The following is a 72,089-nucleotide window of genomic DNA, read 5'->3' as shown; positions in this document are numbered from 1 at the left end:
TTCAAACAAACCAATATCCCGGAGTTCAAAACAAAGCAGTTTGTGATATCCGGTTCACGAACTAATCATTCGATGTAACCGAATCTTTTTGAACCTGTTCACCAAATCTCCAATTGTTCTCCAATATGCATTAATCCACAAATGACTTAAACTTTGAGTTCAAACAAACCAATATCCCGGAGTAATTCATTTACTCAAACATTACACTGACTGACACTGCTGTGAAGAGAGAACTGAAGATGAACACCGAGCCAAGCCATATTATGACTCGTTCACGAGTCAAGAACCGTTTCAGTCAGACGCGTCTGACATGGATTATGCATGGATTAACATTTCTGCATTTGACATTGAGAGCTTTAGGCTATAATTTAGATATATTTTTGAGATGGAAAAATGCAGTTTTACAAATGCTAGAAACGTGGCTTACTACGGAAAGATTATGTTCAAATAGCACACCTAGGTTCCTAACTGATGACGAAGAATTGACAGAGCAACCATCAAGTCTTAGACAGTGTTCTAGGTTATTACAAGCAGAGTTTTTAGGTAATTAACACCTCTGTTTTTTCTGAATTTAGCAGTAAGAAATTACTCGTCATCCAATTTTTTATATCGACTATGCATTCCATTAGTTTTTCAAATTGGTGTGTTTCACCGGTATCATCAGCATAACAGTGAAAGCTAACACCATGTTTCCTGATGATATCTCCCAAGGGTAACATATAAAGCGTGAATAGTAGCGGCCCTAGTACTGAGCCTTGAGGTACTCCATACTGCACTTGTGATCGATATGATACATCTTCATTCACTGCTACGAACTGATGGCGGTCATATAAGTATGATTTAAACCATGCTAATGCACTTCCACTGATGCCAACAAAGTGTTCAAGTCTATGCAAAAGAATGCTGTGGTCAGTTGTGTCAAACGCAGCACTAAGATCCAATAAAACTAATAGAGAGATACACCCACGATCAGATGATACGAGCAGATCATTTGTAACTCTAAGGAGAGCAGTCTCAGTACTATGATACGGTCTAAATCCTGACTGGAAATCCTCACATATACCATTTTTCTCTAAGAAGGAATATAATTGTGAGGATACCACCTTTTCTAGTATCTTGGACAGAAAAGGGAGATTCAAGATTGGTCTATAATTAACTAGTTATGAGAGGCTTAATAACAGCCAGTTTGAAAGTTTTGGGGACATATCCTAATGACAATGAGGAATTAATAATAGTCAAAAGAGGACCTATGACTTCTGGAAGCACCTCTTTTAGGAGCTTAGATGGTATAGGGTCTAACATACATGTTGTTGGTTTAGATGATTTAACAAGTTTATACAATTCTTCCTCTCCTATAGTAGAGAATGAGTGGAACTGTTCAATATTTCTTCAATATTGAACCTTTTCACAATATTACAATTTTCTGAGATACTGAATTTGGGATTTTTCTTTAGTTGTCAGTTATAAACATCAAAATTAAAATAAATATCTGAAATATATCAGTCTGTCTGTAATGAATGAATATAATATATTTTTCACTTTTTCAATGGAATTAGCGAAATAAATCAACTTTTTGATGATATTTTAATTATATGACCAGCGCCTGTGTGCTATACCATCTCCAATATTTTTGCCAAGGTTATGGTTAATCAAACAATGAAGGATACATGAGGATGGAAAGCATACCCAACTAGCAGAACTGGAAAACATGGAGGCATGGTTACACTCAGAAATTATTCTGGAGAGCACTGGAGTAACACAGGAGTCCCACTGGAGAGACGCATGCTGGACTTATCACAGAAATATATCTGCCACCACTGAGACCTATGCCAGCTCATCAGACTTAGTTCCCAAACACATTACTGGAGCCCATCCAATACTGCACATTTAGCATCTCTCCTTGGTCTGACACACCCATTTCAGACCTTGGAGTCTCTACTAATGAACTGATGATCTGAATCGGATGTTTTTAATAAAGTGAAGTGACATACAGCCAAGTATGGTGACGCATACTCAGAATTCGTGCTCTGCATTTAACCCATCCAAAATGCACACACACATAGCAGTGAACACACACAGCCGTGAAAACACACCTGGAGCAGTGGGCAGCCATTAATTCTGCGGCACCTGGGTAGCAGTTGGGGGTTCAGTGCCTTGCTCAAGGGCACCTCAGTCGTGGTATTGCTGGCCTGAGACTCGAACCCACAACCTTAGGGTTAGAAGTTAGGACTGGAAGTTAGAACCCAAGGATGCAATAAAATGGGTTGAGATGTCATAGGGAGTTCTGGACATATTCTGCTAAAGCAAGGAACTGGTTCCAGGAGTTCTGGTGGCCATGGCGGAAAGGTTCTCAGAAAGGAATCATCCAATGTGGAAACAACTTATTGATTGGTATGGCAAATAACCTTGGAGATGGCATAGTTTTGACATCCTAGAACAAACTTTCTGACATCCCTTGCCATTTGTGTGCCATCAGAAATGATTTCGGAGGAGCAGGAGAGACTGATCCAGAGAAGAGTGGTCCATTGTGACTAGGGTACATAGCTGCGTTTGGTGCACTCGGTAGTAATAGCCTTGATGATCCTAGCTTCCAGTGACCACTAGATCACTTACTTTAGGAGGCAAATGGGTTCAAGATCATCAGTAGTTTCTTCAGAATGATACCATAGGGATAAGACATTACCTTTGACACATCTGTTGACTGGAAAATAGGACATTTTAAACTCAAACCTGGTAAAAAGTAGAGACTTACCTGTATCTTATGTTGATCAGGATGAAGTGATGGATGTACTCCCTGAACACCTCATTTATAAAACCTAAGAATATAGAAGGGGCATTGACCAGGCCATTCGGCATGATCTGGTACATGTAGTGCCCCATAGGTGTAACAAAGGTGGTCTTACACTCGTTATACTTCCATGTCCAAATGAGGTTATACGCACTTCACAAGTCCAACTTAGGGAAATCAATGGCTCCACACAGTTGTTCCAGAGTAACAGGAACAAGTGGAAGTGGGTAGCAGAGCTCTGGGCACCAGAGAATCACACTGACAGTTGACCTCTCTGGAACCAGAAGGTTGATTATCTTTTTATGAAAACTGCCTACTTGCAGTTGTATGGGTCCTTAGAGTAATTGACCTTTCTTGGGTCAAGTGTCTTTCCAATGACTGTGGATTTGGAGGTTTCATTATGACACATGATCACTGGAGTAAAGAGGATATCACAGGAGATTGCTGGAGTTATCAAAGGAGAATAGCAGATAAGGAGTCTGGAAATGTTTTTGGGAAGTTGTCATACCCAGGGTTAGTACATTTTAGTTCAATGTGGTGACTATTATTAATATGGTATATGGTATAAATACCATACTGGTTTATGTTTATGTTGTCCTCCCTTGCCTATTTATTTATTATTTTTGGCTAGTTCAGGGTCATCAGGTTTTGCCAAAACCATGTAACAACATGTAAATCCTGAAATTCTGGATGTTTTTTTTTCTTTTTTCATGAATTAATTAGGTCATCAGCAAAAAATAATCCAACACGAGATGGACAATACTGGTATACTGGTACAGTACATGAAAATGCAACTGAAATAGCATTAATGTGAGTTGGCCTTACATGCTGAATGCATACAATTAAATCTGATGCTGCTCTGGAATTATAACTACACACTATTATTTGCTTATTTATTTTCTGCCACCTCATGGACATTATTTCTTTTCTGTTGGTATTACTGACAATGAAACAGGAAAAATGCTCTATAACCAATGAAAAAAAACAAGAGCATCTTGTAGTCATATTGCGTCATATAAATCCAGACCATCATTCAATTAAATAATGCTCCTGTTTTTATGATTAACCAGTTAATGTGGTATGATGGATGTTTCTCCCATTTTTCAAGGCTTTTTTCACCAGAAGGAGAATTCTGAGTTGGCAGATGCCTAATCCATAAATAGGTGCTGGTAGCTGTTTGGCTGCTCACAAATGGGTAAAATGTGGGTGGCTTTTTGGAACCTCTTCTCATCTCAAACACACAAAAAAGCTTTGAACAAAACCTCATGTGGCTACATTTGGGATTTCATTTCATTTTGAAAGTGCAGGTCTCAATTTATTTATTTATTTTTATTTGCAAATCCTTTCTCAGTATGTTTCCCACTGTATTTATCATAAACACATGTAGGATCACTTGGCTTATGAGCACAGTAAGCTTTGAATGATGTAAGCAAAATAAAGCCACTCTTTAATATATATATATATATATATATATATATATATATATATATATATATATATATATATATATATATATATATATATATATATATATATGCATTTAGCAGACACTTTTATCCAAAGCGACTTACAGTGCATTCAGGCTATCGATTTTTACAAATCATGTGTTATATATATATTGCTGCCCTTCCACTTTGTTTGATATCTTTTGTAGATATCAAATTATGATTCTGAATCTAAAATATTGCAAATATTTATTAATAATTTATCGTATAACATTTTGCTGAGTAAATCAGATCTGTCAAGACTGTTGGGCTCTTTATGCTGTTGTCCATTCTTTTAACAGAAAAATCCAAAAAGTTCTTTGGCGCCACACTCCAATTGTTACTTTTCTAATAGTGCTCTAAGGAACCAGAAGTACCTTCTCTAAATTAGATGCAGTTTAGATAACACCTTTCCATGAAAACATTTCCAGATTGTTTTGGCACCACTCTGTTTAGGCACCAAAGATGACTAAAATACTTGAAACAATGGGGTGAATTCAGGTAATGCCCCTACGATTTTAGCTGTTTTTTCATAAACATTGTGCCATCTCCTTTGATAGATGGCATAGAAATGTTGTCCGCGATTATCAAACGCTGCCAGCTCTGTCATACTGTTTTACAGTTCATCTCTGTGTGCTCTAACAGTGTGAACTGGAGAAAACGTTGAACTGTGGTGCATCAGAAGCCATCAAGAGACTACCCGCAATGAGGGCACTCTGATAGTCTGCTCACTTTTCCCCTCCTCCACAGAGAAGTGTGAGAACCTGCCACCAGCATTCCCCTCCTTCTTGTAAGCTGAGTTCTTGAGAGAGATAGTGGAATAGAGAAGCTAAGGGCTGATATAAATTACCTGCCGATGAAGAAGATAAACCATGTCAAAACACTCCTTTGCTGACTGAGGGCAAGAAAAGATAGTTACCTGGATTTCTATGGGATCTCTTTTGATTAGATCCCAATCCGAATGTGGTTGACCTGAATGGGAGTCTTCATTTACAAATATTAAATATTTGCCTGATTACACGGTTGAGCTGTACTGCCCACAAGAAATGTAAAATGTAAGCATGGTATAAATGGAATACAGACTATATCTTGACAGAAATTTTTGGGATATCAATTTGGGATTATTTTAATACTCATATGTATAGACGGTTTCAAGGGCATCAACATAAACAAACGTTAATGCGCGTGAGCGCTTTTGTGGACCTAACTTAACTTCCGGTAGACTCCAAATAGAATCAATAACAACAGCCAAGTCCCTCTAGAGTAGATATTTTTTGATAACAAACAAAATGTGTTTTCTGTGTGGACTTAATGAAAATGCTAATTCATTATTTGCCAGCAGGAGATGTTTTAAAGCATAGACATAAAGCCCTAGAAATAGAGGTTTCCCCAGTAACAGCTGTAAACAAAGCAGAGCTGGTACGCTCACACGCTTTATCACGCATATAACATGCACGTCTTCTTTCAGAAATACAGAGATATAAAAACACCCGTGCTTCGTTTTGATATTTAAACATAAATGTAAGGAAATATTATTATTAAACGTGCAGTACGTTACGTAACGTTACGTTACTCATGTTTAATTAGCGAAGCCTTTTTGAAAATCGATCAGTTTTAAAATTGCTGCGAGTCTCCAAAAATAAATAAATGTATGGGAAACACATCCCGCAGCACAGTCACCTGAGCCCAACTTCAGTCTACTCATCACCTTGGCTTTAACTGCGTTTGTAGATGGCACCGCAGCCAGACCGATATACACAACACAGACCGGAAGTTAACTTAGATCCAGGCGCGTGCGCCCGATGAAACCGTCTATATCCCAATCGCTCTTATTAAACACATATGCCTTTGGTCCTGCAAGAGTTATCTTTTTTCGAATTCTTGCTGTTTAAAGCTAGACTCCCAAACATGATGTGTGTACAAATTATCACACGTGGTTGTACTATGTCAAATAGTTCTCCAAATCTAAACATAGAGTTTTTTTTTTCCTTTCCATGGCCAGACAGTTAACCACATAATGACTGTGATAAGAATACTTTATCAGGCCATAGAAAACCTTTGAGGATAAGAAGATACAGTCTGTCAGAGCTTGCAGAGAGCAACTTCATGTTTAATTGCATAAATCAGCATGATAAAATGCTTTTTAAATCACTGTGGCAGTTGGACAAACATACTGTCACACTTTGTGGGTATTATTCATATCCATACAAATTGTTCTCAAATAACGTAGACAGATCTAGCCAAACACATGTCGACGAGAACTGGAGAATTTATTGGTATCATTAACTCATTAGTTCTGGTTATTTGTTGTGCTGTAATATTGTGCACAATTTATTTTTGGCATTTATTTTTGGCAAAATATTCAATCTTTGAAAGCACTGTGGCAAATGAATAGTAATCAAGTGTTTATATTCAGAATAATTGTGGTTACACTTTAAGATGATGTTGTTACAGTGTAATTACACAATGCATAAAGTAATATTAATAATTAACCACATGCACTAGATTTAGTTGCTAGTTTTTATTATACTGTAGTTAGTTGAAATGAAACTAAAACTTAAAACTGTAAAAATTTAACTGTTACTAAAATAACTGTAATGTGTAACTACATCATGTTAAAATAAGGCACGAAGAACCAAAAACACAAGGAATTTACACTGTAAACAAGAGGCCTTCAAGATTGCATCATGATTTTTGATTAATTATTTTGTCAAAGTGACATGTACTGCTCCACAAATAGATTCTGACCAACAGTTTAACATCTGAAATGAACCTTAAATAATGTAAATATAAATGTTTATAACACTTTACTAGATGCATCAGTTAACATTAGTTAATTCATTAACTAACATGAACTAATAAGGAACAATTTACAGTACGTCGTACGTCCCTCCCTTAGCTGTAACAAAAGTGTCCCTAACGGGTCAAAATGACCCAATGGCTTAAAATTACACAAATTTTTATTTTTGTCCAAAAAACTCATTTTGATCAATATATATATATATATATATATATATATATATATATATATATATATATATATATATATATATATATATATATATATATATATATATATATATATATAGCATAACAGAATTTAAGGTACATAAAACTAAAATCACCTGTCACACTTTATGACGGTAATATATATATATATATATATATATATATATATAATATATGACAGTAATATATATATATAATATATATATATAATTTATTTATTTGTTATTATTATTTATGTCGTTTTTTTTAATCATTATCTTTTTGTGATTTTAGTTTTATGTACCTTAAATTCTGGTTATTTCTAAGAAAATATGAGGAAATAAGCAATTTTGTTACACTATTTCAAATAGTCACTGAGTCTTTCTGACCCCATCTGGTGGGAAAAGAAAAAAAAAAAAAAATCTTTGATTCTCGCTGTTGCCGCTGCCGCCATGTTGTAAAGACGCTGTGTATTTCGTTGTGAAAGAGAAACTACTTTTTTTTGGCCTTCCAAAAGAGGACACAACTAGAAATCAGTGGTTAAGTTGTATTTACAACACTGTTCCAGAACAGATTCAAACGTGAGTTTTGAGCAGGGCAGAGTAGCCCTTGTTGTTTGTCGTTTCTCCAGATATTGTTTTATGTTTATGCAGCGTGATATGCAACGACTAAAAAAAAGACAATATAAGTCATTACACTCAGTAATTATGTCACCGCTGGATGCAACAAATGCCTGGTTTATAATGGGATTTATTGGTTTTGTCTTGTCACGCTGAGACATGGCATCACAGTATAGTAAGGGGCATAACATTTCAGTCACATGGCATTCAGCCAATCACAACGCACTGGATAGCTGCCCAATCAGAGCACACCTCGCTTTGTAATAATCTACATGTTTTAGAAAGGCAGGGCATAGAGGAGAAACAATAATGTACATTATGTGGAAAATAATGTGTTTTTTTAACCTTAAACCAAATAAACACATTGCATTACACCAAATGCACAAAAAATATATATATTTTTAGCAACATCATATGGCCCCTTTACATATACAATTTAATAAATATGTAATAAATATATAATATATATTTAAAAATCTCCACCACCTCAATTCAAATATAACTGTTTTAAGTCATTTCCCAGCAAAAAAAAACTAAACATAAAAAAGGTTATAATGTGTTCTATGTGTGTGTATGTGAGTGTTTTCTGCACTGGTGTAATTCTGTAGTCTCAGCCCTTGTCTAAAAGGTCTCAAAAATCTTTACTGGATTGTGCCAGATTTTTATATTTATTCATCTCTTCCATGCAAAAAATCCACTAATTATTTATTTATTTTTTGTATTCCAATTGTGACAAAGGAAAGAAGCCTTGAACCAAAACAATCAACTTACTTTTTTTTTTTTAATTATTATTCTTTAAAAATCAGTTTCTGGTCAAAAGGACTTGAGGGACGCACAAAGGTTAATCCAGGTCAGTATTATAACAGCAGTTGATTGTTGTTAGTTCATGTTAGCTCAGGTCCATTAAATAGCATTAACTGATATTTTTTTTATTTTAATAATGTATTATACAGTTTTTATAAAATATTATCAAAAGGTTGTTCCATTGCAAAAGATTATGAGGAGCAACTCACATGATACAAATGAATTCACCAATCTCAAGTCAGTGTAGCAAGATTATTTTAAAACAGGCCAAATTACTGCATGTTTCCAGAGTCTAAACCCAATCTTTTGTATTCATGATATTCCACGCTATAAGTTACAGTTCAGAGAGAGAAGAGAATACAACGAGGACAGGGAAAGAAAGGCAGAAATCTTCATTCTTTAACTGTTCATGATCAGTCTGGCCGGCCAGTCCCTATCTAATGATCATTGCCACTGCAGATGAAAGCTGAGTCTGCTCTCAGAATGCTTTCAATTGCTGCAATTAAATAAGTGTGGTTGAATGATAATATCTTTTTCCCCAAATAAAAGCAGACTACAGCATTAAATAATCCTACAATTAGAAACGATCAAGGCTTGTTTTGATGTCGCTGTTGTTGAAAATCTCGGGAATACATCTCGGCCAGTAAGGGTGTTTTAGGTCGCCCCAGTAGGCGCCACACCGCCAAGGCTCCAGCCAGAGGCTCAATCCACATACCACCAAAATACTCTTGGCACTTCAAACACACAACCATTGTGCTCTCTTTGCCGTTTTTATTCCTAGTATCTAGCCCTTTGACGTATCATTGTTGAATTAAACAATTTAGCATTCAAATATATTTTTTAAATGCATAAACGATCTCCACAAAGAATGTCCTACTGTGCAAAAAACAATTATTTATTGCAGCTGCGTAACGATGACTGCTATGTCTCTATCAGGCTAGTCCCGCATCTGTTTCCAGCGGTGGAGTGATGTACCCAGAGAAGTAAACCTCAACTGCTTTGTTGCTAAGGCTATAGATATTTCTTCAGTTGGGAGAAATTACAGAAGCAAATAAACAATACAACAATTTCCCTACAGCACGCAGAGTACAACCTATCTCTCCATTTACTCAGACTCTAATTATGACTTGGATGGTGGGCAGCTGCAGGAAATGAGACAGGAGTCAGACTGATGGAGATATTCAGGTCAAACCACGGCTACTGCAGTCACAAATTCATATTCACATTCAGATGAATGTATTATTTATGCATCATATGTATATCATGTGAAACCAAAAGGACATGACGGTCCTACAGCGCAAAATATGTTAATAAATGAAGAATTTGATACAGATACAGAATACAGTTCTAACTAAAAAGCAGATTTTGACTGGTAACCAATGGTTCTAAAGAGGTGAACCATTAAGCTGTTGATCTAGAAATCGCTGAAAACCTTTACTGGCACATACTGTACACATGAGAAAAGTACTATAACAAATTACATGGATTTACAATGACATTAGGGTGACTAAATAAAGACAGAAATGTATTTATTTATTAGTCATTACTTTTTTATTTGTATTTATTATTATTATCATTCTTATTATTATTTGTATCAAAAAATAGTTTTAAGAAGATTTAGATATTTTAAATATATTAAACAACAATTAAAAACACATGCAACTTGCTATTCTAGCACTGCCAAGTTCATGGGTTCAATTCATAGGAAATGCATGAACTGATAATGTATGGTATGCAAGATGTTTGGGATTAAAGTGCCACATGCATGAATGTACTGTAAATGTAAGGAAGGAAAGAATCACATGAACTGATCAATTGGCATCATTATTTCATAAATAAAGACAAAACTGATAGATAAGCCATCAAACACATGTTTATAGAGGACGCATATTCGGTGGTTCAGGAGGACAGCCCTTGAATTGACAAAACAGGATATTCCATCTGATCTGACAATGCAGTGCACAAGGTTTATTTTTCCAAAGGTTGAAAAGCTCTGATCACAGGCTCCGACTTTGCCATTGCAGAGAGCTTCAGAGGTATTTTTACTGTGTTTACATGAACTGGGCAGTTACTTGCACAGTTTACTTTAGAGCAAACATGTGGGACGCATTGGTTTAATATTGCTATGCACCTAATTGTGTAATTGAGTTATTTAAAGCTGCTGTTTGCTTTTACTTAAACCATCTGAATTACAATGGTCATATACAAAACAATATTGCTTCAAGGCTTACGATAGATAAACATCTCATAAATGCACAAATGTATGAAAAATGATGCACAGGAAGCAACTCTCAATAAATTGCTCAATGAATCCCTGAAAGTACTGAACATTTGTGTCTTTTGAATGAATCTGTCACAAATCAGGTCAGAGGTGTATCTTATTGGTGGAAACTCCAACTTACCTTTTAGGGGGTGATTTGGAAACCCCTTCAAAATCTATGGCAGATTATGAACTATGACAAAAGTGTGAAGGAAGTACATGCATTAGTCCCGAGGGCATTCATAGCCTACTTAACGACAAACAGACCGTACCAGAGCTCTCACAACAGGTATTTGGGGGGCCTGCAGAAGAGCCCACGCTGATGGGCTAGGTTAAGTTACCTGAAATGAGAACGTGCTGTTTAGAGCCTTTCAAGTCTTCAGTTCAAACACCCAACTGCTCTGCTGGCTGATAGCCGTGAAAACCTGTTTGGCTAATGATGTCACTGGAGGGAAATCAGATTGTTCTTTTAGCGCCTGGCTACGGGGCACTTTTACTTCCTGTTAGAAACACATGCGCATGCAAACACGTACACAACCTTACTATGACCTCTTGACTCAATTCAAATATGGTTGTGCATACTTGCATATGCATAGCCATTCAATCAGAAAATTTGCGTGCCTTGTGCATTTTCATAGCAAAACATGGCAGGAGAATGAAGAGTCATCCACCTAAAACAGGAATACAAAGGAAGAGGCAGTGAATGTGTTTTACTGGAATCTTACAGGTGTGAGAGAGAAAGCAAAAGAAAAGGAGCAGGACCGGGCCTGTGCTCTGCTGATGGGACATATCTAAGTACTCTGGCAGTGAACCGTGCAGTGGCAACACTGTTCAGCATGCTCAATCATCTCGTGACAGCAAAGCATTCCCATCAGCCTGAAGATGACACACTGCCTCTGCATTTCTGAGTCAACCAAACAGTAAGAGCAGACAGGAGCACAAACAAACTCTGTACCCACACACTCATTCGGCAGATATAGAAATTAGTGTGTGTATATAAAGAGCATAACAGCATGTTGACAGAATGTATTTAAACAGACCACTTTGCAAACAACACACTGAAAAATCCATAGATTTTAATAATTGACACAGCCAATCATCTTGTATAAGTTTCTCATGTTCTCAGTTATTATTTTTTTTTCCCCTCTCAGATATAGTACACAATTAGATCAAAATGAAATTTAGTCGTTTGGTACAGTAATTCAGTTAATAATAAGTAACTAACATTGCACATGTTTGCATGTCAACTATTAGTAATAACAGATTGTTCGGTTAGGGTTAGGGTTAGTAGAATAAATTTACGTAGTTGAAAAGTTATTTAAAATCAGTGGGATGTCTGCTGAAGGAGCATTAAAATAAAGTGTAAGATATTAAGACAATAGTCTAATACTCTAGTGACTGCTAACTGATGTAGTTGCAAAGTTGATTATAGTTAGCAGAATGGGTCCAACTTTATGTTTGATGTATTTAAATACTATGTTTTAAATAAGGGATATTTGAAGATGGGCCATTTAATTATTAGAGAATAATGTACATCTTGTGTGTGCATTATTTTTAAATAATTTAATGGGTCGAAATCAATTATTTGGCTTAGCGCACCTCAAGTCATTGTTCAGATGTTGTATTTCCAGACATTTGTCCTTCAAACATTACAAAGGCTAGTCTGAACTATTTAAATCTTTATTGAAATTAAAGCAGGAGAAGAAAACAGACAAACGTTTTGACTATCTGCCCAAGTCAGTGCTGAAACGTTTGTCCATTTTATTATCCTGCTTTAATTTCAATAAAAGATTATAGCGTGCAGACCAACCTCTGTAATGTTTGAAGAAATATCGGTCTTGGCACCTTATTCAGCAGGAAAAATGAGGTGATTTACTTTGATTGGGTTTTTGTCCTTAAAATGAGTATGTGTGAGTGAATATCAGTACTGTATGTGTTTTTCTATGGGAGAGAGTGTGTGCTTTCCATACATAAATGTAATTTTGTGGCAAAATTACAGAAATAATTGGTAATTTTTATCATATTGATTTATATATTGATTTGCTTGGTCAGTGTATTTGTGGGGTTTGGTTCTTTTGCTGTTGTAGGCTGTAAGGACTTTTGAAATTAACTAAACTAATTTGACGAAGTGATACAGACAGGTAATACAGTCAAGATCTGCCTGAAGCTACTTTAGCCATGCATTTCCTTGAAAATAATTGCACAGCTAACGTTTGTCAGATTTGAGCATTCAACAGCCCTGTAGTATAGTAACAGAATAATGAATTATTACAGTGGACATATTGTGTTCATGTTAAATTGCATGATATTCAGGATATATCAATGATGATATTCAGGTGGAATATGGGTAAGGTTAGGGGCAGGTTTGGTGGTATAGTTAGGTTTAATGTGTAGAGGTATATGGTCAACAGTGTAATTATAGCTGTAATATATAATATTTGGGCTGCAATATATTTAAAGGGGATCATCAAAATAAAGTATCACCAGTCGTTTTCTTTTTTTATATATTACAACATCTTAAAGAATCATCAGATTGTTTCTGTTGTATGATTACTTTGATTGGGTTTTTGTCCTTAAAATGAGTATGTGTGAGTGAATATCAGTACTGTATGTGTTTTTCTATGGGAGAGAGTGTGTGCTTTCCATACATAAATGTAATTTTGTGGCAAAATTACAGAAATAATTGGTAATTTTTATCATATTGATTTATATATTGATTTGCTTGGTCAGTGTATTTGTGGGGTTTGGTTCTTTTGCTGTTGTAGGCTGTAAGGACTTTTGAAATTAACTAAACTAATTTGACGAAGTGATACAGACAGGTAATACAGTCAAGATCTGCCTGAAGCTACTTTAGCCATGCATTTCCTTGAAAATAATTGCACAGCTAACGTTTGTCAGATTTGAGCATTCAACAGCCCTGTAGTATAGTAACAGAATAATGAATTATTACAGTGGACATATTGTGTTCATGTTAAATTGCATGATATTCAGGATATATCAATGATGATATTCAGGTGGAATATGGGTAAGGTTAGGGGCAGGTTTGGTGGTATAGTTAGGTTTAATGTGTAGAGGTATATGGTCAACAGTGTAATTATAGCTGTAATATATAATATTTGGGCTGCAATATATTTAAAGGGGATCATCAAAATAAAGTATCACCAGTCGTTTTCTTTTTTTATATATTACAACATCTTAAAGAATCATCAGATTGTTTCTGTTGTATGATTTTAAAGATCTAAAGATCATGTTTTGTTCTGTCTGACCGATAGTCCTGAATTTGCTTTACGTACAAACAAGAAATCGCATTAGAGCCACTAAGGGGAAGGTTTGGCTGCATGTTTGTAGTTTGGACTCCACATTAAGCATGTGTGGCAAAAGTGTAACCTAATCTTTCATCTTTAATAAGTGCATATTTCATGGTGAATGCATGACCACTTAAACAGTTCACCTCTCCTCAAATCACATTTGCTTGAACGGGACAGCGGATACCCAATCTCCAGAAATTAAAGCCAAGGGCTTCATATGACATATTGTATTAAATAAAGAAAAAAGAAAATCGAAGGCCTTCAGGAAAGCGTTCTCTGAAAGTCTATCCATTTTCGAGGTTTTGACAAAGTTGCAACTGGCTTATGCTTCAATAACCAATGGGATTGATGCATATGGAACCCTTCTAAAACTCCCTCTTACTGTTCTTTCTGCACACTAACAAGGTGCAGCATTGTCTAAATTTAGCTGATCGTCTCTATATCTTTCAGTCGTGAGAGGGCCCAAACTGCCATGTTTGCAGCCGGCACTTGATCTGGTACTCATTTTCATCATTTTGAACATGATACCAAGAGGTGGCCTGGTTTTCATTTTTCGGCCATGCATTCCGGTCAGAGTTGGCTTTTTTTATTAGAAGCTTTGTTCCTATATTCCAACTTGCCACTTTTTGACCTTGTTTGTCCCTAAAGATTCATGGGTAATGCTCAGAGGCAGAGATGGTCCCTCTCTCAAATCAGAGTCATGAGCATGATAGGTGCTTGTCTTAGACATTTATGCCATTTTTGGATCATACGCACCAAATAATAATTAAAAAAAATATTCTTTTTAAAAACACAGATGGAGTAGTTCTGAAAAAATTATACATGAAATAATACATAAATCATATAACCGTTGCAGATGTCATGGGGATCAAAAGAGACTGACTATGCACTTCACTTTTTGATCTTCAATAAAGGTGACCAACTACAAACGTCTGCCCCGTGGTTTCTGCACCAAGTACTAAGTCATGTTTCAATCAAAGATCAAATATTATTTCACTCACTGAAATGCAGATCAATCTCTAACCTTTATATAATTAGTATTTTTCTGGATTTTTGGTTGGTTTACTGTCTCTATCCATAAAAAAAAAACATTACCATAAAAATCGACAGATCATTAATTTACTGTAAGTGGGCAAACTTACAAAATCAGCAGGGGATCAAATAAATATGTTCCCCACTGTATATAACTGGGCTTAAAGGTGATGTGCATTGTTAGTTCAAGTTAGTTAATATATTTGCTAATGTTAACAAATGATACCTTATTGTAAGTTTACCATTTAACTATCACCAGCTTTATATTTTATTATTTTTCTTTTCTTTTCTTTTCTTTTCTTTTCTTTATTAGAAAATGTAACACTCAGTAGTCACATATACTCCTCCTGTACCTATCTCTCTTCATATGCACTTTTGAAATATCTAACTATACAGTTTCCTATCCTAATGTGCCATGTTAATGTCAACATGAAACGGCTTGGGATTCTTTTTAAAAAACGACTCTTTCTTTTGAGAGACAATAACTTTATACAGGGTGCACTTTCAGATTTAAAACTTTGCAGGATGTTTTAATTTACTTAGAGCTGCATGTGTTACACACCACATGAAAGGTCGTTTTCAAAAATACATAAATTTAAGGACTACTGATAAATATGTTCGATAACTTATTCAGTCACTCACAGTTAGTTAATGTTGCAGCCGTTAAGAGCATTTCAGGCAGGGAAGTGCAGAATATCAGATGGACAGTTGCTTCATCTGAACAATAAAACACATGGAGACTAGGAGAACTAACACACACAGTACTGCTTTTATCCCCATCTGACCCCACCTTTCAGTCACAGCATTTTTAGGTAACACTTTATTTGATGGCGTCCTAGTTACACGTTGAATGTACTAACTATTATAAAAACAATAATTTATGCATAATTACATGCAAGTAACCCTTAGCCAAACCCTAATCCCAACCCTAACAATATAGTAAGTACATGCAGTTAAATAATATTACTCAGTACTTAAATATACAGTATAAGTACACTTTAACACCCAATAGTTACATATACTCCTACATATCTCTCTTTATATCCACTTTTGAAACATCAGTTTCTTATGTTTATGTGCCATGCTCTTAAAGGCTCTTAAAGGTAAGTACACTGTAACAGGGGCACCTTAGAATAAAGTGCATCCCCTTTTTATATAAGAACCAAGAGTGCCTCTATTATCGCAGATTAAAGTAATTTTGTAAAACAAAATATTTACTGCATCTCACAAAAGACGAGCATTGCCTAAAAATCGTACAAATTAACTATATATATATATATATATATATATATATATATATATATTTATTTTAATGTTGGGTGATGTTTGATCACATGTTAGTTCTCTTGGTAGGTAGGTCTCTTGAATCCTCCTGGAGATATCGACACACTTTGGAGGCAGCATTCCAAAGCAGGAAGGCATCAAGGCTTGTTCTAATCCAAAATCTTGTTCTAATCCAAAGTCTCCGGTGGTACCTTCTTCTGATCGAATTTTGAAGGCAGCACAGATGTATCCTTTGCTGCCTTTGATATCCCACAATGCTGTGCATTCCATTCCGTGATGGTTGAGCTAAAAAAAAAATAATAATAATAATAAGATGGCATTTTGAAAGCTGGGTTTGGTGTTAAGTTACATTACTTTTTGCACTTTTGATGTTAGTTCTAGTGAGAAATCAGTATTATAGTAATTAAATATTTGTTTAGGTATCACAAAACTCTAGAGTTGGGTCCGAGTCCACCTTTGTCGAGTACGAGTCAAAACCAAGTCCTCAAACATCAAGTCCAAGTCCAAGTCCGAGTCCAAAAGGGGCCGAGTTGGACTCAAGTCCGAGTTCTTAAAGGTTGAGTCCGAGTCGAGTCTGTCCGAGTCCAGAAAGTAATTAAATTAAAAAAAGATTATAAATTGGTATTGTAAATTTTTACATTTTATTAATATTTTAACCTTTCAACCCATTAAACCAATGGAAATATAAAAATGTATTTAAAAAAATACCACTGTTACATCTAGTCATTGCCATTGAACATTTTTATTTTATGTCAACAGAACTAATTTCCTATCAAAAAAGGTTTCAAAGGTTTTATTGTATTACAAGTGCATAAAAAAATACAAATGAACCTGTTTTATTATTGCATCATACTATATTGTCCTCCAGTACATCGGAAAGTATGATAAAATAATTATATATCTATATCTATATCTATATCTATCTATCTATCTATCTATCTATCTATATACATATATTTAATTTTTTTTTTTTTTTTTTTTGCATGTTTCTAATCTGTATATTGTAGATTATGTATAGGCCAAAGTGGTTTTCAGGGAAGTTGGACAATAATTAAGACTCTAAAGACTCTAAAGGAATAAGGGATGATTTATGAAATATCTGTACTGTGTTTATAGTTAATGATGACACATTCACAAATTGAGTTTGTAGTAAACAGAAAATGAACACGAGTAGAGCAGCTGATGATACTGAACTGCAGCACGTGCCGGTTAGAGCGATTCTCGTTCTCGAGTCAAGAACTGGTTGCATCGGTTTTCAGATCATCAGTACACTGAACCGAAAACCGTTTCTTTCGGACGCGTTCGATTCGAGAACTGAGCAGCTCACTATGGGAGCTGATGATACTGCACATGCGTGATTCAGCGTGAAGCCGACTGACTCAAAGAGCATCTGAATCAATCTGATTCTTTTGGTGATTGATTCTGAACTGATTGTTTGATAATGTTATGAGCGCGGGTAAACCAAGGGCTTGAATGAAGGGCAATCTGGTGAAACGTAAGTTCATTTAATAACAAATACATCGCAATGGATTACGTATAGTAAGTGGATCATGGTTTCTGCTCTGATGACACCTAATTTATTTATATATTCAAGACTTAAATTCTCGAATGCACATTATTGCTGTTACTGTATTTGGGTGCATTGTTGCAAAACTTAATTGTAAACTTTTCATGATTATGATGTTTTTAACTGACTGAAGTTATGATTACTGACTTTATATATTTGAATGTTTGATAGACTTGACGCCATTACGTCATCACCAATGACGAGCGTAAAAGAACCGGTGAACCGTTTTTTTTTCAACCGGTTTATTGAATCGATTCTAATTTCAATGTTCAAGTCCGTGTCAAGTCCGAGTACAAATTCACCCGAGTGCGTGACAAGTCCGAGTTCATTCAAAATTGGACTCGAGTCCAGACTCGAGTCAGAGTCCAAGTTCGAGTACCCCAACTCTACAAAACTCTTTCTATTTTGTTGCAGATCATTGAACCGTTACACTGCCTCAGAAGTCTGTCCGAAATTTGTTTCATGAAGTGCCTTTCGTGCAAAAATGCTGCCTGCAATGTAATTTCCTCATATGAAAGCGAGGCAGCAAGTCAGCTGCCTAAGTTTTCAGATGCATCCTATCCTGTCTCAGTTTGTTCTGTTTCTTCATGTCATTCCAGTAAGAAAAGTTCTTGGATCGCCCCTTGGTGGCTGGCTGCAGTACAGGTCAAAAACCCCCGTCTTCTCCATGTAAATGAATCTTACTTGAATCAAAATAAAATAAATAAATTACAGTTCCAATATAATTTTCCAAAATATGTTTTTGGTCATTTAAGGTAGTTGTTATAACGCTGATATATGTTTTATATATGATATATATTTTAGCTAGTAATTTGATTCTATAAAAACTGGGCATGTATTTATGGTTGATTGGATCTGCGGGAGTTTGATAGTGCGGCCTCGACATCACGATACTACTGCGCAGACTCCAAACGGATCTCTTCTGCGCAGACTCTGACTCCAAACAAATCTCCACTCCGCAGAATCTGACTCCAAACGAATCTCCACTGCGCAGACTCTGACTACAAACGAATCTCCAATGCGCAAACTCTTGCTCCAAACGAATCTCTACAGTGCAGACTCTGACTTCAAACGAATCTCTACTGCTCAGACTCTGACTCCAAACGAATCTCTACTGCGCAGACTCTGGCTCCAAACGAATCTCTACTGCGCAGACTCTGGCTCCAACGAATCTGTACTGCGCAGACTCTGACTCCAAACGAATCTCCACTCCGCAAACTCTTGCTCCAAACGAATCTCTACAGTGCAGACTCTGACTCCAAACGAATCTCTACTTCGCAGACTCTGGCTCCAAACGAATCTCTACTGCGCAGACTCTGGCTCCAACGAATCTATACTGCGCAGACTCTGACTCCAAACGAATCTCCACTGCGCAGACTCTGACTCCAAACGAATCTCCACTGCGCAGACTCTGACTACAAAGGTATCTCCACTGCGCAAATTCTTGCTCCAAATGAATCTCTACAGTGCAGACTCTGACTCCAAACGAATCTCTACTGCTCAGACTCTGACTCCAAACGAATCTCTACTGCGCAGACTCTGGCTCCAAATGAATATCCACTGCGCAGACTCTGGCTCCAAACGAATCTCTACTGCGCAGACTCTGGCTCCAAACGAATCTCTACTGCGCAGACTCTGGCTCCAATGAATCTGTACTGCGCAGACTCTGACTCCAAATGAATCTCCACTGCGCAGACTCTGACTCCAAACGAATCTCCACTGCGCAAACTCTTGCTCCAAACGAATCTCTACAGTGCAGACTCTGACTCCAAACGAATCTCTACTTCACAGACTCTGGCTTCAAACGAATCTCTACTGCGCAGAGTCTGGCTCCAAACGAATCTCTACTGTGCAGACTCTGGCTCCAAACGAATCTCCACTGTGCAGAATCTGCCTCCAAACGAATATCTACTGCACAGACTCTGACTCCAAATGACGTCATTTACTCAACACGGCTTTCTAAAAGAAATTGAAAATGATTTGAATTAAATTTCAGTACCTACTAGTAAGAAAGCTATAATGACTGTTAGGATTTGCTCTGCCTTTGATCTCTTCAATCAATCAATCAATCACCTTTATTTATATAGTGCTTTAAACAAAATACATTGCGCCAAAGCACTGAACAACATTCATTTGGAAAACAGTGTCTCAATAATGCAAAATGATAGTTAAAGGCAGTTCATCATTGAATTCATTGATGTCATCTCTGTTCAGTTGAAATAGTGTCTGTTTTAATTTGCAATCAAGTCAACGATATCGCTGTAGATGAAGTGACCCCAACTAAGCAAGCCAGAGGCGACAGCGGCAAGGAACCGAAACTCCATCGGTGACAGAATGGAGAAAAAAACCTTGGGAGAAACCAGGCTCAGTTGGGGGGCCAGTTCTCCTCTGACCAGACGAAAACCAGTAGTTCAATTCCAGGCTGCAGCAAAGTCAGATTGTGCAGAAGAATCATCTGTTTCCTGTGGTCTTGTCCTGGTGCTCCTCTGAGACAAGGTCTTTACAGGGGATCTGTATCTGGGGCTCTAGTTGTCCTGGTCTCCGCTGTCTTTCAGGGCAGTAGAGGTCCTTTCTAGGTGCTGATCCACCATCTGGTCTGGATACGTACTGGATCCGGGTGACTGCAGTGACCCTCTGATCTGGACACAGACTGGATCTGGTGGCCACGGTGACCTCGGAACAAGAGAGAAACAGACAAATATTAGCGTAGATGCCATTCTTCTAATGATGTAGAAAGTACGGTGTTATGTGAAGTGTTCCGGTTCCAGTTTACCTAATTAATGCAGCCTAAAAATCCTTTAACGGATTTGGAGATTAAAAGCATATTAGTATGTTATGTGTATGCCAGGTTAAAGAGATGGGTCTTTAATCTAGATTTAAACTGCAAGAGTGTGTCTGCCTCCCGAACAATGTTAGGTAGGTTATTCCAGAGTTTAGGCGCCAAATAGGAAAAGGATCTGCCGCCCGCAGTTGATTTTGATATTCTAGGTATTATCAAATTGCCTGAGTTTTGAGAACGTAGCGGACGTAACGGAGTATAATGTAAAAGGAGCTCATTCAAATACTGAGGTGCTAAACCATTCAGGGCTTTATAAGTAATAAGCAATATTTTAAAATCTATACGATGTTTGATAGGGAGCCAGTGCAGTGTGGACAGGACCGGGCTAATATGGTCATACTTCCTGGTTCTAGTAAGAACTCTTGCTGCTGCATTTTGGACTAGCTGTAGTTTGTTTACCAAGCGTGCAGAACAACCACCCAATAAAGCATTACAGTAGTCTAACCTTGAAGTCATAAATGCATGGATTAACATTTCTGCATTTGACATTGAGAGCATAGGCCGTAATTTAGATATATTTTTGAGATGGAAAAATGCAGTTTTACAAATGCTAGAAACGTGGCTTTCTAAGGAAAGATTGCGATCAAGTAGCACACCTAGGTTCCTAACTGATGACGAAGAATTGACAGAGCAACCATCAAGTCTTAGACAGTGTTCTAGGTTATTACAAGTAGAGTTTTTAGGCCCTATGATTAACACCTCTGTTTTTTCTGAATTTAGCAGTAAGAAATTACTCGTCATCCAATTTTTTATATCGACTATGCATTCCATTAGTTTTTCAAATTGGTGTGTTTCACCGGGCTGCGAGGAAATATAGAATTGAATATAGAATAAATATATCACTCTTCATGTGATCATGTTAAGATGATGGCTTTCTTATCTTTATTTATTTATTTATTTATTTATTTATTTTCAGTGATTTGATTCCATTTTATTTTTGTGCTTGATATTATTTGATGTATGATTATGATTATTATTTTGCATGTTTCCGTTCTCTGCAAAAAAAATAAAAAAAAATAAAACAGATGCTTTGGCTTTACTTTCCTGTAGCGGACAGCAAAATATAGAAATAACTAAGATAAAACCATTTTTTAGTTGGTGAAAATACTAGTGTTCTAATCATTTTGGCCACAACTGTACACAACATGTCATTTTGTCATTGTGAATTAGTAAAGTATTTTCACTTGTTACGATAGCAATAATCAATACCTTGCCTTACTGTTTGTTTTTGAATTTATTTGTCGATTGTTTCTGATAGTTGCATATAACTGGCTATGTTTTGATGATCTTGAAACATGGTAAGAGTGCAAGAGTGTTACAAAGACAGGCAGAACTGGCCACAGAACACACAAAAAGATCTCTGTGCTTGTAACTGCCCCCCCCCCCCCCCCCCCCCCCCAAAAAAAAAAAGAAAAAGAGAAAAAGAAAACTTTAATGACTGAATCTTTTATGTGATAAATTTAAAAAAGAAACGGTTAAATCTGAATTGGTGAGAAGAATCATTCATACGCAAAGAATACAGTCACATTGTATACAGCTATCCATCACAGGCACACAAGTTTACTCATGATATATTGACATCATTGCTACCCTGTTACCTCATCAAAAATATATCCCCAATATCAAAAAGGCTGGATGATTTTAAGTAGAAAAGCTCCAACATTGTTGCCTTTCTGTTCAGTTTCTTCAGTAATGAATTGCAAAGAGAGATTATAAATGAGATAAATGAGGAGCAGGACTCAAATTTGAGTCTCTGGGTCTGCTCACCAGTAGCAGCCCTTGTAAATTCAACTAAGATGGATTAGACATGACAATGTAAGCAAACCAGAAATGTCTCTCATTTCTTATCTTTCCAAAAGTTCAGGGTATTTATTATGATGGAGACTATAGGTTATGGATCCTACTGTCTTCAGAGTGAGGTAATATAAACATGTTGATTTTGCATGGACAGCAGGGTCCTGATGAGCTGGAGCACATTTAACATTGACTTGATTTCACTGGAAAGCCAGGTACGTAGTTAAACACATATTTATTGATGAATTGATTGATTATATATTATTTATTTATTTTCCCTTTCATACATTTTTTGTCAAAACTTTCACATTGTGAAATGCACAAAAGCAGTGCAATGTTCAGAACAACCCTCATCTGCAGTCATGACAGCATCAGGCTAACAGCTTGACCACAGAGAGCTGACTGTAATGTCAGACAGGATGAAGGCATTTCAAGTCAACCGAGAAGAGAGAGAGAGAGAGAGAAAAAAGCTTTAGAATAAGATCATCAAAGAAACCTTTCTGTTGAAATGTGTAGTCATAAATAACTGCAGCAGGATCAACTGCTTTGGTTGGGTTTAAACAAGCTTCTATAGCCTTGACATTAGCAAATATTCTGATTGAAAAAAAAAACTGTGTGCTGTTTTGATTTACAATAATAATTTTTAGCATCTGGCATCAGGGACTGTCGGTGGAGAGCAAAGGCGTAAGAAACAAAAACCTGATATTTTTGCCCATAATCATTTTAAGATGCGCCTCCTCTTTCTAATAACCATGATTTGCTGGATACATCCTTCCAAGCATCTCTGTAGTCACACAGAGCCATTAATATGGATATAATCACAGGGTTTCTCCAGAAGATTCCTCCCTTTGTGGGAATGCCTCTCCCGATAAAAGCCTGGCCCCTTTTAAACCAAAGTGTGACTTACAAATGGCTGACAAATAGTGAGTGACGGACAATAAGAAGGATGGCTTGTGCAAATGATCTCACTGCTTCATGTGACTGCAAATGAGGCGAGAGAATTGGAATCTGATATAACACGTTTCATCTGATGGTACTGTTCAAATTTAGATGTAACTAATAATTGCAAAGATGACAGGCACCTGCAATCTGAAATGAAAAGCTGAAATCAACTTCTTACTGTACAAGCAAGCTGGTGGATCAAAATGTAGCAAAATCTTTGGAAACATTGTTCATGTGTCCTTAACAGTTCAAGTCCTGGCTTCTGATTTGTTAATACTGAATTCCAGCAAGCCACAATACAGTTAAAGTTAATGTAGCATTAAGGCCTGCCCATTTTTTTGAGTATAATTTATTTTATTTTATTTTATTTTATTTTATTTTATTTTATTTTATTTTCAGTCATTTAGGGATAAAATAAATAAAACAAAAAAAAAAAAAAAAAAAAAAAAAAAAATCAATTTATGACATGAATCACAATATTGCAAATGTTTTTTGAAAAGAAAAAGTATATGAAAATCAGACGGAAAAGACAAGGTAGAAGACTTTAAACGTAACCATTTACACAAGGGAAAGAACTACCATCCATTGTGAATAACAATTGAAGGAAAAAAAAGGTGAAATGAAATCTACAAAGGCGAAATATTCATTTGTTGTTGAAGCACATGTTGTTGATTATATCTTTAGAAACAATGGGCAAAATTTACTAACTGCTTGTGTCAGTGCAAACCCTCTTTTTGCCTTAAAAATGTTAGTCAAAAAAAAAAAAAGTCTAAAATGCTTTACTGCATAAGCATTTGTAGGTATTTCCCTTTCAGACACAAAATTATTTACGTTTTCTGAGATTTACTAAGGTTTTCATTAATGTTAACACAGCAATATATTCTTTGAATGTGGGTGTGTACAACCAATTTGCACTCTGTATGTAGAAATATTCTATTCAACTGCCAGAGATAAGCCCACAAAGAGAGTATCTGCAGTGCTGATATTTTCAGTAAGATGGTGTATGTAACAATATAGCCACTCCTGATTCCCAGGTAAAACAAGTTTGGAACTGTCTGAACTAACAGTGTTGTAACAGACAATGTGACTCATGATGTGACGCATGATTGCATTTCGTGGACATATTCCTTTAGTTACACATTACTTTAGAGCAATCGTCTTTGGGTAAGAATGTATTGAACCGCCTGGCGCCTCATATAATCTTGCGTAGCGCCTTCTCAATGTCTCGCCAACAAATGTACATAAACTACAATTGATCAGTGCTTGTTTTAAAGACCGTAATCATGATGTTTTAATCAGCTCACACCAGATCAGATAGTTAAAGGAATAGTTAAAGGAATAGTTTACCCAAAAATGCCATTATTTACTAACCATCATGTTGTTTCAAACCTGTATGAGCTTCTTTCTTCTGTTGAACTTGTTAGAAGATATTTTGAAGAATGTTGGTAACCAAACTGTTGACTGTAGTCATTGACCTATAATATATATTTTTAGTATTTTTTACCTATAATATTTCATTTTTAGTATAGGTTAGAGGTGGGGCTCTTTTTGTTTTTCTTTGCTTTGGTCTGTCCAGTCCTCCCCTTTCCCAGAATATTATTGTTTATCATTTACAATATTGTTTATTTACATTATGACCGTGGCTAAATAAAAGCTTTGTTTTTATAATGTATTTGGTGTTTGTGTCCTTTTCTCGCACCGCAACTCCATACCTCCCTTTGTTGGCATCGGTGGGCCCGAGCAGTGGGTTGTCAGGCTCCCCTCCCTTTGGGGATCTAGAACGTAACATAGGGTTGTGCATTATTTTGAGTGATGACTGCTATTATAAGAGTGGCTTGATGGAGCGCAGGAGATGCAGATAACATGATATTGTCACGTTCAGTGATACAAGAAACATGGAGAGATCTCAAACGCTCCACGACAGACACACAACAGAGACCAGGAGGGAGGCTCAGGGGAAGGGACGGAGGGCCAGACTAAAAGAGGGTAACAGGGACAGGAGTGAACACAAAAAACAAACAAAACATGAAGCCCCCCCCCCCCCCCCCCAGGGGGGAGCAGAACACCACAACCGTGTGGTCAGAGCGAAAGCCCCCCAGGGCAGATCAGAAATCTGGTAATCCCCTGGTGTCTTTACTGGACTCCAGAAGATCGGTGCTGGCCTGACTCTGCTCGCAAAGATCATTGGTGACTGGCATTTGTTCATGAAGACCATCGGTGACTTGCACTTGTACATGAAGATCATTGGTGACTTGTATTTGCTCATGAAGATCACCAGTGACTTGACTCAGTCCTAGAAGATCACCCGTGACTTGACTCTGTCCTTGAAAATCACCAGTGACTTGACTCAGTCCTTGAAGATCACCAGTGACTTGACTTGACTCTGAAAGGTCAACGGTGACCAGCCTTGTCTCTGAAAAGTCCATGGTACCTAGCCCTGACTCTGGAAGGTCATCGGTGACTAGCCCTGACTCTGGAAGATCAGCGGTGACTAGCCCCGACTCTGGAAGGTCAGCGGTGACTAGCCCTGGCTCTGGAAGATCATCTGTAACTAGCCCTGACTGTGAAGGGTCCACGAACACCTGACTCGACTCTGGGGAGTTCACTGTAACCTGACTTGACTCTGGAGGGTCGACTGGAACCTGACTTGACTCTGGAGGGTCAACAGTGACTGTCATCCTGTGCAGTGGTGCTGGGCAAGCAGCCATCTTGGGCCATGACTCTGGACAGGGGGCCCTCTTGGGTTGTGGTGCTGGGCTGGCAAGCATCTTGTGCTGTGGCGCTGGACCGGTGGCCAATTTGGGCATTGGCGCTGGGTTAGCGGCCATCTTGTGCTGTGGCTCTGGACTGCCAGCCATCTTGGGCCATGACTCTGGACAGGGGGCCATCTTGGGTTGTGGTGCTGGGCCGGCGAGCATCTTGTGCTGTGGCGCTGGACCGGTGGCCAATTTTGGCATTGGCGCTGGGTTAGCGGCCATCTTGTGCTGTGGCGCTGGGCTGACAGCCATCTTGGGCTGTGGCGCTGGACTGGCGGCCATCTTGTGCTGTGGCTCTGGACTGGTGGCCATCTTGGGCATTGTCGTTGGGATAGCAGCCATCCTGTGCTGTGATGCTGGGCTGGCGACCACCTGGTGCTGTGGCGCTGGGCTGGCGGCCATCTTGGGCTGTGGTGCTGGCTCAGCAGCCAGGACGTGAACCGTTTTGGGAATCTCTAGGATCTTTGACAGCATATCGAAGTAATCAAGAAATGTGTCAGTGGCCATCTTGGGTGTTGGCGCTGAGCTGGCAGCCATCTTGCACCGTGACGCTGGACTGGTGACCACTTTGTGCTGTGGTGTTGTGCTGGCGTCCATATTGCCTCGTGGTGTGGGTTGGTGGCCATGTTGCCTCGTGGCGCTGAGCTGGTGGCCATCCTGTACTATGGTGTGAGGCTGGCTTCCATCTTGCCTCGTGGTGCGGGGTTGGTGTCCATGCACCGCAGCGGCGCTGGGTTGGCGGCCATCTTGTGCTGTGGCACTGGACCTGTGGCCATCATGGGCAGTGGCGCTGGATTTCTCCATCTGCCATGGTGAGACGGCAGCTCTGGTCCCTCACACATGAGCCCCGAGTCGAAGGGGGGTCATGGTGGAGAGCGATGCTGAGCTTCCTCTCGCCCACTCCCTCCTCGGTGACCTCCCCTGGTCCCGCGAAACATGACCAGGCGGGTTCCCTCAAACCGATTGCTTCTCTCCCGCTCGGTGGCTGGGGAAGAAGCATCAACCGACATACCGCTGGATCTTGTTTGTGACGGAGTCCTTCTGTCACGTTCGGTGATACAAGAAACAAGGAGAGATCCAAGTGCAGGTATGATGTTTTATTTAGGGCAAATCCAAAGGGGTAAACAGTCCAGGCAGGGTCAAAACCAGAGTATCCAAACAACATGAAACAGAACAGAACACACGGCAAGGACAAGACTACTGATAGCATCAAACATTAGACAAGGACTCCGTGACACATACTCAGACAGACCGGGTATAAATACACAGACGGTGATGAGGGAAATGGAGACAGGTGGGGAATCGTCAGTTAACTCAAACAAGGAGGAAGGTGACCAAATAAGGGAACAGACAGTTAATAAAGTGCCAGACACCGTGGGAAAGGAGGACACTTAGTGGAAACCCAGGGAACACAACCCAGACACTGTGACAGATATTGACCCTTAAGAAACTTTCAGTAATGCTGTCACGTAACAAATCTGTCCAAATATAAAATGAAATTAATAGATAATTTCTACATTGGAATAAAAATTTAAAGACTGCACAACTATTATAAATTGTGAATCTAAATAATTGGGAATCATGAAAAAAATTATAATACAATAAAAGCATGTATCTATTATCTGTTTCATGTATCTATTATAACATTTATGTAGTTTTGTTTGCTTGGCTGTTTCCTTATAAGAGTCCAGAAATTTGTCAAGTTTTTCGTCGGGTGTCATTTTAAATTATATGACGTCATGACATTGCCGTCTTGCCACCAGCCAATCGCTGCACTGCTGATCATGGTTTCGAGTATCGATACATATCCCCTTTTAAGCCAACACATGAACGTGCAATTATCTCAGATAACTCAATCCAGCGATACTAATCATACACAACAGGTGTGTTCGAAGAACCCAATTAGCCGGATCATGATTAGTACGATGATATCATCTTTGATGTGTCATTTGATCTCGGATCTAATAAGCAATGTACGAAGAACGGGCCCCAGGTCTTTTTTAAGCAAAACAAGCATAAAAATGGAGCACAACCATGGTGCATCGCTCTCTCTCTCGCTCACCGCTGAACCAATCAGGACTAAGAGGAATATAACAGGAATAAACAAAGTATATTTTGTATAATTCCCTCTACAAAACTGCAAATAACTGAACATTTTATAACACTTCCATATCTAACAACAGGAATTAATGCAACATGGTCTGGTCTATGAATCCTTTTCACATGCCCATCAGCTGACTCCAGTGGAACTCTGTCAATGTATTACTAGTCATCCTCATTCCCCTGACTGAAGTTAAATTCTGTTACTGGTTTTACTTTTATGTCCCTTTGATCTTCCACAGAAAATGACATGGTAGAAGCAAATTTCTATAAAGCACTTGTGTTCAGCACCCCTGACCCTTCTCTGGTCGCACTTCATATACTGGGCTGTCTGGGTATTTCCTCTGAGCTGCCATGAACCTTTCTATCATACCTCTGTCCCCACTTTTATGAGCCATCTTGGAAGCCAATTGGTAAGCCTCTTCCATTCTCTCTTTCCACTTGGTTGTATATTCTTGGGGTGAAGTACCTGCGTCATCGGGGCTCAGGCCAAACATGAGGTCAATGGTAGTTTGGTGTGATGGCCAAAGAGGAGATAGAATGGTGAGAAGCTTGTGGAATCATGACGTGCACAGTTAAACGCATACACTCCTTTAGCAAGGGAACTTTTCCAGGCAGATTTCTCTGTTAAGGTTCTCAACATGGCCAGCAGGGTTCTACTGAACCTTTCGACCTGTTCATTCCCCTGTGGATTGTAAGGGTTGTTGCAGAAGCTGTGAATGCCACAGTACTACTGGAGCTTGGCAAACAGCTGATTTTCAAATTCTTTGCCCCAGTTGTGATGGAGCTTAGCTGGAAACCAGAATTTAACCCTCTGGAGTCGACCAACATGGATACGCATTTTGTGGCATCTTCTTCTGATAAGTTTTGATCGTACAGATAAGAACAATACATCAATCGAATCTGTAAAGGGTCAACTTTTATTTGTGAATATAACTAAGCTTCTTTTCATGAATATCTGCTCTGATGTTTTCATTGGTGTTTGCAATCGTCTGAGGTATAAATGTATCAAGTAATCCATTAATATCACTGATAATAAATGTGCTATGTGGTAATTGTGTTCTTTTTTTTCACCTATAAATTACTACTATCAGTGACCATCACAATAATAATAATGTAGTTTATTTGTATAAACAGCATGCTTACTTTTTTTATTTTAGATTTGACGATAACATTGAAAAGAACCTTATGCAAAGTGAGCCAATGCAAATAAGATGCCCACTCAGGAACCTGGTACCAGGAAATGCTAGGTATGTGATGTTCATTTATGTTTTTCAATATGAATTATTGAACTTCTGCTCTCCAAACCTGCATTTATTTGATCCAAAATACATAAAGTTGCATTTGCTAAAGCAATAATATTGTGAAATATTTTTACTTTTTAAAATAGCTGTTTTCTATTTTAATATATTTTAAATTAAATATTCAATTTAATTGAATTTATTCCTGTGATCAAAGCTAACTCCAGTCTTACTCCAAGTGTAACAACATACGCTACTATTCAAAAGCATGGAGTCAGTATATATAGAAATTAAAACTATAGTTTTAGCAAACATGTGATGATAAATACAAAAATCATGGTACAAACAATGCTGTTCTCAGAAAAATAGTTCTCAGCTTTTTTCAACATTCAGCTGTTACTGCCTGGAAATGTAGCAGTGTTAAGAGGCTCGCGACCTCCTGGGAGGTTTCCAGAGCGGCTAGTTCGTCCATCTTCTGCCGGTGTGCCGTTTCAGGGCACCAAACTAACTGCTCTGATGACACCAGAGATCAGTCTTGAAAGGCTGATTCCCTTAGTAGGCTATTTGGCAGCATGAAAACTACTGCCAAATGTGTCTCAGCGGGTCCTGCACACTGTAGTGAGAGGCCACAGAATCCAGTTTGGCTCTCCTCGCCTCAATTCAAATGGGGACTTTGCCACCTTGGTGGGCCCCGAGCAGGCTCTGGTATGGAACAGAAGTAGATACTCTCTGAGGACAGAGACCATTGATGTGGTCCCTCCTCGTGTTGCAGAGTCCAGGTCCTACTGGGTCCTTCACTGTTCAGAGGAAGGATTAGGTGTTGTGTCCTTTTTTAGATCTGCATTGTTTGAACCGCTCATTCAGGGGACTGAAGTTTAGCACGCTTGCACAGGCCAAGTCCGAGGACTGTTGTGTCACGATCTATCAAAAGATGGACTTATCTCCATCCTTTCTCATCAGAAGTTCCTGAGGTTTGCTTTTGGGGGCAAACGCCTACCAATACGGTTCTTCCTCTGGCCTTGCACTCTCACCCCACACTTTCACTACTCAAGCACAATGAAAATTGGTTGATATTGGCTCAATCAGAGCAGATGAAGGTTTGGCATCGAGGTGTCATTCCCACTCACATGAAATAGCTGGGGTTAATACTTAATGCCAAGAAAAGTGTGCTTTCTCCAATACAGAGAACCACTTATCTGGGAGTGGTGTGGGATTTGACCACCATTTGACCACGTATGTCACTTGCTCAGATCAAGTCGATCCTCACTCCAGTCGTGAGAGTGAAAGAAGGCCGGTCACTCACTGTCAAGCAGTCTCAGAGATTGCTGGGTCTGATGGCAACTGCATCCATAGTGAATACTGTTGGCCTGCTGTACATGAGACCTCTACAGTGGTGGCTCAAGACCAAGGGGTTCTCCCCGAGAGGAAACCCACTTCACATGCTAATGGTCACGCGGCAGTGCCTACGTGCCTTGGATATGTGGAGAAAACCTTGGTTCTTGTCTCAGGGCCCGGTGCTGGGAGCTCATTGTCACCGCATAATGCTTGTGATGGAAACATCCTTCACCGGCTGGGGTGCGGTCATGAGTGGCCACCCTGCCCGCGGTCTGTGGAGTGGCTGCCATCTGACATGGCATATCATCTGCCCGAGGAGGCTGGCCTTGCTTTCAGCCCTACATTACTTTCTCCCAGACCTAAGAGGTCACCATATGTTGCCGCGCATTGACAACCCAGCAGTGGTCTCTTACATCAACCACCAAGGGTCCATCACAGTAAAGATGGATTCATCTGTAATTTTTTCCCACAATTGCCCCCCTGGGGAGTTATGGAGAGAGATCACTGGGACGGAGTCTGGCTGCTGTTAGTAGCCCAGTTTTGGCTGGGCTGGGTATGGTTCTTGGGCCTTATTTCTCTTTTTGATGGCACTCCATGGGAGGTTCCCATCAGGAGTGATCTCCTCTCACAGGCGGAGGGTGCTTCCCCACATGGAGCTTGGAGGCTGTAGGTGTGGTCTCTAAGGAAGCACAACTCTTAGCTTCCAGTCTCTCAACCGAGGTTGTTGAGACAAATTTCCAATCCAGAGCTCCTTCAATGAGGAAACTGTATGCCTTGAAGTGGAAGCTTTTAACCTCTTGGTGCGAAGACTATTAGCTCGACCCAGTTAACTGCCCAGTTGGTACAGCTCTGGAGTTTCTGCAGGCTGTTCTCTCCGCAGGGTTGACCCACTCCACCCTGAAGGTCTACTTGGTGGACATGGCGGCATACTACACCACTCTCGGGATCAGTGGGCAGACACCCTCTGGTTACATGTTTCCTCCATGGTACGCTGAGGCTGAGGCCTCTGGCCAGAAGAAGCTTATGATAAGCTAAGAAGCTTATGGTGATCAGGACACTATCCCCTAAGCGTTCTCTGATGGAGCTCGAGTTCCTGAAGAGAAACATCTAAGGTTACGTAAGTAACCATGGTAGATGGAACGAGATGCGGCGTTGCAGTGCCACACTTCCGGCATTTCTGGCCGGTGCTTGCTTCATCCTTTCAGACTAAATGCCGGCTTTGCCACTCATGCTTTAAGCTTCCTGGTCTCTGACATCACCTGCCTATGACGTCTCACCCATCCATTGGACTGATTACACACGTGATTCAGAGCCGTCACACTGGAGGCGTTCCCCAAAGCGTTCTCTGATGCAGAATCTTATTCCCTCGAGGAACCATGGTTACATACCTAAACTTAGATGTTTTCCACTAACCACACATAAACGCTGTTTTCTCAAAAACACAATCATGTACATACATGCTATTTACATAGTATTGTAGCCCAGTTTGTACTGAATACAGTGTTCAGTTCAGTGTTCAGACTTTAGCCATGTATATGTTTATAAGCGACTGAAAAAAGCACAAAAGTCAGGGCATGCCAAAACTTCTCCAGGCCCCTAAAACCCCCTTAGACCTCAGAGGGTTATGGACAAAATACAAGGATATTTTCAGTAGCAGTTTTGATGGCTTTGTTGGGGCAAGCATAAGCCTGCGCAAACTGGGTAAAATGGTCCATCAAGACCAGTATATGCTCATATTCTCTCTAAATGAAGGAAATCAGTGGACACAATCTCTACAAAAGCAAAACTTATAGAACATATCAGTGCCATCAAATTGACAAGTCCTTGGGTCATGGTTCACAAACAAGGCAGTTAAAATGTTTAGTCACATTGTCAATATAACAGTGTACTCTACTCTATCCGTATTTTCAGATGTAAACTTAGGATAGGTTTTTTTGAAGACAATGAGTACAAATTGACACATATGTGGAATATTGATTATTTGAGACTGGACAGGATTCACAGTTACACCTTTACTGTTGGTCTGTCAATCAATTACTCTACAATGTCAAGTCAAGTCAAGTCAAGTCACCTTTATTTATATAGCGCTTTAAACAAAATACATTGTGTCAAAGAAACTGAACAACATTCATTAGGAAAACAGTGTGTCAATAATGCAAAATTATAGTTAAAGGCAGTTCGTCATTGAATTCAGTGATGTAATCTCTGTTCAGTTTAAATAGTGTCTGTGCATTTATTTGCAATCAAGTCAATGATATCGCTGTAGATGAAGTGACCCCAACTGAGCAAGCCAGAGGCGACAGCGGTAAGGAACCGAAACTCCATCGGTGACATAATGGAGAAAAAAAACCTTGGGAGAAACCAGGCTCAGTTGGGGGGCCAGTTCTCCTCTGACCAGACGAAACCAGTAGTTCAATTCAAGGCTGCAGCAAGGTCAGATTGTGCAGAAGAATCATCTGTTTCCTGTGGTATTGTCCCAGGGGGTGGTCTGAGACAAGGTCTTTACAAGGGATTTGTATCTGGGGCTCTAGTTGTCCTGGTCTCCGCTGTCTTTCAGGGCAGTAGAGGTCCTTTCTGGGTGCTGATCCACCATCTGGTCTGGATACATTATGGATCCGGGTGACTGCAGTGACCCTCTGATCTGGATACAGACTGGATCTGGTGGCTACAGTGACCTCGGAATAAGAGAGAAACAGACAAATATTAGCGTAGATGCCATTCTTCTAATGATGTAGCAAGTACATCGGGTGTTATGGGAAGTGTTCCCAGTTCCGGTTTACCTAATTAATGCAGCCTAAAAATCCTTTAATGGTTTTGGATATTAACCCCTTTACGTGCAAACATCGCTGACGGCCCCAGTTTATTATTGTTTCACTTTCACAGCACATTAAACATCACTGTCTTACTTCATCTGGACAAACTATGCATCAATTGAAAGTTTAAAGACTCTAGCTTCGATATTTGACCATGTTTTTGATAAAACATTGTTGCAGTGACAGATATTTAGTGATTTATGTCAGGAGTGCAAAATAATAAATCCGTATTATGCCACATTTTGAATAGAAATTCACCACTCACTTATATTCAGTCACGTCAAAAGCGGTTTATTTGTGTTCACATAGACTCACTGAACAGCGTCAATAAGGATTTATAGACCAAAGATGCATATCTGCGGAGATATATGGATATATTTACTGATGTTTACTTCATATTTCTTCAGACAGAATCGTCATTTCTATTCATTTTCCACGGATTTACGCGATCAGATGATAAACAGCCTCTCCCAGCGATCTGTGTATGTGTTTGCTGTGCCGGCAGCTCGTGCTGTGTGGCTCAGACTCTGATTGGGCCTTCCCAAAAGTCAATCTGAGAGTGTAATATCTGGACACCGCCCCATCGTGTCACATGCTTCCTGCACACTTCCTGGTAGTTATCTGGCCAAAACAACACTGAAACACCTCTGTACACACAAAATATCCGAACAATAAACCCGCGATTACGATAGTAAAGCTTGGTATGAGAATTTCTTGAGATCTGGGGCGTTTTTATAAAAAAAATCGAAAATGTACATCGGAAATGCTAACTTGTGCAGCGATGAAAAAGGCTACAAATAACATATTTTTACAACAGTAAACGACCAAATTCCACCCCTGATCGCTAAAGGAAGTTATTATAAACACTCGATCGGGGTTTAAAGTGAGTTTTTAGTAAAAGTGTACTAATAATTTCATAAATTCTCAGATGTAGCTTGATGCTAACGTTAGCACCAATGCTACTAATAGCAGGTGCTTTTCTTCTTCATGATGCATTTTTGTCTCAATAATTCACGTAAGGTCGTAAGAAAATGTTTTGTTGTATTTTTATAGTAAGACTTTTGATAAATAAGGGCTAAATGCAAACAGAGACTGAAGTGAGATTGCTGCTTTGTGTCTTTGTAAAGCCTGAAAAACCACAATCAAGGCTAATAAAGGTGGAATAAAAACAAAAGAATAATGATAAAAGAATAATGCGGATAATGTGTCATACCTGGCGGAGGTGTGAAAGACTCGTTTGGTGAGAACAATGGAATAACAGATAGGGATTAATCGGGCAGTTTTCACAGCCAAACAAACACAAAATACACAGGAGAGTTTACATGTGAGATCTCACAGAGATGACAAGGGCCATAAATCAATCTGATTAGCCTGCTCTAAAAACACACATGACATGGCCTTAGAAAATATTTCATAAAATTCACCGTTTTACAGATTCGATTATGAAATTTTTTATGAAGGTTTGGAAGACTTGTGGCCTTAGCTACACTGTGTTTTCAAAATCATTTCCTACATCAACATTTTTTTAAATACATTTAAAACATATGTTTTTTATATTTTTATTTTTGTTTTTATGTTTGAGCTTATATATCTCTATTATCATAACAGTCTGAGTGATTCTGATTCCTTAACAGTAAACTTTAAAGTGTCAGCTTTGTGAACAAAGGTTGATTATGTATCTAGTCAGAAAGAATCATGAGCAGAAACCTTTTTATTTTGGGTATGTAATTTCGGTCTCCATGCCAAAAAAGGGGGGTTACTAGTAAGGGGTTAAAAGCATATTACTATGTTATGTGTAAGCCAGGTTAAAGAGATGGGTCTAATCTAGATTTAAACTGCAAGAGTGTGTCTGCCTCCCGAACAATGTTAGGTAGGTTATTCCAGAGTTTAGGCACCAAATAGGAAAAGGATCTGCCGCTCGCAGTTGATTTTGATATTCTAGGTATTATCAAATTGCCTGAGTTTTGAGAATGTAGCGGACGTAGAAGATTATAATGTAAAAGGAGCTCATTCAAATACTGAGGTGCTAAACCATTCAGGGCTTTATAAGTAATAAGCAATATTTTAAAATCTATATGATGTTTGATAGGGAGCCAGTGCAGGGTTGACAGGACCAGGCTAATATGGTCATATTCCGGGTTCTAGTAGGAACTCTTTTCTACTAAGCGTGCAGAACAACCACCCAATAAAGCATTACAATAATCTAACCTTGAATTCATAAATACATGGATTAACATTTCTGCATTTGACATTGAGAGCATAGGCCATAATTTAGATATATTTTTGAGATGGAAAAATGCAGTTTTACAAGTGCTAGAAACCTGGCTTTCTAAGGAAAGATTGTGATCAAATAGCAAACCTAGGTTCCTAACTGATGACGAAGATCTGACGGAGCAACCATCAAGTGTTAGAAACCATCAAGTGTTAGACCAGCCATCTATCTCACTCATTGGTAGTCTTATGTCATTAATATTGTGTTTAATTTGTTCTATGCCCTGGGGATATGCCACTGAAGCTGACCTTTAGAGTTCACTCTCTATACATGCAACTCCTCGTCTGATACTTCTTTGGTAAGTTGGTTTTAGATAGGACAGTTGGCTTTAGTGTTGTATGTCGTGAACTCAATGGTTTAAAACTAAACTGTTTTCAAAATGAAAACTAAAACAGAAATTTGACAGTTAAAAAGTTTCTGTTTCAGGAGAAATGGGAAGCCACTTCAAGCGCTGGATGCTCAGCCTTGAGGGCTAAATCATTTGCAAAGGGATCCAGTCCACCCAGAAATAGGTACAAAGGCTGCAAAGGGAAAAAAAGAAGAACTGTCAATCCATATGTCGCCAGCCTCTTGTGCAAGCTCATGGACTTTCAGTGGAATTTCATTTGAAAATGGTGACTAAGATGTATACATTACACGTATGTTTAAACAGCAATGACTGAGGAGGCTGGGGAAGTTAATTCTAGTGTTCATTCTCAACTGCCTTTCAAAGTTAGAATGCAGAACTCATTTTACATGCTCTCTTATATCGCCGGCAGCCATATAAACCTGGAGCTCAAGACCGGTTGCCCACTGAAGCTAAGCAGGGCTGAGCCTGGTCAGTACCTGGATGGGAGACCTCATGGGAAAATTAGGTTACTGCTGGAAGAGGTGCTAGTGAGGCCAGCAGGGGGTGCTCACCCTGTGGTCTGTGTGGGTCCTAGCGCCCCAGTGTAGTGATGGGGACACTATACTATCAACAAGCACCGTCCTTCGGATGAGACGTTAAAGAGCCAGTAAGATGAAAATTCTAAGCTTCCTATCACTGTTTATAAGTCCTGTACAATAGGTTTAAATCCATCCAAGGTTAAAAAAATATTGTCATTTTGTCAAAATATCATTTTAAAATTAACTCAATTCTCAGAGATCCCCAAACGGTTTTCGCGAAGCTGTTCAAAAGATTCAGTTTCCTTAAACCCCACCTTTCGGTAGCATACTGTGTTCTGATTGGTCAACTGACATAGTTTTGATTGGTTGTTCCGCACACAACTTCATGGTAAACAATGCGTTAGCATCTTTTTGGGGTGAATTATGTCTTATTCCTCTCATCGCGAAGCAAACAGTAAAATAAAAAACTTGAACAGTCTCGCTGCTTTTTCTTCTGTGTGGGCGTATTTAAGCCGCGCTTCAGTTTGAATCTGAATAGCGCGTTCAGCGCGGGGGCGTGGTCACATTAGATATAATGAAGGGAGACGTGAAAAACGGACATCGCGTTGTTTTCATATGGATTAATTTATCACAGAATATCTGTTATCAGCACTTGTTACACTTCATTTTAATGACGTGTTTGTAAATGAAGATCAGCACAGACAAAGGCTGCAGACAGCACACCTAATGATAAGACGCTAGGGAGAAAACAAACACATAACTTCATAATCATACTTCGCATTGTGATTCGGAGATGCTTGTTGGTCTAAATAAAGTTGGTAATGAACTCTCTTTTATGGCCAAACGCTTTGAAAATCCCGCCTTGTACTCACCGAGATTAGAAAAGCAGTCATCAGTGAAATGTTGTGAACACAACAAAATGGATTTGTTGTACTGCTGTGGTATTGTGGTAAAAATTAATTTTGGCCATTGGTTCTTCCGATCTTCATTCTTTGGCAGTGAAAATAAAACATACTTGCCTTTACAATTAAAAACACACTGTCTCCTCGACATGATGCTATCACACCAACCAGAGCGTCTGTGTGGGGGGTGGGGAGGTCAGAGTTCCGTTTCTCCCAAGACGGTAGGCGGAGATTATTATGCAAAGTGTTCCTAGTGACGTACATTTGAAATCTATAACGACTCGTTTCAGCAATTCAGAGTCAACTCCTTACTTTAGAAGCCAATAACTTTATAAATCTTTTTGGTTTAATTACTTTGCACATTGTTTACACTGATGGACAGCTACATCATACACTGTAATACAGGTAATTTTTGATTTCCCATCTGTGTGGCTCTTTTAACCGAGGTCCTGACTCTCTGTGGTCATTAAAAATCCCATGTCTTTCGAAAAGAGTAGAGGTGGGACCTCGGCATCTTGTGGCAGGATGGCTAGATCCTCCTATATTGATTGTTAGGATTGTTGGCCTATCAGTGGTTAGGGGTGAGCATATAAAAGGTGGAGTTGTGTCACAAGGATGTGTTGCTCTTAGGTGCCCCGCCCCTTTCTGGTACCAGTGTTTACATTGTGGTTAGCAGTGTGGCTAACTTGGTCACAGCTCACTTAGGGTTCTTTTTGTGCATCTATCCAAAGGGTAAGCATTAGAGTAATGTGACTTATGGCATCTTTGTACTCTTGTTGTGCTAATGTTAGTGTTTTGTATCACTTTTAGCCGCATGAAGTCGACTGGTTAATGTTGCAACCGGTGTTTGGTCAGACTGCTTACTTGGGTACGTGTATAAAGTTTATAGTACAAAGTTTAATCATACTGTGGGAACTAGTTGGTTGTTTTTCATTGCAGAAGTTCGTTGCTGCCCGCTCCTGGCTCCCACACCATCGTGTACATCGTTCATGACTTTGCTTCGGTGTGACGTTTGGCTGCATCTTCCTAGTTTTTATTAACAACTTTTGGTTCAGGTTCAGTGCTGGCCCTGTCCATTTAACATTGCGAGGTGCTCGTGCGTTGGAGAGTTCCTGCTGTGGTGCAGGACTCCGGACATCAGTATTAAGAAGTGTTGCTGTCTTGTTCCTAGCTTGTTTGTTGTGCATTTGTTTTTCTTTGTACTCCATGTGGAAGGCCGGATGATTTGAATTATTCAGATTTATTATTTGATTGTTCCTTTCTTTTGAGCCCAGTGTGTATTTCATTTTTTTGTTTTTTTAGTTTAACTTTATTCTTTTGTGAATGTTTGTCTGGAATTGTAAATTATTTTCCTTTTTAGTATTTTTGATCTGGTTTGTTCATTTACAGGTGCTGTGGGTCAAACCCCAAAAAGGGCAGGGAGGCAGATCTCCACATGTGTGCGGTGGTGGTGCTATCTTGTCACCGTGTGCAGTGTTGTGGCGTGTCGATCACCAACCAAAATCTCACTGGGTGTGAATGAGTGCACCGATAGTGTGTGATAATTGCATTTTGTGATTCTTAAGGAGTTGATTCCAGCTGACCACAGCCCTGTAAATCTTTGCTCTTTTTGTGTGATCAGTAACAAGTAACCAAACATTAAGTGTGTCAATGCTCATGTGATTTTTCCCCTTTTTTAGTAATTTTATTATTTGGATTAATAAAGCTCTGTATTTTGGTACCCATGTCTCTCGCTCTATTTTTTGGAACCGAACCTGCATTGCCTTGATTAGCACCTGTGGGTGCGTAGTATTTCCCTGGGTGCAAGTCTTGGGGTGGCGTAGTCCTTTGTCTAGTGTTATAGTGTCTGTTTGCCTATGGCCATGCTGCTACATTCTGGCGTAGTCGGCAGGGTTCCACAGTTTTGAGCAGAGACGTGGGTCAATTTGTTGATTTGGATATTCCTTTAAATTTATATCGTGTTTTGTTTGTTTACGGTTATTCCTAGGAACAAGACAGCAGCACAAACTTCTGGAAGGATTTACCTGGCTGTTTTCTTTTCTACCCCAACCCCCTCCCCCTTTATCTTTTTCATTCCCCTGTTTGGTGGTAAGTGTTTGACATCCATTATGGAAGGAGAGTTGCAAGAACTTAGAGACCTTGTTGCCCATTTGAAGGCTGATAACGAAAGGCTCAGACAGGAACAATCTCCAGTTGTTGTAGATCCTGGCGTGGCTACTATTGCTGCCACCGGGGCATCTGTTGTGCAGCAATCTACCGGTGCTAGTGCTCCATTATCTGAGAGATTAATTTTTTTGCCCCGAGATAGAAAATGCCCCATGTTTAGCGGTAGATCAAGCCTTACCATTAATGAATGGGTAGAAGAAGCCCAAGCTTGCGTGCGGGCACGTCATTTGTCTGTAGTTGACCAAGCTTTTTTTCTTTTTGATCACCTGGAAGGTGAGGCCCGAGATGAGATCAGATATCATTCTGATATAGAGAGGGGGGATCCTGAGAAGATAATTCAAGCGTTAAGAGAATTGTATGGGTGTTCCCTGTCTTATGTAGCTTTACAGCAGGCCTTTTTCTCCAGGAGACAACAGGAGGGAGATACTTTGTTAGAATTCTCCATTGCATTGTTGGGCCTCCTTGAGAAAGTGAAACGGCAGTCTCCTCATGTCATACCGAATGCAGAAGCTTTATTGCGTGACCAATTTGTTGAGCACGTTATTGATATCAGCCTTCGTCGTGAACTCAAGCAATTGGTCCGCCGTCAACCTTCCTCTACACTTTTAGAGGTGCGTACTGAGGCCATGCGTTGGGAACGGGAGGGAATGCCGGGGGGCGTAAGGGGACGAAGTCAGTCTGTTCCACTGGCTTATGGGGTCCAGTATGCTGTGCAGGGTGAGTCGCGTACAGGTCCTCCTAGTTCTCCTTCAACAGAGTTAACTGAATTAAAAGACATGTTAAAAATACAACAAGAGCAGATAAATCAGCTTTCCCAGGGTTTAGCTCATTTGCAGGCTCCAAGCTCACGCAGCCGATCCCCACGTTATGGTCATGTTATCTGAAGGAGATGTCAACGCCCTGGCCATTTTGCTCGGGAGTGCAGGGAAGAACCTCCGATTGGTAGTAGGCAGACTCGTCCAGCACAGCAGTCGGAAAAATAAACCCCACCGAGTTGCAGAGCCACAACTCGGTTGGGGAGTTATCAGGCTCAAGTGTTGTAAACGTTTCCACTCCAGCATCTCGTTTAGTGTCCTCCTGCCCTCATCTTAATGTTCTTATTGGTGGGGTCCAGGTGCCCTGTTTGATAGATACAGGCTCTATGGTTTCTACCATAACAGAGAGTTGTTTTCAGCAGTATTATGAGCCATGGGGGCAGGAGCGACTTAAGTCTTGCCAGTGGTTGCAACTTACTGCTGCAAATGGTCTTTCAATCCCCTACATTGGTTACATGGAGCTAGATGTTGAGTTTTGTGGCAAAGTGGTCCCAGATTGTGGGGTGCTGGTTGTCCGAGATCCTCCTGGTAATTCTGGGTTGAGGGTTCCAGGTGTGTTGGGAATGAATGTCCTTAAAAGATGCTACCAGGAGCTCTTTGGGCAACACGGCATATCCCTTTTTGATTTACCTGCCGTGTCACAGGCCCCTAGTCCTTTGATACATGCATTGCAGCATTGTCATCAAGTTAATACTCAGTTTTCTGTTGATCATGCTGGTACAGTTCGGGTGCGGGGACATGGGGTGTGTCGCATTCCGGGGGGGCACGATGAGGCTTGTAGCAGCAACCTGTTCAGAGCATTATTCTACTGGCACTGTGCTGTTTGAACCATCTGAGGCTGGGTTACCTGCTGGGTTGCTGGCCTCCCCTGCACTGGTTCAAGTGACTCGGGGTACAGCCTATATACCTGTGGTGAATGTGGGTGTTACTGAGGTTGTATTCTACCCAAGGACATCTTTAGGCACCTTGAACGGTGTTTTTGTCATAAGTTTGCCTGAAGGCATAAGTGAAGTGAGGTCAGCCACTGCTATGGTAAGTGTTCATACGACTCTGGTGAGTCCTACAGTACAGGAGCAGATTGACTCTGTAGATTTGTCGATTTTGTCAGTGGAGGAACAAGCTCAGGTTCGGGCCCTACTCCAAAAATTGTGTTCTCAGCTCATGAGGGGGATTTGGGTTGCACTAACCTTCTTTCGCATGATATTCCACTTTTAGATGATACCCCTGTCAGGCAACGGTACAGGAGGGTCCCCCCTTCAGAGTACGAGGTGGTGAAGGCACATATTAACCAGCTACTGGAATCACAGGTGATTAGAGAGAGCTGTAGTCCATACGCCTCCCCTATTGTATTGGTTAAAAAGAAGGACGGTAGTCTATGGATGTGTGTAGACTACCGTCAGTTAAATTCTAAAACTAGGAAGGATGCCTTCCCTTTACCTCGTATTGAGGAATCCCTTGATGCCCTGACTGGGGCCCGCTGGTTCTCCACAATGGACTTGGCCAGCGGGTATAACCAGGTCCCTGTCACAGAGGCGGATCGACTTAAAAGTGCTTTCTGTACTCCATTTGGCTTGTTTGAGTGGAACCGGATGCCGTTTGGTCTCTGCAATGCTCCCAGCACCTTCCAGCGATTGATGGAACGGTTGTTTGGTGACCAGCAATGCCAATCTTTGTTGTTGTATTTGGACGACATTGTGGTGTTCTCTTCCTCTGTGTTCCAACATTTAGAACGGCTGGAAGTGGTGCTGGATCGATTGGCGATTGAGGGACTTAAAGCTAAGCTCCAGAAGTGTGCATTTTTTCAGCGAGAGGTGAAGTATTTAGGACATGTTGTATCATCTCAAGGTGTCGCTACGGATCCAAGCAAGGTGGAGGTAGTGGCCCAGTGGCAGACCCCAACTAGCGTTTCAGAATTGCGCTCCTTTCTGGGCTTCGCCAGCTATTATCGGCGTTTTGTGGAGGGGTTTGCTAAAATGGCAGCCCCTCTGCATAAACTGGTTGCTGAGCTGGCCAGAGGCAAGTCTAAGAAAAGTAGGGGACCGAGTTTTAGTGGGTCCTGGACGGCACACTGTCAGAGTAGTTTTGAGGCACTAAAAGGTAAACTCACCTCTGCCCCTGTTCTTGCTTACGATGACTTCTCCGTTCCCTTCATTTTAGAGGTTGATGCTAGCTATAGTGGCTTAGGTGCCGTCCTTTCCCAAGAACAAGGGGGAAAGGTGCGGCCTATTGCCTACGCTAGTCGTAGTCTTCGGCCCACTGAGCGCAATATGTTTTTGGCGCTCAAGTGGGCCATGATGGAGAAGTTTCGTGAGTATTTGCTGGGGCACAGATGTGTAGTTTTTACTGATAATAACCCCCTTAGTCATCTTGCTTCAGCAAAGTTGGGGGCGACTGAACAACGTTGGGCTGCACAACTTGCTGCTTTTGATTTTGAGTTAAAGTATAGGTCAGGGAAAAGTAACCGAAATGCAGATGCTCTGTCGAGGCGGCATCCACCTGATTGCAGTGGGCTGGAGGGTTGGCTTCCAGGCACTGCAGTCCCCCATGTTGTACAGCAAACAGGTGTAGATGTGATTCCTCAAGCTACTCAAGCAATTATTTCTGTTTTGCCTAGTCATTCTACTACCGACTTGGTTTCTCTGCAGTGGGCAGACCCAGTTATTAAGGGGGTTCTGAGTTTCTGGAAACAGAAAGTTTTTCCTAGTGTAGAAGAACGTAGACAGTTGTCTAAGTCCAGTCTGGTGTTGCTCCGGCAGTGGGATCGTTTGGTGGAAAGAGCCGGTGTGTTATACCGACGGGTGTTTCACCCTGATGGGGGTGAGGAGCTTTATCAGTTGATTTTGCCCACCATTTTGAAAGCGGATGTTCTGACACAGCTCCATCAAGAGCATGGACATCAGGGCATCGAACGAACCACTGAGTTGTTAAGGCAACGATGCTATTGGCCGGGTATGTCTGCAGAGGTGGCCCGTTGGTGCCAGGAATGTGAAAGGTGTCAGTCTGCCAAGGATGTGCAGCCCATTGGCCATAGCTTCATGGGCCATCTGCTAGCTTCGAGGCCAAATGAGATTTTGGCCATTGATTTCACTATGCTTGAACCTTCTCGTTCAGGCATTGAAAATATTTTAGTAATGACTGACGTTTTTACTAAATATACCCTGGCTGTCCCTATAAGGGACCAACGTGCTGCAACTGTGGCTCAGGTTTTGGTGGTGGAGTGGTTTTTTAAGTTTGGGGTTCCTCATCGGATTCATTCAGACCAGGGCCGCAACTTTGAATCCTCCCTTATTCAGCAGCTCTGTCACCTTTATAAAGTGGAGAAGTCTCGCACTACTCCCTACCATCCAGCCGGTAATGGCCAGTGCGAGCGCTTCAATAGGACTCTGCATAATCTTCTCCGCACACTGCCTGTTTCAAGGAAGAGAGACTGGGCGTCCTGTCTTCCGCAGGTACTCTTTTGTTATAACACCACCCCTCATCAAGCGACTGGGGAGTCCCCGTATTATTTGATGTTTGGGCATGAACCGCGGCTCCCAGTTGACTTTTTGCTGGGGAGAGTTCAAGAGGAGGCGGCAGGTAGCGTCCATGACTGGATTGTGGAACATCAGACTAGGCTCCAGGTGGCATTTGAAGGTGTACGTGACCGTTTGAGGGCTGTTGCTGAACGACGTAAGGCACATCATGATCGGAATGTGCAGTGTACACCATTAGAGGAGGGCCAGTTGGTTTACCTACGGGAGTGTGGCATGCGAGGTCACCACAAAATCCAGAATTTGTGGGATTCGGTGGTATACCAAATTGTGAAAGCACCAAAAGATGGTGGTGCTGTATACACAATCGCGCCGATGGACGAGCTGAGCAAGGTAAAGCATGTTCACCGTTCCCTGTTGAAAGCCAGGATTCAAAAATGTCCTCCAGATCAGAATCCTAATGATAGCCCTTTGAGTGGAAGAGCTTTGCCCTCTGAAGATGAGCTGGATGAGGGTGACTTGTTGGCTTTAGTGCCCGAAGTCCCTCAAGCTTGCCTCTCCATGCAACCTAGGTCGGAATTAAGAGATTCTGTTTTAATGGTTGAATCTGCACCACAGAGTGGGTTAGCACCCTCTGGGTCTGTGACAGGGGTGCCAGAGGCCTCAGGACACTTGTGCTCTGGAGATGGGGGCTTGCCTCCTGTATCCGTGGCTGTATCTACAGACCTCCCTGTTCCTGATTTGGCCGTACTGCGAAGGACAACAAGAACTACTGCTGGACAACACCCTAACATTTATCGTCTCCCACGATCCGTGGGTGAAGCGACCAGTGAGGCCATGTCCTCATCTGAGGCTGCTTCAAGTGGGATTTCGGTCTTCTATAGGCCTTGGTGTTGAGTCCTGTGTCCTAGGGGTTTCTTTTGTATGGCATTGTCGGGACGACGATACAAAAAGCAGGGGTAGATTGTGGCAGGATGGCTAGATCCTCCTATATTGATTGTTAGGATTGTTGGCCTATCAGTGGTTAGGGGTGAGCATATAAAAGGTGGAGTTGTGTCACAAGGATGTGTTGCTCTTAGGTGCCCCGCCCCTTTCTGGTACCAGTGTTTACATTGTGGTTAGCAGTGTGGCTAACTTGGTCACAGCTCACTTAGGGTTCTTTTTGTGCATCTATCCAAAGGGTAAGCATTAGAGTAATGTGACTTATGGCATCTTTGTACTCTTGTTGTGCTAATGTTAGTCATAAGTTTGCCTGAAGGCATAAGTGAAGTGAGGTCAGCCACTGCTATGGTAAGTGTTCATACGACTCTGGTGAGTCCTACAGTACAGGAGCAGATTGACTCTGTAGATTTGTCGATTTTGTCAGTGGAGGAACAAGCTCAGGTTCGGGCCCTACTCCAAAAATTGTGTTCTCAGCTCATGAGGGGGATTTGGGTTGCACTAACCTTCTTTCGCATGATATTCCACTTTTAGATGATACCCCTGTCAGGCAACGGTACAGGAGGGTCCCCCCTTCAGAGTACGAGGTGGTGAAGGCACATATTAACCAGCTACTGGAATCACAGGTGATTAGAGAGAGCTGTAGTCCATACGCCTCCCCTATTGTATTGGTTAAAAAGAAGGACGGTAGTCTATGGATGTGTGTAGACTACCGTCAGTTAAATTCTAAAACTAGGAAGGATGCCTTCCCTTTACCTCGTATTGAGGAATCCCTTGATGCCCTGACTGGGGCCCGCTGGTTCTCCACAATGGACTTGGCCAGCGGGTATAACCAGGTCCCTGTCACAGAGGCGGATCGACTTAAAAGTGCTTTCTGTACTCCATTTGGCTTGTTTGAGTGGAACCGGATGCCGTTTGGTCTCTGCAATGCTCCCAGCACCTTCCAGCGATTGATGGAACGGTTGTTTGGTGACCAGCAATGCCAATCTTTGTTGTTGTATTTGGACGACATTGTGGTGTTCTCTTCCTCTGTGTTCCAACATTTAGAACGGCTGGAAGTGGTGCTGGATCGATTGGCGATTGAGGGACTTAAAGCTAAGCTCCAGAAGTGTGCATTTTTTCAGCGAGAGGTGAAGTATTTAGGACATGTTGTATCATCTCAAGGTGTCGCTACGGATCCAAGCAAGGTGGAGGTAGTGGCCCAGTGGCAGACCCCAACTAGCGTTTCAGAATTGCGCTCCTTTCTGGGCTTCGCCAGCTATTATCGGCGTTTTGTGGAGGGGTTTGCTAAAATGGCAGCCCCTCTGCATAAACTGGTTGCTGAGCTGGCCAGAGGCAAGTCTAAGAAAAGTAGGGGACCGAGTTTTAGTGGGTCCTGGACGGCACACTGTCAGAGTAGTTTTGAGGCACTAAAAGGTAAACTCACCTCTGCCCCTGTTCTTGCTTACGATGACTTCTCCGTTCCCTTCATTTTAGAGGTTGATGCTAGCTATAGTGGCTTAGGTGCCGTCCTTTCCCAAGAACAAGGGGGAAAGGTGCGGCCTATTGCCTACGCTAGTCGTAGTCTTCGGCCCACTGAGCGCAATATGTTTTTGGCGCTCAAGTGGGCCATGATGGAGAAGTTTCGTGAGTATTTGCTGGGGCACAGATGTGTAGTTTTTACTGATAATAACCCCCTTAGTCATCTTGCTTCAGCAAAGTTGGGGGCGACTGAACAACGTTGGGCTGCACAACTTGCTGCTTTTGATTTTGAGTTAAAGTATAGGTCAGGGAAAAGTAACCGAAATGCAGATGCTCTGTCGAGGCGGCATCCACCTGATTGCAGTGGGCTGGAGGGTTGGCTTCCAGGCACTGCAGTCCCCCATGTTGTACAGCAAACAGGTGTAGATGTGATTCCTCAAGCTACTCAAGCAATTATTTCTGTTTTGCCTAGTCATTCTACTACCGACTTGGTTTCTCTGCAGTGGGCAGACCCAGTTATTAAGGGGGTTCTGAGTTTCTGGAAACAGAAAGTTTTTCCTAGTGTAGAAGAACGTAGACAGTTGTCTAAGTCCAGTCTGGTGTTGCTCCGGCAGTGGGATCGTTTGGTGGAAAGAGCCGGTGTGTTATACCGACGGGTGTTTCACCCTGATGGGGGTGAGGAGCTTTATCAGTTGATTTTGCCCACCATTTTGAAAGCGGATGTTCTGACACAGCTCCATCAAGAGCATGGACATCAGGGCATCGAACGAACCACTGAGTTGTTAAGGCAACGATGCTATTGGCCGGGTATGTCTGCAGAGGTGGCCCGTTGGTGCCAGGAATGTGAAAGGTGTCAGTCTGCCAAGGATGTGCAGCCCATTGGCCATAGCTTCATGGGCCATCTGCTAGCTTCGAGGCCAAATGAGATTTTGGCCATTGATTTCACTATGCTTGAACCTTCTCGTTCAGGCATTGAAAATATTTTAGTAATGACTGACGTTTTTACTAAATATACCCTGGCTGTCCCTATAAGGGACCAACGTGCTGCAACTGTGGCTCAGGTTTTGGTGGTGGAGTGGTTTTTTAAGTTTGGGGTTCCTCATCGGATTCATTCAGACCAGGGCCGCAACTTTGAATCCTCCCTTATTCAGCAGCTCTGTCACCTTTATAAAGTGGAGAAGTCTCGCACTACTCCCTACCATCCAGCCGGTAATGGCCAGTGCGAGCGCTTCAATAGGACTCTGCATAATCTTCTCCGCACACTGCCTGTTTCAAGGAAGAGAGACTGGGCGTCCTGTCTTCCGCAGGTACTCTTTTGTTATAACACCACCCCTCATCAAGCGACTGGGGAGTCCCCGTATTATTTGATGTTTGGGCATGAACCGCGGCTCCCAGTTGACTTTTTGCTGGGGAGAGTTCAAGAGGAGGCGGCAGGTAGCGTCCATGACTGGATTGTGGAACATCAGACTAGGCTCCAGGTGGCATTTGAAGGTGTACGTGACCGTTTGAGGGCTGTTGCTGAACGACGTAAGGCACATCATGATCGGAATGTGCAGTGTACACCATTAGAGGAGGGCCAGTTGGTTTACCTACGGGAGTGTGGCATGCGAGGTCACCACAAAATCCAGAATTTGTGGGATTCGGTGGTATACCAAATTGTGAAAGCACCAAAAGATGGTGGTGCTGTATACACAATCGCGCCGATGGACGAGCTGAGCAAGGTAAAGCATGTTCACCGTTCCCTGTTGAAAGCCAGGATTCAAAAATGTCCTCCAGATCAGAATCCTAATGATAGCCCTTTGAGTGGAAGAGCTTTGCCCTCTGAAGATGAGCTGGATGAGGGTGACTTGTTGGCTTTAGTGCCCGAAGTCCCTCAAGCTTGCCTCTCCATGCAACCTAGGTCGGAATTAAGAGATTCTGTTTTAATGGTTGAATCTGCACCACAGAGTGGGTTAGCACCCTCTGGGTCTGTGACAGGGGTGCCAGAGGCCTCAGGACACTTGTGCTCTGGAGATGGGGGCTTGCCTCCTGTATCCGTGGCTGTATCTACAGACCTCCCTGTTCCTGATTTGGCCGTACTGCGAAGGACAACAAGAACTACTGCTGGACAACACCCTAACATTTATCGTCTCCCACGATCCGTGGGTGAAGCGACCAGTGAGGCCATGTCCTCATCTGAGGCTGCTTCAAGTGGGATTTCGGTCTTCTATAGGCCTTGGTGTTGAGTCCTGTGTCCTAGGGGTTTCTTTTGTATGGCATTGTCGGGACGACGATACAAAAAGCAGGGGTAGATTGTGGCAGGATGGCTAGATCCTCCTATATTGATTGTTAGGATTGTTGGCCTATCAGTGGTTAGGGGTGAGCATATAAAAGGTGGAGTTGTGTCACAAGGATGTGTTGCTCTTAGGTGCCCCGCCCCTTTCTGGTACCAGTGTTTACATTGTGGTTAGCAGTGTGGCTAACTTGGTCACAGCTCACTTAGGGTTCTTTTTGTGCATCTATCCAAAGGGTAAGCATTAGAGTAATGTGACTTATGGCATCTTTGTACTCTTGTTGTGCTAATGTTAGTGTTTTGTATCACTTTTAGCCGCATGAAGTCGACTGGTTAATGTTGCAACCGGTGTTAGGTCAGACTGCTTACTTGGGTACGTGTATAAAGTTTATAGTACAAAGTTTAATCATACTGTGGGAACTAGTTGGTTGTTTTTCATTGCAGCAGTTCGTTGCTGCCCGCTCCTGGCTCCCACACCATCGTGTACATCGTTCATGACTTTGCTTCGGTGTGACGTTTGGCTGCATCTTCCTAGTTTTTATTAACAACTTTTGGTTCAGGTTCAGTGCTGGCCCTGTCCATTTAACATTGCGAGGTGCTCGTGCGTTGGAGAGTTCCTGCTGTGGTGCAGGACTCCGGACATCAGTATTAAGAAGTGTTGCTGTCTTGTTCCTAGCTTGTTTGTTATGCATTTGTTTTTCTTTGTACTCCATGTGGAAGGCCGGATGATTTGAATTATTCAGATTTATTATTTGATTGTTCCTTTCTTTTGAGCCCAGTGTGTATTTAATTTTTTTGTTTTTTTAGTTTAACTTTATTCTTTTGTGAATGTTTGTCTGGAATTGTAAATTATTTTCCTTTTTAGTTTTTTTGATCTGGTTTGTTCATTTACAGGTGCTGTGGGTCAAACCCCAAAAAGGGCAGGGAGGCAGATCTCCACATGTGTGCGGTGGTGGTGCTATCTTGTCACCATGTGCAGTGTTGTGGCGTGTCGATCACCAACCAAAATCTCACTGGGTATCGTGTGTGTATGTGAATGGGTGCACCGATAGTGTGTGATAATTGCATTTTGTGATTCTTTAGGAGTTGATTCCAGCTGACCACAGCCCTGTAAATCTTTGCTCTTTTTGTGTGATCAGTAACAAGTAACCAAACATTAAGTGTGTCAGTGCCCATGTGATTTTTCCCCTTTTTTAGTAATTTTATTATTTGGATTAATAAAGCTCTGTATTTTGGTACCCATGTCTCTCGCTCTATTTTTTTGGAACCGAACCTGCATTGCCTTGATTAGCACCTGTGGGTGCGTAGTATTTCCCTGGGTGCAAGTCTTGGGGTGGCGTAATCCTTTGTCTAGTGTTATAGTGTCTGTTTGCCTATGGCCATGCTGCTACACTAGCTAAATTCGCCCATTGGCCTCTGACCATCATGGTCTCCTAACAATCCCCATATCCGCTGATTGGCTTCATCTCTCTGTCTCCTCTCCACCAGTAAGCTGGTGTGTGGTGGGCGTTCTGGCGCAATATAGCTGCCGTCCCATCATCCAGGTGGATGCTGCACACTGGTGGTGGATAAGGAGATACCCCCTGACATGTAAAGTGCTTTGAGTGCCTAGAAAAGCGCTATATAAATGTTAGGAATTAACTTTTTTTAACGTGGCTGAGACTCCCTCTGAGTTAATATACGATGATTAGATGATTAAAATAAGATGATTGGGCTCTCGGGCGAGATCCCATTCGTAACGTCGAACGTGACCGACTGAAAGGGAACCAGTATGACACAATGGTATAATGAGCATACTCACACCCTAAAGAGAGCAGCCCTAAAAATGAAGCACAGCTGGAGGAAAACAAAACTAGAGGTATTTTGTATTGCTTGGAGGGAAAGTAACCTATCCTACAGAAAAGCAGTAAAAAATGCTAGATCTGATTACTTTTCTTCTCTTTTAGAAGAAAACAAACATAACCCTAGGTATTTATTCAATACAGTGGCTAAATTAACAAAAAATAAAGCCTCAACAATGTTGACATTCGCCAACATCACAGCAGTTATGACTTTATGAACTACTTTACTTCTAAAATCGATACTAATAGAGATAAAATTGTAACCATTCAGCCGACAGCTACAGTATCGCATCAGACAGTGCACTTTAGACCCCCTGAGGAACAGTTCCACTCATTTTCTACCATAGGAGAGGAAGAATTGTATAAACTTATTAAATCACCAAACCAACAACATGTATATTAGACCCTATACCATCTAAGCTCCTAAAAGTGGTGCTTCCAGAAGTCATAGATCGTCTTCTGACTATTATTAATTCCTCATTGTCATTGGGATATGTCCCCAAAATCTTCAAACTGGCTTTTATTAAGCCTCTCTTCAAAAAACTACAACTTGACCCCAAAGAACTACTTAATTATAGACCAATCTCGAATCTCCCTTTTTCTGTCCAATATACTAGAAAAGGTGATATCCTCACAATTATGTTCCTTCTTAGAGAAAAATGGTATATGTTAAGATTTCCAATCAGGATTTAGACCGTATCATAGTACTGAGACTGCTCTCCTTAGAGTTACAAATTACCTGCTCTTATCATTTGATCGTGGTTGTATCTCTCTATTAGTTCTATTGGATCTTAGTGCTGCGTTTGACACAATTGACCACAACATTCTTTTGCATAGACTTGAACACTTTGTTTGCATTAATGGAAGTGCATTAGCATGGTTTAAATCATACTTATATGACCGTCATCAGTTCGTATAAGTGAATGAAGAGGTATCATATCAATCACAAGTGTAGTATGGAGTACCTCGAGGCTCAGTACTAGGGCCACAACTCTTCACACTTTATATGTTACCCTTGGGAGATATCATCAGGAAACATGGTGTTAGCTTTCACTGTTATGCTGATGATACTCAGCTCTATATTTCTTCGCAGCCCGGTGAAACACACCAATTTGCAAAACTAATGGAATGCATAGTCGATATAAAAAACTGGATGACGAGTAATTTCTTACTGCTAAATTCTGAAAACAAAAAACAAAAAAAAACAGAGGTGTTAATTATAGGACCTAAAAACTATGCATGTAATATCCTAGAACACTGTCTAAGACTTGATGGCTGCTCTGTAATTTCTTCGTCATCAGTTAGGAACCTAGGTGTGCTATTTGATCGCAATCTTTCCTTAGAAAGCCACGTTTATAGCATTTGTAAAACTGCATTTTTCCATCTCAAAAATATATCTAAATTACAGCCTATGTTCTCAATTTCAAATGCAGAAATGTTAATCCATGCATTTATGACCTCAAGGTTAGATTATTGGGTAACACTTTATAATAACTGCACACTATTAATCATTAATTAAGCATTGGTAAACAGATAATTCATTATTTATAAAGCATTAATAGACAGTAATAAGCAGTTCATAAATACAGATATAAATGCTTTATTCTTGATTTAAAAGCATATCTATAATGTGTTTAATAATTGTATTTTCATACTTTATTAATGATCAATTTATCATTTCTCAAAGTATAGCATTATTTACAAACCAGTTATTTAGGAGTTGCCAGTGATTCATAAGATCACAAGAAATGTAGTAAATTCAGGTAGTTATAAAACATTTAGTAGTGGTCAGTTAACTATTTATGTGACTCATCTAAAGTGAGGACTAGTTATGCCTTGTAAAGCATTTATAAAGGATATTTAAAGGCTCAGTTATCTTCTAAACAAAAAACGGAAACAAACACAACACAGTGATACAGAACATAAATATTAACAGCCTTTAAATCTCATTTGTAAAAGCTTTACAAAGGCATAAATAGTCCTCACTTTAGATGAGCTCACAAAAATGGTTAACTAACAACTACATATGTTTTATAACTACCTGAATTAACCCTGAATTACTGTAGAAATACATGTTAATAAACCATTTATTAACACTATAAGTAACTATTACTATATGTCTGAATAAAAAGATGTATGAATGCACATTTAAATAATTTATTAATAATTTACTTACAATTTCTAAGTGATCTTATGAACCACTGACAACTCCTTAATAACTGGTGTGTAAATTATGCTATACTTAATTTAGAAATTATAAATTGATCATTAATAAAGTATGAAAAAACAATTATTAAACACATTATAGATATGCTTTTAAATCAGGTATAAAGCATTAATATCTGTATTTATAAACTGCTTATAAATGTTTATTAATGCTTTATAAATGATTAATTAACTGTTTCCTAATGCTTAACTAATGATTAATAGCATGCAGTTATTATAAAGTGTTACCGATTATTGTAATGTTTTATTGGGTGGTTGTTCTGAATGCTTAGTAAACAAACTACGGCTAGTCCAAAATGCAGCAGCAAGAATTCTTACTAGAACTAGGGAAGTATGACCATATTAGCCCGGTCCTGTCAACACTGCACTGGCTCCCTATAAAACATTGTATAGATTTTAAAATATTGCTTATTACTTATAAAGCCATGAATGATTTAGCACCTCAGTATTTGAATGAGCTCCTTTTATATTATAATCCTCTATGTCCACTACGTTCTCAAAACTCAGGCAATTTGATAATACCTAGAATATCAAAATCAACTGCGGGCGGCAGATCCTTTTCCTATTTGGCGCCTAAACTCTGGAATAACCTACCTAACATTGTTTGGGAGGCAGACACACTCTTGCAGTTTAAATCTAGATTAAAGACCCATCTTTTTAACCTGGCTTACACATAACATACTAATATGCTTTTAATATCCAAATCTGTTAAAGTATTTTTAGGCTGCATTAATTAGGTAAACCGGAACCGGGAACACTTCCCATGTTCTTGCTACATCATTGGAAGAATGGCATCTACGCTAATATTAGTCTGTTTCTCTCTTATTCCGAGGTCACCGTAGCCACCAGTTCCAGTCTGTATCCAGATCAGAGGGTTACTGCAGTCAACCGGATCCAGTACGTTTCCAGACCAGATGGTGGATCAGCACCTGGAAAGGACCTCTTCATCCCTGAAAGACAGCGGAGACCAGGACAACTAGAGGCACAGATACAGATCCCCTGTAAAGACCTTGTCTCAGACGACCACCGGGACAAGACCACATGAAAGAGATGATTCTTCTGTACAATCTGACTTTGCTGCAGCATGGATTTGAACTGCTGTTTTTTTTATCCATTATGTCACCGATGGAGTTTTGGTTCCTTGCCGCTGTCGTCTCTGGCTTGCTTAGTTGGGGATCACTTCATCTACAGCGATATCATTGACTTGATTTGCAAATAAATGCACAGACAGTATTTAAACTGAACATAGACGACATCACTGAATTCAGTGATGAACTGCCTTTAACTTTAATTTTGCATTATTGACACACTGTTTTCCTAATGAATGTCATTCAGTTGCTTTGACGCAATGTATTTTGTTTAAAGCGCTATATAAATAAAAGGTGACTTGACTTGACTTGACTATTAAAGTTGTTGATCCCTGCTATGGAGCATGTAGCCTATGAGCACTACATTAAAATCCAAGGACACTCCTAGTCTGAATGTTCACTGCTATTTATCACTTCACATTGTCTCACATGTATTCTATTCATTCATAAAGAGAAAGCAGCGATTCTACAATGGGTTATATTTTGAGAGACAGGCCATACTGAGTTAGAAAATAGAGTAAATGAAATTGTGAAAAGTCTGATTAACATGACACACATGAGTTGTGACGCACACACACAGAGACATTTGAATTTGAAGAATTCTGTTGATTCACGTTTCTATATTGTAGGTTATGCTTATCATTGTCAAATTATAAATTTTGTGTTCGGTTATTTTTAATACATTAAAGGGGGGGGGGGTGAAATGCTAGTTTTCACTCAATATCCTGTTAATCTTGAGTACCTATAGAGTAGTACTGCATCCTTCATAACTCCAAAAAGTCTTTAGTTTTATTATATTCATAAGAGAAAGATAGTCTGTACCGATTTTTCCCGGAAAAACACGACCGACTGGAGCTAAAGAATCACGAGCGCCAGTAGGCTTTTGCATTGAGAGCGTTTGAAAGCTGTGACTGTACCTTGAAAAAAACCATCATCCAAAACAAACCATGGCTAACAGTCAGATTCAGCCGTTTATTTATGATCCAGAATCAGATCCCGAGGCTGAAACTGAACGTGAGCAGCAGCAGCAACGACTCGCTCCGAGCGGGGCTCGAACCCAGGTCTCCGATGGGAGGCAGACACACTAACAAGGAGGCAGAGATATTTGAAGCAGTTTTACTCACCGCCTGTGGTTCCACACAATCGTGACCCTTTTTCATTGGGATTGCATCATCCTTAAGAAATAAACGATAAGCAAATCCGTCGTCAAACTGGGCCTTGTTTGTAAAACAAGCATTTTCGAAATGCAGGGAACAAACACAAACACTTGCACAACTGCGTTGATGCTCTGTAAAAATAAATTCCATCCACTGGTCCCTTAATGCTGTTTTTTCTTTGGTAATCTGTGCAGGGTTGTCTTGCCCTGGCAACCAAAAACACACTCCTTTTGTGACATTTCGCGACGCTCTCACTCTGATCAGCGATTGTCTGTGCTCAGCCTCTCATTGCTCTGCTATACGGGAACGCGCGCTTTTCCGGCAGACGTGCCCTCAGGACCCATATAAGGAAATTCCGCTCCATCTAACGTCACACAGACGTTACTAGAAAAAAACTTTCCGAAACTTGTGACAAACCGGAAGGAGTATTTTCGGAACAGAAATACTCCTTCAAATGTACAACTTAATTTTTGAAACTTTGTACATGTTTAGCATCGGAATCCAACTCTTTAACAGTGTAAAAAACTCAGTATGTATGAAATAGCATTTCACCCCCCCCCCCCTTTAAGTATTTTAGTTCATACAATAATACATGTATTTCAATCCCCTACTGAAAAAAGTATCTTACAAAAATAATAGAAACCATCACATAATTTGTAATGGTTTTACTTGTTATAATGAAAATTGTATTGGTTTTACAGTTTTTCTCTTTTTAACACATTTGCCCACTCTGACATCACATTTTCAAAACAGTTAACACACAGGATAAAACCGAAGCTCAATGGCCAAAATGACTAATCTTGTTAGCAAAATGCTCTAACACTCACAAAACATTAAAAACATGCAACATAAGCAAATATTTCCATCAAACACCACAACTTGTGGTCAAATTAATTTGTTCTTTCAATCAATCATTACACAATGGACAACCAAATGCAGCCATCAATATGAAATATGATACTTTACGAACTCAAACGGATACTATATATATATATATATATATACAGTCTTGTTCAAAATAATAGCAGTACAATGTGACTAACCAGAATAATCAAGGTTTTAAGTATATTTTTTATTGCTACGTGGCAAACAAGTTACCAGTAGGTTCAGTAGATTGTCAGAAAACAAACAAGACCCAGCATTCATGATATGCACGCTCTTAAGGCTGTGCAATTGGGCAATTAGTTGAAAGGGGTGTGTTCAAAAAAATAGCAGTGTCTACCTTTGACTGTACAAACTCAAAACTATTTTGTACAAACATTTTTTTTTTTCTGGGATTTAGCAATCCTGTGAATCACTAAACTAATATTTAGTTGTATGACCACAGTTTTTTAAAACTGCTTGACATCTGTGTGGCATGGAGTCAACCAACTTGTGGCACCTCTCAGCTGTTATTCCACTCCATGATTCTTTAACAACATTCCACAATTCATTCACATTTCTTGGTTTTGCTTCAGAAACAGCATTTTTGATATCACCCCACAAGTTCTCAATTGGATTAAGGTCTGGAGATTGGGCTGGCCACTCCATAACATTAATTTTGTTGGTTTGGAACCAAGACTTTGCCCGTTTACTAGTGTGTTTTGGGTCATTGTCTTGTTGAAACAACCATTTCAAGGTCATGTCCTCTTCAGCATAGGGCAACATGACCTCTTCAAGTATTTTAACATATGCAAACTGATCCATGATCCCTGGTATGCGATAAATAGGCTCAACACCATAGTAGGAGAAACATGCCCATATCATGATGCTTGAACCTCCATGCTTCACTGTCTTCACTGTGTACTGTGGCTTGAATTCAGAGTTTGGGGGTCGTCTCACAAACTGCCTGTGGCCCTTGGACCCAAAAAGAACAATTTTACTCTCATCAGTCCACAAAATGTTCCTCCATTTCTCTTTAGGCCAGTTGATGTGTTCTTTGGCAAATTGTAACCTCTTCTGCACATGCCTTTTTTTTAACAGAGGGACTTTGCGGGGGATTCTTGAAAATAGATTAGCTTCACACAGACGTCTTCTAACTGTCACAGTACTTACAGGTAACTCCAGACTGTCTTTGATCATCCTGTAGGTGATCATTGGCTGAGCCTTTGCCATTCTGGTTATTCTTCTATCCATTTTTATGGTTGTCTTCCATTTTCTTCCACGTCTCTCTGGTTTTGCTCTCCATTTTAAGGCATTGGAGATCATTTTAGCTGAACAGCCTATCATTTTTTGCACCTCTTTATAGGTTTTCCCCTCTCTAATCAACTTTTTAATCAAAGTACGCTGTTCTTCTGAACAATGTCTTGAACGACCCATTTTCCTCAGCTTTCAAATGCATGTTCAACAAGTGTTGGCTTCATCCTTAAATAGGGGCCACCTGATTCACACCTGTTTCTTCACAAAATTGATGACCTCAGTGATTGAATGCCACACTGCTATTTTTTTGAACACACCCCTTTCAACTAATTCAACTAATTGCCCAATTGCACAGCCTTAAGAGCGTGCATATCATGAATGCTGGGTCTCATTTGTTTTCTGAGAATCTACTGAACCTACTGGTAACTTGTTTGCCACGTAGCAATAAAAAAAATACTAAAAACCTTGATTATTCTGGTTAGTCACATTGTACTGCTATTATTTTGAACAAGACTGTATATATATATATATATATATATATATATATATATATATATATATATATATATTGTTATATTTATGAACTTTCTCCAGTTCCCTCATTACCTTCTGTGTGTTCAAATATCCGTTCTGTTCAGTTCCTCCCCGTCCGTGATTGTATGTACATGTTAACCGAAGATTGTATGTAAATGTGTCAATGAATGTGTATCTGTATATGTAACTTATCCTATTTGTGAAGTGTAGTATATTGTCTGTATTCTCCGTCATCTTCCAGTAAACTCCTCATTTTAATCCAGATCCTCCTCAAGCTCTTTTTCTTTCTTTTAGCACTACCTCATTTGTAACAGAATCACGGACCACAACAGTGTAGTTCATTTAGCAGCGTTTTTTCTTTCTTTTATTTTTGTTTTTCTCCCTCTCCTGGAATGGCCATCCCAGCAGTCCATCTCCTATGCCTGGAGCAACTGGACCATTCGCTGGAGGACCATACCAGGGACTTTCTCGATCTGGCATGCCTTACCCACTTCCCCGACCACTCGCTCTCCAACTTCTTCTACACCGGCCTGAGCGAGTGGAGTAAGGCACGCCTACCAGCGAATGGTCCCCGAGAGGATTTCGCCGCTTTTGTGGAGTGGGTGCTGGAGAAAAAAGGATTTTCATGGACCATCTGCACCGCCGAAGAGGATATCTCCAGCCCCACTCCCGACCCAGAGACCAGCCAGCCACCATCATGCCACACACAGCCAGAGCCCGCCGCAGAGCCCGAGCCAATCACCGACCTCGAGAGCGAGACTGACCAGGTGTGTGAGCCGGCAACACCGTGCATCATGGGAGTCTTAATGGAGATCGAGGGCGTAGAGGAAAGCCCTTCCCACACATCCGCGACTGAGGGTGAGATGTATTCGGTCTCGGGAAATATGGAGCAACTTATGGATTTAATGGACTTGTATATGGAGGTAATTCCTGAACCCTCTGTTATTCCACTGTTTCCGTCCAGCCCTGATCCCCCTGTATACCCTCTCAGTCTCCCACTCCTACCTCCTCCAGTCAGTTCCTCTGCTCCATTTTCGCTGGTTCCGCCCAGCCCTGAATTTTCTGTTTCTCCGCTGATTCTGCCCAGCCCTGAATTTTCTGTTTCTCCACTGATTCCGCCCAGCCCTGAATTTTCTGTTTCTCCACTGATTCCGCCCAGCCCTGAATTTTCTGTTTCTCCGCTGGTTCCGGCCAGCCGAATTTCCTGTGTCTCCGCTGGTTCCGCGCAGCTCTGAATTTCCTGTGTCTCCGCTGGCTCCGCCCAGCTCTGAATTTCCTGTGTCTCCGCTGGTTCCGCCCAGCTCTGAATTTCCTGTGTCTCCACTGGTTCCGCCTGGCTCTGGATTTTCTGCTTCTCCGCTGGTTCTGCCCAGCTATGAATTTCCTGTGTCTCCTGTATACCCTCCCAGCCTCCCTCTCCCACCTCCTCCCAGACCTGCCAGTCCCTCTGCTCCACTTCCGCTGGTTCCGTCCAGCCCTGATCCTCCTGTGTTTCCTCCCATCCTTCCTCACTCTCCTCCTCCTACACCAGCCCGTTCATCGACCTTATCTCTGCTGGTGTCAGTCAGTCCCGCAGCTCACCCTCAGTCCGCGCCATCTGGGCACGATGGTTCGCCGCTGGACTGCCAGTCTCCAGCTCCGCCTTGGTGTGTTAAGGCCCTGTCTCCACCTCCAGCCTCCGAGCCCTGGACTCCTCCTCGGTCCTTCGACCCAGCAGCTCCTCCTTGGCTCTTAGCTCCCTCGTCTCCACCGTGGCCTGGCATCCCACCTGCTCCACTGGGCTCCCTCATCCCTCTGGCTCCACCTTGCTTAGTCGTCGACCATCCGCCACCTCGGGACTCCATTCCTCTGGTTTCACCTCGTCACTCCATCCCTCCGGCTCTGTCAGGCTCCTCATTCCCTCTGGTTCCACCTCCATCCTCGGTTGCTCCGGCTTCACAGCGGTCTTCCAGGACCCCACCTCCACCTTGGTCAACTGAGCCTTCTGCTCCACCTAGGCCCTCCGGATCCTCAACGTCAGCCTGGCTCAGCGGCTGCGCTGCTCCATCTTGGGCTCCTCACGCACCGGTGCAGTCTCGGCCTGTCGGCCCCCTGGTGTCGTCAGCTCATTCACCACCATGGCTCCTCCCGCCGTCGACTCCACCATGGATCTCTGTCCTGGCTGGTCTCTGGAGGACCATCTGGCTCCTCCTGCTCCAGGCTCCTCCCTCCATCCACTCTGCCCTGGTCCCTACCTCCATGCTCACTCTTCACCTGCTCCTTGCCTGCTCCTCGCCCGTCCTCCAGAACCCCCACCCTCCCTCCGCTGGTATTCCTCTTGCGGTGCAAGGACGCACCTTTCCGGGAGGGGCCGTACTGTTACATTTATGAACTTTCTGTTCCCTTATTTGGTCACCTTCCTCCTTGTTTTGGTTAATTGATTATTCCCCACCTTTCTCCAGTTCCCTCATTACCTTCTGTGTGTTCAAATACCCGTTCTGTTCAGTTCCTCCTCGTCCGTGATTATATGTACATGTTAACCGAAGATTGTATGTAAATGTGTCAATGAATGTGTATCTGTATATGTAACTTATCCTATTTGTGAAGTATATAGTCTGTATTCTCCATCGTCTTCCAGTAAACTCCTCATTTTGATCCTGATCCTCCTCAAGCTCTTTGTCTTTCGTTTAGCACTACCTCATTTGTAACATATATATACTTTTTTTTTCACTTTTAGTCCATTCGCTATCAAATCTTTCACATTTAGTCCATTACTAATTCACTAATTAGTCAATTAGAATTAGTCACTAATTGGTACCCGAATTTCATTTGAAACTTGAGCTCGATTTTGTCCTCTTGCTGCTGCAGATCTTCCAGCATGCATACAAACTCCTGTTCCTCAGGCCACTCTGCCATGGCCTCTTACTCTCCTTCTGTGCGTATGGCCTCTTTGATCCATGCTTGCAAATAGCAACACAGATGTGGCATCTTTTATAAATGGATAAAGACTGATTGCTGATTGAAGAGTTTTGCAAATGAGTTTCACACAGGTGCGTAGAGATTTATAATTGTGCAAGTACTTTCTATCGGGGGAAGTCGTGGCCTAATGGTTAGAGAGTTGGATTCGCAATTGAAGGGTTGTGAGTTCAAGTCTCGGGCCGGCAGAGATTGTAGGTGGGGGGAGTGCATGTACAGTGCTCTCTCCACCTTCAATACCACGACTTAGGTGCCCTTGGCACCGAAACCCCAACTGTTCCCGGGTGCCGCAGCATAAATGGCTGCCCACTGCTCTGGGTGTGTGTTCACTGGTGTGTGTGTGCACTTTGGATGGGTTAAAAGCAGAGCATGAATTCTGAGTATGGGTCACAATACTTGGCTGTATGTCACGCCACCACTTTTATCAGCTGTGAATAGATTTTTTTATTTTGTTCAACACAGTGAATCCAATAGAGTTTGGGGTCTTTCAATGGGATCTGTCGTAACTGTTTTGACAAAAGGTGTGAAAAATATGTGAAACAAATGAAAAAGTGTTAAAACATTTGCAAGAGAAGACTTCTGCTGTGCTAATAATGTGATGATGAAGATCAAGTGGATCCCAGTTTCATTTAGTGTATCATAGCAAAACTGTAATGGAAACTGTAATTGTGCCTGTTGGTCTTTACTGCTAGTTGGTCACCTTCTATTCATGACTTTTGTTAAGGCCACTGAAATCTTAAATTAATATTTCCCAAAACACAGTACAGGGAATTATTATTTAATGGTTTTAATGGCTAAAAGTTGTGATGTGTAATGTTTGTAATGGTATTTTTAGTGGATATCTTAAGAATTTCTGTGATGGTTTCTGCTGTTTTTGTCAGCAGGGTCACTATGGGTTTTGTGATGTTATTTTTTCTATTAATGCAACAGTATTGCTGTAATATTGCGAGATAGTAGCAACTCTTTACAGTTGTGGTGGGCCTATTTGAAAATCTAGGGCTTTTTTCATTTCCAGTCTGTCCTTGGATGTGTTTGTGATATTTTGAATGCAGTGTTACACTTTGCAGAAGATCTGAGATATTTTGCATTTTGTGTGTGCCATTCTTTTGTGTAAAGGATCAGTGTGAGAGGCAAAGTTTTTGTGTGTGTGTGCTCTTGTTTTTGTGACATATCAGGACACAACTCTGTATAATGACATGGGTATGACACAGGTTTTACAAGGAGAGGGTGACTTATGAGGACATAACCCATGTCCCCATTTTTCAAAACGCTTATAAATCATACAGAATGAGTTTTTTTGAGAAATAAAAATGCACAAAGTTTGATTTGAGGGTTAGTGTTAGGTGTAGGGTTGCTGTAGGGCCAGGAACTTTACCCAGGAATTAGGGACTTTGGCCTGGTACTTGGGGTGTTTCCACCGCAGGAACTAGGAACTAAATAAAGTTCCGGGTAAAAAAAATGCCCCTCAGAAAGTCCCTGTTGGCGAGGTGGTACTTTTTCAAAGTTCTGGAACTTTCGGGGGCGGGACTTTGGCGCTTAACATGCTGATTGGTTGAGTTCATGCAGCATTGGTTGAGTATAACCACAACATTATCAACATTTTCAAAATATTACTGTTATTGTGTCGTGAAATGTAATTTTAAAAGTATTTCAGGCGAGAATGTAGTTGTTTAAAACTCAAATCTATGGTTTATTTATAAAGACAGCGCCTATTTAAAAATGTGTTTCGCCGATCTCGTAGACAGTGAGCTCCACTCGATCAGCGGGAGCTCAGTCCTCATGTATCCGCAGAGAGCAGCCTGACCTCGGATAGACCTTCTGATATGTGCTGCTGGCTCTGATGTGTCTTTAGTGGTTAAACATAAAATATAATTCAGCTGCGGGGTAAATCTAACAGGTTTTCTTTGGTCTGTATTCAATTTATCTATATGTTAAAATGAAAATAAAAAGGCAAATTTATATAATATTTCGTTTCATTGTAATGGCTGCATATACACATATCACTGAACTAAGTACATTTCTGCAGCTGTTATTATGCTTAAATGAAAACCAAAGGAGGCAGTGGTATTTGATATCCTATTTCGTTTTATTGTAAATATACAGTAAGAAAATTGCAGTAGCCAAGACAAGTTGACTGAAGTTATCAAGTACGCTGCTGTTTATAGATTTACCTGACTCCCATGACGAATGCACAAAGTCTGAACTAACTACCGAGGATGCACGTCCAAAATCAGCGTACTTTTTCTTTTCTTTTTTTTTTTATCAGCGGTACTTTGTATTGAGAAATGCACGCAGACCTACGTCACCAGTCTATTTGCCTAATCTTCCCGGTACTTCACACCGCGGTGGAAACGCAGAAAGCAACAGGTCTGGGGGGAAAAAGTTCCTGTGAAAAAAGTTCCTGGTACAAATGTTCCGGGTAATTTCAGTGGAAACGCGGCATAAGTGTGACACCACTTGCTGAAAGACCATGTTATGGTCCTTCAAATATGCTGCATCGCTGAGTCTTGTACATGCAATGATCACATGAATGAAAAAAAAATGTATATTAACATATATTTGTTAATAGCTTTTATTGAGAAATCTGACAAGCATATTAAAATATTTCCACGTTTATGTATATGCTTTCACTCCCTAGTGAAGTTCATTCAATTATACAAACTATTTTATGCATGAAAAATTCAGTCCTGCTTCTTTACAATAAGTTCTTCATAGCAATATCATGAAGCTGATTATGTAAATGAAAAGCCTTTTTTGTTGTTGTTCTTCAATTGTGGTTCTGAATCATGTAGTTCTATTTCTTGTATACAAAATAACAAATGAATAATCAATATTTCAATAATTTTGTAATATTTAGTAAGTATTGTATTTTTATGATTTCTAACAGGTACAGAAAGAAAGAAAGAATTGTCATCTCAAACAGGCAAATATATCCCTTGTATAATTTGTTTACCAAGTCAGTCAGTGTGTACGCCTACCTTACTTTTTTAAAAACAGTACAGCTCAACAACAGTTGGACAATACTAGTATTGTTTATAGACTTCATGAAGCACTTTTATATGTAATTTAGTTGGTAGTAGCTGGAGTTTTTTATTTATTTATTTATTTTATTTTTTTATGTAATGTTTGAGACAACAGCCTCAATGAATCTGTATTAATAATATTCTGTTTGACTTAATTTGATTTTAAATTATGGTGTTCCACAGGGATGTGTACTGTTCCCTCGGCTGTTTTCTACATTTATCAATGAATTTCAGACAAACAACAATTTCCCAAAGAATGTTCATTCATAAGAAATTATGTATTTATTTATTTGGAAGGATCATACTAAGCCGCTTCCTCCTAGTTTTAAGGTCCTTCCATTAGGGGGTAGACTTAAAATTCCCATGGCCAAAATAGATATTTAAACCTTTGTTTCAGTGGTTGTGATTATTATTAGTATTTTTTTTATGTAATGATTGAGACAACAGCCTCAGTGAATCTGTATTAATAATATTCTGTTTGACTGATTTTGATTTTAAATTTTAGTGTTCCACAGGGATGTAAAAATAGATATTTAAACCTTTGTTTCAGTGGTTGTGATTATTTTAGACAACACTATTTATAAATAAATGTTGTTATTTACTGTGACTGACTATGATAGAACAATGGTGTTAGCTTAATATTTACCCTATCAGTTTTTATGTATATTGTACGAGTATAATAATGTGAAAGGCAAAATTCTATCATATGACGAATAAAATAGATAATAAAGTTTAAACAAACAATGAACGAATGAATTAACAAATTAATTAATGACTGAATAAGTAATTGAGACTGTTATTCTATTCATTTAGCTGCCATTGAAGCATTGAAATGAATTAATTGTTTCCAGTCCCAAAGTTATTCCCAGAGTTATGGCCTATGCAATGATTACTGGAACAACATGAAAGAAAAGAATACCAACTTAACATTGCAACTGCTCTGTAACTACTTCTCTGAATTACCTTATCTATCTAAATTTGGACATTCCAAATACTTTATTGTTTTTATATACAACTACTTCTAAATACTATAACCTAACCACGCAAGCATACATACACACACACACACACACACACACACACACACACACACACACAAGAATATACAAACTCAATCCCAAAACATAACCCTCACAGAGTTATAAAACAAGTCCTCTTGACATTGTTTTTGCAAGTGAGTACATCACCCAGTTGTCTCAAATAGAGGTTTTGTTGATTCTGTGGACGAATTTGTCCGCAGTATCACATACATTGATGGACATGCCTATTGAAAACCCTAAAAGAATTTAATCTAACAACAACATCGCCATCTATTGGTTACAATGCTCAGTTCACCCAACTATCACTTCCTGGTGTTCTTTTGCTGTCTTGCAGCACCAGAAACCAAAGTCCAGGCCTCTGTTTACTAGACCCAATAGAACATATTATGTTTATCGCTTATATTAATTGTCCTTAAATTGTATGCACACATAAAATCCTACCTACGGCTGTTAAACATTCTTTATCTTGACATGACATTAACATTTACTGTACATAAATAGTATATATCTGCATATATATAATACATCCTCCATGACAAGTAAATGCAAGTATGCATACAACCAATTTTGTCTGTAACATTCAGAATTCATCATCATTAATTAAAATCAATAAGCTAAAAGCATATTTATATTCACAACATTTTGTACCACTCTCAGCAGATCTTTTACTACCAAAACCAATTGAATGGTGACTTTTCTGCTTAGCTGAATGTAGAAATTCTAATTATATAAAAAAGAGGATTATAGAAACTGTAGGATCCATGTTATCTCTCTGTATCTTAAAACATACAGAAAAAAAAAAAAAAAAAAAAAACTTTTATAAACCCCATTCAATTAATGTATTCAGCCATTCAAGTAATTCTTGTGAAAAGAAATATAATTCTAGTGAATTCTTCCAACTTCCTTGTATGGATTTGGGTAGGGTCTTTTTCTTTCTCACTGATCCAGTTTTGAGTCCTTATATTTTCCATTACACACCTGGGCTGAACTCATGAACTTGTGAACATATGAAATGCAGCGCCCACTTGTCTCTCAGCTTTGCTTAAAACATGCAAACAAATTTCCTTTAGATTGAACAGCTGATACCACACACTGCTTTGGTTACACAACAAATGAAAATTCTCAAGAAGAGGAGGTTCTCTTACAAAACTATCAAGTAAACATAAACCAGACAAGAGTTCCTGCAAATACATTGACTGTAGATATTAAAAATGCCCTGGCCATTTCATGAGCTATCTCCTGAGATATGCAGGCCTGCTTCTCCAGATACAACCAGCAGTCATGCAGAACCCACACTGACCAATCAAACGAGAAAGAAATATCCCCATGAGCCTCTCTGCTTGGGTGGCTTCAGTGATGGCCTGATCCACCGAGCCACTCATGCCTGGCTATATAATTCTAAGTGTGACAGATAAAGCTGTCTGCTTATCAAGTCAGGGCAGTTTTACAGCAGAACTGTCAAAATATTATGATGGAAGAACAAAGCAGCTTTCCATTATAACTATCCATTTTAATATGTTGGGAATTATTTATAGCATTCGTATAACTGATCTTTTTCTTTAAAATACTACAACCATCTGTTGATCGCGGAGAGGAGACCTCTTGAACTAGTTTAAAGAAAGCAGTGAAGGAGGCAGCATCAGATAATATTGTCCAGATGTATGCCGAGATAGAGAGACACCTGTGGTGGGGAGAAAGCAGTAGACATCTTGTGGGGCCCTCACACACAGAACGTATGACTGTCCAGGGACTTGTGGCAGCAGTTGTTAAATTAGACCTAAAAACAGTACATGGCCAGCTAAGCCACGCACCGCAGCGGCAGTTCAGGTGGGTGCCGACATGACAAGACTAGAATAAGATGTTTAGCATGTGTATTCACTCGCAATGAAATCACCATTTGTTTGAAGTCGGACATCTTCCAACTGCACTTTACTGTGATGTCAAGGGTTGCTCCAGATGTGGTGCAGTGGTGAACATTTCATTTTTTCTGCTTTTTCCACCTATGCAACAGATAAGCAAGGTTTGTTGTGATGGTTAATGATTCACTGCTTTGCTAAACAATATTTCATAATTTCATTTGGGACTGATATTAAATCTGATCATTTGTTTCCTTTGTTAGAAACCTCTGTTTATTTTTGGAGGACACACACACTGGTTTTGTGGGTGAAGATATGTGTTAGCACTGATGGGGTTCTCACCTCTATAAATGTAGCTGGTTGTTATTACAAGCGTTTTAGTCTCTGCATTTCCTCCTTTCAGCAGGAGCACGAGGCTAATCACAATAACCAGGGTCCAGGAAGCCACTATGAAGTTTAGCCTGCCACCTCCAGCCCAACAAGAAGGCTTGTAAATGCAGCCGGCCCCCCAAAGGTAACGTCCACATGGCAAAACGTTTCATTGCATACTCTTCCATAAACAGAGCTGCATTATCTTTAGTCCATGAAAAGCACTCCCTCCCAGAAATTGAACAATTTTGCGGTGACATCATTCTCCTAAATATCTGGAAACTTCTATTTTATTTCCGAAAATCCTGGATCATCCAATTGTATATTTTATTTGGCCTCCAGGCCATCCAATACATCACATGTCCTCAGCTACGACTATTTAATTTAGAAACTCCAAAACACACACATGCCCAGTGAGCAAATGTTCCAGAGATGTACCAGTATACTTAAAACACCATATATCTCCCCTCACTCACCTCTTTCCAAACAGAAATTGATTTTGTTGAATTGTTTGATAAATTTGACCCAAGTTTTCCATAGGGTCTTATTGGAGTTCCTACTGTTTTTCTGCCTGTTGGTGGCCTAGCCCCTAATCATCCACATCTCCCAGGGAGGCCATAAATTACTCCGATGAGATGGTGCTTTGTGTTCCTACTGCTGGGGTGCAGGGGCGAATTCGCAGCAGCATATTTTCTCAAGACCGACTTTAAATCATTGTTTTATGACAGCAGGGAAAACTTCTGCACGTTCGTGGTGCTGATTTATGTTCATTTGGGTCTGGAGGACGCTATAATTTGCAAGTAATGTGAAAACAGATGGATAGAGAGATACCAAAGGGCAGACTGACCTATATGTTCTCACTGCTTCTTACAAATGGCATCCATATGCTCCGATCGGCATCTTCATCTGGGCTGTGTCTTTCACTTCCACTTTTGCTTGCTCCTTGTTTAAATGCCATGTCAATGGTGAGGGATGCATTTGTAATAAGAAAGTCACATAACATAGACATTGTGACACTAAAACTCCCTTTAGAGGAATTATTAGACAAGACCCCATATATACTTCCCAAACTTTTGTCTAGAGGCACACCAACAATATACATTTTTGAACTCTTCCTAATCAAACACATCTGCTTATTATTACTAGAGACGCAAAAAAAAAAAAAAAAGGATGGGTCATATGAGGAAGATCCTAAATGTGTACTGTTGGTGTGCCTCAGGGAACAGTATTGGGAAATTATTGGTTGTATTATAAGGTAATTTATTGTCTATTGAGTTTTATTATTTATCCATGTCCACTCAGGAGTATGCTGGAGAAGGAATATCTACATACAAGTAGACCTACAAAGGCCAAGATCCAATATAAATTTGTCGATCAAACCCAAAATTCTCAACAACACATGTTCTTGCTGGTTGTCAATACTTTCTCAGGGGTCTGAATCCAGGCTTCACTGAACCTTTCCATAACGGGGCATGTATCTGTTGACGCTCAGCCAGTAGAGACCACCCACAAGACTAATGATGTAAATGTTGTTCAGACACACTCTTGCTCTCTCTCCGAATAAACATCAGAATCTACACGCATTCTCCACCATGTGCTACAATCACAGCAGTCTCTTCCCCATCGGCTGACCCAGCATGAGGCTATATTGCTTTCATCACCTCTCGTTCTGAACAAACCAGCTAATAGATAACACTGTCATGGTAAGGCCCAGCTCTGTAGAGCCCAGCCAAACCGCACAAGCCATCAGATTATCTGGGCCAATAACACCAGAGAGTGCTGAGGTCACTGGCCCCAGACCAGTACTGCAGTGTTTCCTCCACCCTGTCTGCCATGCAGCCACGGCTCTCCTGTGCCCTTACATGACACCAGACATCAGTTGCATTTGATGGAGAGTGTACCAACACATTACCGTTTTTCTCAATCGATTTGACACATTTCTCCATATTTTCCTTAACAAATTGAACTTTTTCATTCATTTCATACAAATTACAAATCATGCAAACAGTTTTCTCAAAACAATTTGCACAAAGTTTTCCTAATTGTTTACACATTTATCACAATTGCTTTAGAGTAATAATTAAAGGAAAAGTATACAAAGAACTTCTGTTGCTTACTGTAAATGTAAAACATTTTTTATTTTGAATAAAACAGGAGAGTTGTTGACATGGTGATCCAGAACAACATCAACAGTTACAAAGGAAGATGTGTTTGGAGATGTTGAGACAGGAGCCTGACAAGCATGGATTCAGCCACCTTGTATTTTTTTCTCCTATGATGCAAGGGCAACAAATATGAAGTCTAGATAAAATGCAATGAAATTAATAAATAAATAATTCAGGATAATTCATGTATACAGCAAACACACACGTGTGTATAGTTGTAGCCAAAGTAATTAGAGCACTGGTATTTTCACCAGTTAAAAAAATTCACACACACGCAGACACACACATAAACTATATATATATATATATAAACTGATCTGTAGTTATCAGAAAAAACTTGTTTGCAGTTCTTGCTGATAAAGGTGGCATGAACAGATTTTAAGTTTAAAGGGGCAATGAGTTGTTATTGTTTTTTTCTCATGGGTGATAGCAGGTGTTGGTGTTGGAACTATTTTTATTTTATTTAGACACACAAAATATATGCAGAACAATCCCCTACTGAAGAATTGCAATAAACATGCATTTTTGTGTTTGGATAGCTGTGCTAATTGTTTTGAGACCAAGTACATTTGCATTGGAGTAAAGTGTCAAATTGACTGAGAAAAACTGTAATAACTCATGCTCCCCACATTACCACATTCCCAAACACTCATTTCAAGCTGTCATTCAAAGGAGCACAGCAGGCGATGGGCCTATTCTAGGATATTTACAGTAAACAGAACTTGTTTAAACAGGCCTCATTATGAACCTGCAGGTCAAAGTGAAGCGTTGGAAATGACCTTTCTCACATGGGCTTCAGGATGGAATTCTGCCCACATTAATGATGAATCTTCCAGCACAAGGTCACACACTGGCACACTTTTTATTTTAAGCACATTGTACATTCTGTACATTCATACATGATATTTTTATGGGCATTTGGTTTAATGTAGAATCTTTAGCATCCGCTTTAGATTTTAAAGGTTTTAATGAATGGTTCTATTTGCCACCTTTATTTTTAAGAGTGTAAGGGTGGAGAAACCAGTGACATTGCTGAAGGATAGCCTCTGATTACTTTCTTATAAGAAAATGGGCCATTTGACTTCATGTAATAAATGAATAATTACTCCCATAGAATGTGTTTAAGGTGAAATCACCACCCACCACCCACCGTGAATAAAGATAATCATCTCAACATTCATTTAATCTTCACAAATGACTCATGGATTTTTTTTTTTTTTTTTTTTTTTTTAGTTTATATTAGTGAAAAAGAACATTTGCATTGGAGAAAAGTGTCAAATCGACTAAGAAAACTGTAATAACTCATTATTTTAAGATGAAATGAAGATTAAATGAAGATTAAATTAATGTAAAAAGATTTGTAATGTTTTTAAAGAAGTCTCTTATGCACATCAAGGCTGCATTTATCTGATCAAAAATACAGGAATAAAAAGAATAATGTGAAAACTTATTACCATTTACAATATAATAAAAAAATAATTTAATATACTTTAAAAAATAATTTATTTCTGTGATGCAAAGGTCAGTCATTACGCTGTCTTCAGGGTCACATGATCCTTTAGAAATCAATTGTGTATGCTGATGTATTATCATTGTTGGAAACATTTATGTTGCTTATTTATTAATCTATTTATTTAGCTGGATTGTTTGAATAAAAAGTTAAAAAGAACAGCATGAATTCAAAATTTCTATATTTTGTAACAATATAAGCCTTTACTATCACTTTTTTAATCAATTTAACACATCCTTTGTTGTATAATAATATTAAATACTTTCAAAAAAAGGAAAGACTCCAAACTTTAGTGCAAATTTAGTTAATAATGTTATAATAGATTTCTATTTAAACAAACACTGTTCTTTTTTTCCTTTTTACTTATCAATAAATAAATAAATAAATAAATCAAATAAAAATCCTGCAAGAACGCATCAAAGGTTCTAAAATATATGTTAAGTATTACAACTCTTTCCAGCACCATGTGACACTAAAGACTGAAGTAATGGCTGAATAAAATTTGAAATAAATTATATAGAAATTAAAATTAAATAGAAAACCAGTATTTTATATATATATATATATATATATATATATATATATATATATATATATATATATATATATATATATATATATATATATATATATATATATATATATTAGCTACTCGTGTACTAATAGCAATAACTACTCTGGAGTGCTGATATGTGATTGCTGAATTTACAGAGATGTGTCTTTTATTGGTCTTAGATGCTTGTATCTTCCACATGGACTTCTCTCTCCTGAAGATTTACTGCAGTTTAGCAGGATGTGCTCAGTTGAGTGTGTGTGTGGTTGGCGGATACTCCTGATTTTTCCCTCCATTGCTCTTTGGACTTTGTGGGCTCTGGAGAATCTTTAAATATTATAAAGCCGGTTTGATTGGGGGCCAAGCTGTATAATGTTGGAGGAAAGCCTTATATTGGCCTAAAGACTTTGCTATGGCTCCAAAAATAAGATATGTATATTTGTCTCTATACAGTAAATGTGTGCGTGTGTGTAAATGTGTCACAGTGTGTGTTTTTCAACTGTTTTTTTCACTAATATAAACTAAATTATATGAT

General features: G+C 40.0%; 1 protein-coding gene and 1 long non-coding RNA gene across 2 annotated transcripts; both read left to right on the top strand.

The window, feature by feature from the left end:
- The first annotated feature begins 38,524 nt into the window (after nucleotides 1–38,524).
- Nucleotides 38,525–39,509, top strand: LOC113117882 (uncharacterized). The gene is made up of 3 exons (XR_003294220.1): nucleotides 38,525–38,728; nucleotides 38,807–38,864; nucleotides 39,386–39,509. It is a non-coding gene; the product is annotated as an uncharacterized LOC113117882 (long non-coding RNA).
- Nucleotides 39,510–41,745: 2,236 nt separating this feature from the next.
- On the top strand, nucleotides 41,746–48,803 carry LOC113117843 (uncharacterized). The gene is given in 5 exon segments (XM_026286770.1): nucleotides 41,746–42,121; nucleotides 42,124–45,309; nucleotides 45,864–47,105; nucleotides 47,964–48,696; nucleotides 48,794–48,803. Coding segments are annotated over 5 exon segments (5,547 nt in total).
- The last annotated feature ends 23,286 nt before the right edge of the window (nucleotides 48,804–72,089 follow it).

This window comes from Carassius auratus, chromosome 17 (genome assembly GCF_003368295.1).
Source record: "Carassius auratus strain Wakin chromosome 17, ASM336829v1, whole genome shotgun sequence".
NCBI lineage: Eukaryota > Metazoa > Chordata > Actinopteri > Cypriniformes > Cyprinidae > Carassius > Carassius auratus.
Note: the sequence above shows the minus strand (reverse complement) of the source record. Positions and strands in the feature narration are given on the sequence as shown.